Below are 70,277 nucleotides of genomic sequence, written 5' to 3'. Positions count from 1 at the left end.
GTTTCTTGAAGCAAGAACTGAGAATATTGCCCTGAGGCCTGCTCTCTTTTCTTATGTAAGCACTAAGTGCTATAAATCCACCCTGCCTGGGTCCCTCCCAAGTGCAGTACCACAGTCAGCCAGTTGGAGGAGGGGAGGACCCACAAATGTCCAGAGGAACTGTGCCAAGTGAAAACCAATTTAAAGGGAATGAATGAACTATTTGAAAACAAGAAAGAAAGTTGAAGCCCTAGTTCTGCTATAAACAATGTTGAGAGGGTGTCAGAAAGTTTAACAAAACAAGAATGACAACTTTCTGTTGATTTCATGAGAAAGCTTTTCTTAAGAAGGAAATGTAGGTGGTGGCAGGGTAAAACGCTGCACATTTTTTGTAGGGCATCCGGTAACGTACCTCAGAAGTTTCAGCCTCGTCAAAGTGCCGGCCCAGTTTCTAGGCATTTATGCTAGAAAAATAACAGAGATGCACAAACGTTCTGGATGGGGATCATGACCAAAGCATCATTTGTAATAGTACAAAATTACAAGCATTATAAATGTACCCCAGAGGAAATCTGTTTTCAAATAATGTTTCCAGGAAAATTTAACTGTTTGAAGATACAAGAAAACTTCTGGTTGAAAATGGCTGTGGAGCTGACACACTGATCTCTTCCTCTTCCTGAGGCCTCACGAAAATGGTCATAAATTAATCAGAAGATATAAGGCCCACGGGTAAGAGTCATCAGGAGAAGCTGGGCAGAGATTACAGCAGACTCTCGGAAGAAAGAAAACAGATGGGTGAGTTGGGGTTCCAGAGAGTAGGGCAGGGCGGGGCCCAGCAGACCCCCCAGCTGAGGAGACAGCTGGAGTCCACTGAGGCAGCTGTGGACAGGACTGTGACCCCCAAAATTCATAGCCTGCAGGACCACAGACTGTGACCGTGTTTGGAGACACAGCTGGGAAAGAGGTGATTAGGGTAAACTGAGGCCACTGGAGGGCCCTGATCCAAGGGAGGAAGGAGAAGAGGGCACAGCCCAGGCGATGCAGTCTGCTGCATCTGTCTGCAAGCCTCGAGGCCTCAACTGCTCACCTGCAAGGCGTGAAGCCCAGGGGTCTGAGCTGACATTCCATGGTTCTCTACTACATGGCATGCCTAGGAGGGTGAGACCCTGCCAAGATATGGCATTGGTACCTGTGTTCCCTGTCATGCCCCAGCAGCATCGACAGTGAGTAGAGAGACAGTCCTCTAACAGAAATGTCCTTGGGCCCAGGGTCCTGCCGAGCATCTCCCTGCTGTGTGCTGTGCACCTCAACCAGACCCATGAGGCTCACAGGTGAGCACAGGTGAGCTCCCTGCTGTGGCTTTCTTGTCCGACCAAAACCAGCTGAGGGTGCCTGTGCTTGGATCAGGAGCCTGGGGCCTTAGACCTTGAGGAGAGACATCTCAGGGCAGGGCCCACTTCCCAGAGGAAGAGCTGGACCCCTCACCTGCCACACATGGCAGCTCCCCGTGTGCCCATCACAAGCCACACATGGGTCCCAGCAAGCTGACATGTGCTCCTGTACACGGCACCCACAAAGCTGGGGGTTTCTTTCAAGCATGCATGGGAGAACACAGTAGACAAAGGGCTGCCCTGCGGGACTGGGGAGCAGTCCTGGCAGCCTGTGGGTGGGTTCCCACCAGGATTGAATCTCAAGGGGTCACTGCGAACAAAGTGCTAGCTGTCTCCTTCGTGGTGGGACAGCGGACCTTCAGCAGATGCTGCTGGCATGCCAGGCCCCTACCAAGCACCTTAGAGCTGCCTGCTTCATGTGGCTACTTAAATGTAAGTTAAAATTCATTAAAATTAGCTAAAACTAAATGCTGAGGCCCTCAGCTGCATTGGCCGCATGCTAGGTGCATGGAAGCGAATGTGGCCAGCAGCTACCATAGTGAGCAGCCCAGGTTCAGAGCATGCAGCAGGGAGTCCTGCTGGTCAGTGCTGCTTTGCGTGTGTTTGCTCACTTGATTAACAAGTATTTAGCAGGGGCGCCTGGGTGGCACAGCGGTTAGGCATCTGCCTTCGGCTCAGGGCGTGATCCTGGCGTTATGGGATCGAGCCCCACATCAGGCTCCTCTGCTATGAGCCTGCTTCTTCCTCTCCCACTCCCCCTGCTTGTGTTCCCTCTCTCGCTGGCTGTCTCTCTCTCTGTCAAATAAATAAATAAAATCTTTAAAAAAACAAACAAACAAGTATTTATCATACACCAAGGGCTTCAGCCTGTGCCAGGTGCTGGTGATCCAGCAGGGAACAGCAGAGCAAAATATCGCCCTCTTCTGTTCTCCTGTGGGGAGACAGATAATAAGTTGGATGGAGAGACAGATAGACAGGAGTTAGGCAGACTGATTGATAGATGACAGTTAGATCAATACATGATAGATAATAAATAGATTGATAGATCAATGATACGTAGATAGGCCCATAGATGATTAGATACATACATGATAGATAATATAGATTGATAGATAAATAGATAAATCAATCGATAGGTGGATCAATAGATGATAGATAGATGACAGGCAGACTGCCCGTTAGGTGACAGGCAGCTACATAGATGACAGGAGAACCCACGTGGTGATACACAGCACAGGGAACTTAGACCCGGGAAGAGCTGTCAGGGGTCAGAGCGAGCTTCTCTGGGACAGTGGCACCTGCTCCAGCCCAGAAGGTAGTGAGGGGTGAGCTCTGAGCAGCTTGGGGTGGGGCACATGGGGTGCTGGAGGTCAGCAGGGAGGTGAGCGAGGCCTGGGTGAGGGGTGCTTTGGACACCAGAGAAGCAGAGTGGGCACATGCCCCGGGAGCCCACAGTGGGGTCACTCAGGTTGCAGCACTAAGATCAGACCGCAGAGCAAGCATGGGAGCAGGAAGCCAGGCAGGCTCCAGCTAGCCCTGCAAGGATTGCTGGCAGGCCTCCTGACACACATGTGCATGCGAGGCTGAGAGCCAGGCGAGAGCACCAGCAATGTGATATGTGAGGTGTTGCCTTGGTCATCAACATCAAGGTTGGAGTTGAGGAAAGACAGCCATCGGCATGGCGAATTAGAACAGACCGCAGCCCCCATCTCATAAGGTCAGCCCTGGATTCCAGAGGCCAAGGACACCTGCAACAAGACAGACAATGCACCACACCGCAGCCACAGAACCCAGCCAGCACCTAAGATGCCTGGACACAACAGCCCCAAGGTGGCAGGGAGAGGCCACGTGAGCCTGTGGACTTGCATGTCCATCTGCAAAAGCACCTGCTCTGAGAAGCCTTGTCCCCAGACTCTTAGAACCAGGGACCTCACTGTCAGAAACCACTCTGGGGAGAGTGGCACAACCCATTCTCGCCTGAAAGATCCAAGCCCCATGCTTTACTCTGGCATAGATAAACATCAGTTTCCAAGCCCAGTGTGGTGGGCAATGTTCCAGGGTGTCCCCAAGATTCCCAACCCCAGGTGTGCACACCTTGCAGAGGCCCCAACCCTTGAGTGGAGGTGCACCTGTGAGTGTAATGGTGTCAGGTTACTGACCAGTTGACTTTGAAAAGGCTGAGTGTCCAAGTGGGTCTTGTTTAATCAGGTGATCCTGTAGCTGGGACCTGTCCTTCTAAAGGTCACAGAGAGTGGAGGTGTGTGAGTGGCCAGGAGGGCCAGGAAATGAGGATGGGTCTTAGCTGCTGACAGCAGTGAGACAACAGGGATGTCAGCCCTAGAATCACAAGGACACCAATTCTGCCAATGATGCAGGGGGATTCTTCCCCAGACCAGCCCCCAGATGAGGACACAGCCTGCCTGCCCCCTTCTTTTGCCTGGTGAGACCCGGGGCAGGGGACCCATCCACGCTGCCCAGACTCCATCTACAGACCAGTGAGATGCATGAGTTTTGTGATGCGCTGGCCTTGTGCTGATTTGTTACATGTCAACAGAAAACTGACACACCTGTGCTGAGCTCCAGTCAAGGGGCTCCACACCTGACTTTCCAGTAGGCAGAGGCCATGGGAGCAGCATTTCTCCCCAGGATGCACTTACCAGTCCCTCCCTCCAGTCCCCACTCTGCCCCACCTTCACAAAGACTGCCAGGGCCTCAGTTACTGATGGCACATGACCCAGAGCTGTCTGGGGTTTCTGTCTCGCACATGCTGTCAGGATCACTCAGTACAGCACCAGCCCCCCCCCTCCTCCCTTTGGTGCTCTCAGCAGTGAACGAGTGAACTCAATGAGGTCTTGCTAGGAGGGTGCCCTTGGCAGTCTTATCTACGGGCTTCGTCGTCAGGTAGGAGGAACACTTTCAGTGTCTGACCTTGGCTTCTTCCATTGTCTAAACCTGCCCCTTGAGCACAGACACACGTTGTGGATCCTGACCCCTACTTCTGGTGGGTGTACACAGATGAACTCATCTCAGGGCCATCTGAGGGTTCTGGGTGGGGAGGACACAAACAGGTGTGGGCTACCTGGGACCCTCAGCAGGTGGAAACAGATGTCTCCCTGAGTGTCAGTTCCTACCACACCAGAGCATGGAGTGACAGCAGGCACACTGGCTCACAGAGCTTTGCAGGCCTTGTATCTCTTGCTCTGGGACTGACCTGCGCCGTATTCTTAGACTCATGCATTGACCCAGTCAGGGCTGGCTCTAGCCTTCCCAGCTCACACTCCTTGACAGGGAGCTGGAGCCCTCAGAGGAACACAGACCTGAAATGCCAACATCTCAGAACAAAATCCACTGGACACCATCACCATCTGATGCAGAAGTAGCATGACACACTGCGTATGGAGATAACACAGAACACAAACAAGAGATTAGTGCCCAGGGGTTATGAGCCCCCACCTCATCATTTGGTGCAGGCAGAGGCCATGTGGGGAGCAGGGGGGGTGAGGAGCCACATCTCCCCCCTGGCAGCACTGAAGCAGCACCTCCCCATCCCCACTGGCTGGTGTCACAACGGGCCAACAGACTAGAATGTAGCACCCTACACTCATGCTGCCAAGAACCAGGAAATCCTCAACCTGAATGAGAACCAGCAGACACCAAAATGACACAGACGTTGAACTTATCTGACAAGGAACTTAACAAAGCCATTAGAAAACTGAATCACAAGCAATTACAAATGCGCTTGAAATAAATGGTGGGGGAGGGATTATCAGCCAAGAAATAAGGGACATAAACAAGAACCAAATAGAATTTTTAGAACTGATAAATGCAGCTAAATAAAAATCTCAAAGCATGGGCTTGACAGCTGAACAGAGAGGACAGAGAAAAGAATCAGGGCATGTGAAGACAGAACAATGGAAACCACCCAATCTGAACAGCAGAAAGAAAACAGACAGGAAAGAAAAGAGCAGATCTCCCAAGGGACCCGTGGACAACAGAATGGCTCCTGTGTCACTGGGATCCTGGAAAGACAGGAGAAAGAGGGCCAGGCCGAGAAAGTTGGTGAAAGACATAAAGCTACAGATTCGAGAAGCTGAACAAACTCTGACCAGATCAATAGGAAGAATGCCCACCAGGATCCATCAAAGTCACGCTTGGAAAGCTAAAGGCAAAGAAAAATTCTTGAAAGCATCAAGAGGAAAGAGACACCTTATGAACCAGGGAAAACCATTTGAATTGTGGTGTATTTCTCATCAGAAACCACAGGAGCCAAAGGAAGTGGCACATTTTTCAAGCAGTGTGAGAAAAGAATTGTCAACCTAGAATTCTATAGTCAGGCAAAAAATAAAAAATCCTTCTGTGATGAAGAAGTAGTGAAGACATTGTAGGGGAAGTAAATGAAAAGAATGTGTCCCCTGTAGACCCACTGTAAAAAAAAAGGTTTAAAGAAGTTCATGGAACACAAAGGAAATGATGGAAGGAATCAAGGAATATTATGAAAGAAGAAAGAGTAAAAATTTGGTAAATACAATAGGATTCCCCCCCCCTTGAGTTTTCTAAATTGTGTTTGATGGTTTGAGCCTAAGTTAGAAGATTGTGTGGCATAGTTCTCAAAGTTTGAAGAGGAAATGTTTAAGACAATTGTATCATAAATAAGGGATGGCCAAAGGATGTTCTTGAACCAGTATAATGTCTGGTAAAGGAATGTAAGCTTTCTACACCGTACTCAAACTGGCAAGATGTCTACTCCAGTAGACTGTGATGTTATATACACAAAATGTGATACCTAGACCAACCAGTAAAAAAGCTTTACAAAATCCTACACTCAAAAGCACAGTATCAAACTAAAATGGAATTCTAAAAAGTGTTCAAGTAACCCACAAGAATGTATGAAAAATAAAACAAACAGAGGGAACAAACAGAAAAGAAAATAGATTGGCCGACATAAGTCACAACACACCAACAATTACATTAAATATAAATGGCCTACTTTATTTGTAATAGCTAAAACAATGCAAACAACTAAAATATCCCTAAGTAGGTGAATGGTTAATCAAACTCTAGTATACCCATTCAATGTAGTACTTACCAATATAAAAAAATAACTATTGGGGGCACCTGGGTGGCACAGCGGTTAAGCGTCTGCCTTCGGCTCAGGGCGTGATCCCAGCGTTATGGGATCGAGCACCACATCAGGCTCCTCTGCTATGAGCCTGCTTCTTCCTCTCCCACTGCCCCTGCTTGTGTTCCCTCTTTCGCTGGCTGTCTCTATGTCTGTCAAATAAATAAATAAAATCTTTAAAAAAAATAACTATTGATCCACATAACAGCTTAAATGATCTTAAGAACATTATGCTGAGTGAAAAGGCCGATCTGAACTAGCCACATGCTGTATGATTCCATGTGAACAACCTCTGTGAAATGACAAAGTTATAGAGATGAAAAACAGATTTGTGGTGCCAGGGTGGGGTTTGAGGGGGGAGATGAGTGGGTCTATAAATGAGTAACCTGAAAGAGAGCTGTGTGGTGATGGAAGAAGTCCATATCTTGGTTGTGATGGTGGTGATGAAATGCAGATAAAATGAGAAAAGCTAATAGACATAATACCGATGCCAATTCCCTGATTTTGACATTGACTGTAATTACATAAAATGCAGCCATGGAGGGAAAGTAAATGAAGGGCACGTGGAAACTTTATGTACTATTTTTTGTGGATCTATGGTTACTTTATTTATTTATTTACTTTAAAAGAATTATTTATTTATTTGAAGACAAGGCAAGAAACAACAATTGTTGGAGAGGATGTGGAGAAAGGGGATCCCTCCTACATTGTTGGTGGGAATGCAAGTGGGTACAGCCACTCTGGAAAACCGTGTGGAGGTCCCTTAAAAAGTTAAAAATTGAGCTACCCTATGATCCAGCCATTGCACTACTGGGTGTTTACCCCAAAGATACAGACGTAGTGAAGAGAAGGGCCATATGCACCCCAATGTTCATAGCAGCATTGTCCACAATAGCTAAATCGTGGAAGGAGCCGAGATGCCCTTCAACAGATGACTGGATTAAGAAGTTGTGGTCCATATATACAATGGAATATTACTCAGCTATCAGAAAGAACGAGTTCTCAACATTTGCTGCAACATGGACGGCACTGGAGGAGATAATGCTTAGTGAAATAAGTCAAGCAGAGAAAGACAACTATCATATGATTTCTCTCATCTATGGAACATAAGAACTAGAATGATCAGTAGGGGAAGAAAGGGATAAAGAAAGGGGGGGTAATCAGAAGGGGGAATGAAACATGAGAGACTATGGACTATGAGAAACAAACTGAGGGCTACAGAGGGGAAGGGGGTGGGGGAATGGGATAGACCGGTGATGGGTAGTAAGGAGGGCACATATTGCATGGTGCACTGGGTGTTATACACAACTAATGAATCATCGAGCCTTACATCGAAAACCGGGGATGTACTGTATGGTGACTAACATAATATAATAAAAAATCATTATTAAAAAATAAAAAAATAAAAAAAAGAGATATAACTTGCGTAAAGTTAAAAAAAAAAGAATTATTTATTTATTTGAGAGAGACACAGAGAGAGAGAGAGAGTGTGTGTGTGTGTATGAGTGGGGGGAGGGATAGAGGGAGAGGGAGAACAGAAGCAGACTCCCTGCTGAGTGCGGACCCTGATGTGGGGCTAGACCCCAAGACCCTGAGATCAGGACCTGAGCGGAAACCAAGTGTTGGACATTTAACCGACTGAGTCACCCAGGCACCCCAGATCTATTGTTATTTTTAAATAAAAAGTGTTTTTTAACGGATAAAAGATTTGAACAGATACCTCACCAAAGAGGATACCCAGAAGGGAAATTGGTCCATGAAAAATGCTCACCAGCATCAGCTATTGGGAAATGTACATGAAGACGACAATGAGCAATGACTATGCACTTATTAAAACAGTGGAGATTAAAAAAAAAAAAACAACACCTGACAATTAAATGCAAAGTGTTAGCAAGAATATGGAGCAACTGAAACTTATATGTGCTGGTGGGGATGCAAAATGGTGCAGCCACTCTGGAAAATAGTTTGGCAGTCTCTTATAAAATTCAATACACACTTACCATGTGACCCATCAATCCCACTCCTAGGTATTTATTCCTGGGAGAAATAAAACTTTTGTTCACACACAAAAAAACATGTAACTAAAGTTTATAGCAGCTCTATTCATGATTGCTAAAGACTGGTAAAAAAAAAAAAATGTCCTTCAACAGGAGAATGGGTAAATGGATAAACAAACAGGTGCCTCCATATGGTGGAATACTCCCCAGCAGCAAGAAGGCATGAACTATTGATAAATACAATAATGTGAATGAAGCTCAAAGGCTTTATGCTTCAGGAAAGAAGAGAGCCTCAAAGAGTTACACACCATATGATTCCATTTATTTGATCTTCTTAAAAGAACATTATTGAGACTGGAGAACACATCAGTGGTGGAGCCACATAGTGAGTTTTTTTGAGGTGATGGAGTAGTTTCACAAGATTGTAGTGGTGCTTCTACACATGTGGTAAAATTTCATGAAACCACACACACACACACACACACACACACAAACACACACACACACACAGGACCTGCATCCAGGATGTATAAAGAACTCCTACAAATAAAAAATAGGCCAAATCTCAATAAAACAATGTGTAAAACACTCAAACAGATACTTCAAAGTAAGAAAATAAACAAATGTCATTAGAAAAAACACAAATGGAAACCACAATGAGCTACCACTTCACATCCACTAGCAGAATTAAATCAATACTGACGTCGAGACTTTCGCTTCCATCCAAGGCAATAGGAATAGGGAATGGATTCACTTCCTTGTATAAAACAACAAAGAACATAAAAGTAATGGAGGAAATATATGAAACCACACAGTGAGTGTCAAACAATGCAGGAAAGTGATCCCTAAAAGAGGGGAAACAAGCAAGGTGAGCCCTACAATTGCCAGACCAACTGGGGAGCGTCCCCACTGCTGCAAGGAGGAGGACCCAGTGGGAGCTGCAGCCCTCCTGGACCAAAGGAGACAGAGTTGGGTGTCTAGGAATCCAGGTTGGTTGGAGCTCACAAGACAGAGCACCAGAGAGGAGAGAACTGCATGGACAGCACTCTTGAGATCTGCAGAATGCTCCCTCAAGTCATCCCTGAGTGCTGATCAACACCTGTTCTACTAATCATTCAGGAAAAAATACTAACACTTCTCCACAAACTCTTCTAGAACATTAAAGAGGTTGTAATATTCCGAAGTAGTCCATGTGGCCAGAATTATCCTGATGCCAAAATCAGACAGATATTATCAGAAAAGAAAATACCAGAACAATATCCCTCATGAATATAGATACAAAAATTCTTAACTAAGTTTTGGCATATCTAATTGAATAATATGTAAAGATGACAGTGTAACCTGACCAAATGGGATTTATCCCAGGAATGCAAGGTTGGTTTGATATTTGAACATCAGTTAATACAGTTAGATATATTAAGAGACTAAAAAAATACAAACCATCAATTGTCTCAACAGATGAAGAAAATCAGTGGGCAAATTCTGACATTCCAATAAAAACTCAGCTCATGAGGAATACAAGAGAACTTCCTCAACCTGATAAAGGGCATCTATAAAAAACCTGCCACTGGTGTCATACTAAATGAAAGAGTGCATGCTTGTGTCTCCAAATCGAGAAGAGAACCAGGTTATTGACCCTCGCCACTTTTATTCAGCACTCTCCTGGCATTTCTAGCCAGTGTAATAAGGCAAGAAAAAGAAACGAAAGGTATCCAGAATTTAAAGTGAAATGTAAAAGTGTCTCTATTCATAGATGTCACCATGTCTGTGTAGAAAATCCTATAGAATCTGTGAAAAAAAAACCCACTAGAACTAACAAGTGTGTTTAGGAAGGATACACGTTCAATGTACCAAAATCAATGGTATTTCTACACAGGAGCAACAAGTAACAGAACTGGAAATGAGAAGAAATAATACCACTTAAAGTAGCATCTAGCTTCTAGACTAAGAGGAAGGAGCTGGACTGTAAAGCAGGTGGAAGATTCAGCGACAGGGAACGGCTGCTGAGTTGGGACATGGGAATACATGCTTTCCTGAGTCTTCTGGACCAACTGGACGGGTGGAAACACTGTCCTCTTGGGCAGGAGAGAAGCTGATGGGGAAGCTGGGTGGGAGGTGTGGGGAGGTGACATCCCGTTTCTTCAGCCCGGGGAGGGGTGTCTGAGGGATGCTTGCTTCCTCTGCCTTTGCTGATGGAGCCCAGTGGTGGCACTGAGGGTGCACAGGAGTCTTGGTATGGAGGGAGTCAGAGATTGTGGGGAGGTCATGGGCAGCGCAGGAAGGACGCCACAACCCAGGCTATGTCCTAATTGGACACTCTGAACACCCACCCCATGAACCTCAATCTTGGCCCCCAGGGGGGCCTGAGCTCTGATTCATGCCCTGAGGATAGTGATACTATCATCTCAAGTCAACTCAGGATCAAGCAGGTTGCCTGCTGCACCTAATGCAGACTGGCCAGGGCTGTGGGCACCACTGTTACCAGGAGGAGAGTCATCTGCATTTGGGGGGCAGGCATGCCGAGGGCTGAGGAGGGGCTGGGCCTGCTCCAACCACAGCTGAGCCCAGACACCTGCAGATGGGGGACCTAGAAGTGACCCCTGGTGCCTCATCCACGGCACCTCACTCAGCATCTCCACATGGTGGTGCTGTCGGCCCAGAAGCATGGCTGTCACAACCAGCATGTTGGGCAGAAGGGCTGGGCTAACATCCTCATTTTACAGGTGAGGGAGTGAGGCAAAGATTTAGGGCCCCATGGGAAGCCAAGATTCCAGGACAGCTAATTTACAGTCCCCATGGCAGTGGTGACAGGATGGCAGAACTCCACTGTGCTTATTTTTACCCCCCACGTTTCGTTTCTTTATGGTTCTAAGACTTTCCATCTGTGGCTCCCTGCTTTGAGAATCAGACAATGCCAAAATCCAACGGCTCTTCTTCCAAGCTGCTCTGAGTCCCATGACTCTGTGTCTGGGTGACGCCAGCATGTCTAGAGCAAACTTGCTCTTTCAAGGACAATACACAGCATGGCTACTTGGGGAGTGAGAACTTGGTGCCCCCCTCCATGACTGTGGGATTCCACCCTTTTCCCCCCCAAATTCCCACATCACCAGGCCACTTCCATCCATCCAACTGACCCAGGACAGTGGGCTCAAGAATAATGCAAGCTTTCAGGGGCATTGGGTCTGCCACACCTGCTAAGTGGCCATGTCTTAATTGGAGCCAGGGACCGGAGGTTGGGATGCCTATGAAGGGAGACACATGAGCAAGGGCTGCACACCCCAGAATGCACACAGGAGTCTGCATTGTGGGGAACGTTCACTCTCCAAGCCTTTGATGACAGCCTCCCATGGGACACACAAATGTGCAGGCTGTGCGGCTGGTGATCCCCCAGCAGAAAGGCATGGAGGTCCCTGGAGGACAGGTCCAGACACCCCTGGCTCCCTGTCACTACTCTGAGCCCTGCTCCTCTGTGCAAGGAGGGGCTGATCCAGGGCTCCAATTTTGGCTGGGGGTGGGGGAGCACCCACCATGGAGGATAACTCGAGATGGATGGGTTGGTTCTCTGAAGTGCTGCCCCAAACTTCTGCAAGCTTCCTGTCCCAGAGAACGCTAGCACATAGAGACAAACCACAAGGACCATGCATGCTCCCCACAGGAACCTACCCCATGCACACCCTCTCTGACCCACCTTGAGGCCCCAAGCCCCCCACTCAGCTCTGGAGGGACTTACTTTTGTGGCACACGTAATCCACAGAGACCACCACCCTCCACCCCCATCCTCCCTGGAGTCCTGCTGGGGTGTGGGGAAAGTTGGCAGTGAGCCTCTCTGAGCTTCCTTGGATGCGGCTTCCCGGGGTGCTGGGTGGGACCAGGGCTCCAGAGGGCTTTGTCACTGCCTTCAAAGGGCCTCAGAGAAGTAGTCTGATGGGATTGCCTGCGTTTACACGGAGAATCTTCTGGAAACCAAGAGGGGTTGAAAATTTGACCCAGATCTGGGCTGGAGAGGAGGCGCTTAGAGCATGACATAAGAGGGAAACTGTGAGCCAGTGGCGATGGCAGACCTCAAACTCCCCCACCCCTCACTCCTGTCCTTAGAGCCATGGTTCCCAAACTGTGTGCCAAGGCACCCTGGGGTGCCCCAGCAAATCCTCAGGGTGCTGGGGGATATTTCCTGTGTTCACGACACACAGCAGTAGCATCACCTGCGGGAGAGACACCTGTGGGCTCTGCCAGGTTCCTGGCTGCTGCTGTGGTAAGGAGCCAGCAGCAGTGACACAAGGTGCTACAGAAGTTACAGGAGAGTGAATTATGAATTGTACTTTTTTCAATGACCTACTGATGACTACATTCGTTGTTTGGACTGAGTCGCTTGCTACGCCGAGCAGTGTTTCTCTGGGCCTAGGTTCTGTGAAAGCTGATGAGGGACAGAAGGTCCAGCTCTGAGTGCAAGCACCCCACCATCACAAGCAGTTGTCCTTGAGTGACCCCTGGGTGGAGCGGGATCCCAGGCCCTCACCCTGCCCTACCTGCGGCCCCTCTGAGCTCACAGCCACGGGGCTCCAGGCTGCCCAGACCCTCCCCTGCCAGGAAACAAGTGAGTAGACTGGGAGGTGTGAAGTCCTGGCTCCCCCTCCCCAGGACAGTAAAGACCCCTGATACCTGACACAGACAGGGAGCTCACTACCTCACAGAGCAAACTGCCCTCCCATCTGGCCTCCCAGAGCTCCTGGGCCTGTCCCTTCTTCCCCCCAGGGCCATTCTGGGACCCTTCCACCCAGGTCATCCATAAACCAGGAGTCCTTTAGCAGACCTGTGGTGCAGTCCGCCAAGGAAGCTCCCCCTGTGCGACAGCAGGGGGCGCTGCCAGGAACAAGGAGCCAGGCCCTGGGGCAGGTACCGCTGGGGCAGCGGAACGGAGCAAAGACTTGTCAGGCTGCCTCTACCCTCATGCCAAGCTGCAGAATTTCCAGCCGAAAATCAGGGAGCTGGAAAGAACACGATCCCACCTCCATGCTTCTGGGGTCTTGGGAAACAGACTCCGAGCTTCGATGATGCCTAGAAAATAGGGCAGGACCCCATTTCCCCCTCTATGTGAGCTTCCCAGGATCCCTGGGGGGCTGGTGGTCCCTGCCATCTGGACCCGAGATGCCCCACCAGGCCAGCCTTCCTGCCACGGTCCTGGTCCCCTCGTCTTTGCATTCAAAGAGAGGGGCCAAGACTACAGGGTGGGGGGGGGGAGGAAGGGCTCTGGAAGCCCCCAGCCCAGGGCCCACCAAAGACATGCTGAGATGCACATTCAGGGAACTCCCCCACTCTCTCCCCCCTGCACCACAGGGGGCTGCTCAGCTCACTCTCCCCTCCCCATCACCTGCACCGCAGAGGCAGGGGCAGAGGGAGCCCACAGGGGCCTGGCAGGTGGGGAGAATGTGCCCACCGGCTCCGTTCTGCATAGAGCCCGCCCCCGCTGGGTAGTTAACCCCTTTGTGTGCACAGAGCCAGCAGCCTCTGGGGGCTCCCCATAAAGGCTCTAATCCCCTGGCCCCACAGCTGGGGAGGTGGGGGTGGGAGCCTGCTGCCTCAGCTCGGCCCCCACCCCACTCACACAGCCCAGGTCCTCCGGTAATGCGATAATTGGGTGGGATTTTCGCTGAGAGAGAGGGGAAGTCCAGAGGAGAGTGAGCCAGCTCCCCTCCCGCCCACCCCACTTCATTCCAGAATCTTCCCTCCTTCCCACTGCAGGTGGGGGGCTTGTGGTGACTGGGGGAGGGGAGCAGGTAGAGGGTCTGGGCATGCATAGACTTAACTGGATCCCAAAGGCGGTGTGGAGGAAAGTTTCCTTGAAAGAGAAGGGTTCTTGCTCCATATCTGGGAAGAGACTCCTGAAGGGTCACCCAGGTGACCCACCACCCCTGGGGCTGGCTCCCTTCGCAGATGCAGAAACCACAGTGGGTGGGGACAGCATGCCATGGGTGTGGCCTGCCTCTGGTTCTCAGCACCAAACCTGGAGGCTCGCATAGACACCCCTGCCCAGAGAAGGGGCCATATGCCTACCCCATGGCCTCTCCATGGAGCCCCCACATTGCAGACGAGGTGGTGATGCATGGCTTTAGGGGACTCATGTGGGGAGCAAGTGGTCCACAAGAAAGGAGACATCATAGAAGAGCCCAGAGTTGGGATTTGTAGCTGCTGTTCTGCTCCCCTCAACTCCAAAGCAGTGACATGAATTCCTGCTGTGTTTACCACACAGCACCATTGAGACTGGTCTCCCACCGCATGCAAGACACAGACCCTCTCACCTGTTATCATGTGCCCAGAGGAAGCTGGGGAGAGTTCAGGATTTGGTCTTCCGTTCCCTAGTAAAACTCCCCTGGTGTCCCTCTCACCTACCCCAGAAGGTGCAAGGAGGGCTTCCTGGTGGACTGCCTGGTGGGTACTGGCTAGCTACTCCTTGAGACTTCGAATAAGTCACCTTCCCTCTCTGGTCTGCCCTTCCCCCATCAACTAAACCATAAGGCTTACCTAAGTTGTCAGAAATCCCTTCTGGCTGAAGAGACTAGCAGCGGTGGGCAGACCCCAAGGTTGGAGGTCCCAGAGGGAGGGATGCAGGGCTGCACTGCCCTGGCTGGGAAGTTTCAGGGACTGAGCGTCCTCTTTCCTGGTGGGGTGTGGGGGAGAAAGTGGAGGCGTCAACACCTGCGCTCCAGACAGCCCGTGTCCCAATCCTGACCTTCAGGTAAGGAGCTGCAGCCTGGCCGCCCACCCAGCCACTGTCCCCAGGGCAGGCCGCCTTCACCACCGCCGCTCTCCGCAGCGGAGCCGCGCAGGCAGCTCCGTTCCCAGCGGATCAGCTAGGAGCGGCTCCGGGGACTGGCCTCGGACGAACGGACGCCCCCGGCAAGAAGGTGGAAGAAGAGGACAGCAGTCCTGCCACTATGAGAGCAAGAGACCGAGCGCACGACGAGCAGCAGCAGGAGCGAGAGCCGGACACTGCGTCCCACTGCGAGCGCAGGGCGCGCGGGGTTGCAGACCACCGCGCGGCCCAAGAGTTCCGAGCAGGCGCGGTCCTGGAACTCGGAGGGGGCGCCTGCAGACCACGCTGTCCCGAGTCCCCGCAGGCCGCCCGACCAGCGGCCCATCTGGCACAGCGCGGCCCTTGGAGCTGGCGCATCCCCGCGCACCCCGCGCACCCCGCAGCCACGGGAGGGGCCAGCGCCGCCGCCGCCGCCGCCGCCGCCGCCAGAGCTCCAGGGCCCCGCCCGCCCCCTGCCCGCCCCCTGCCCGCCCCGCCCCGGCCCTGGCCCCGGCCCCGGCGGGCGCCCCCCGCGGCGCTGCCCCGCCCCCGCCGTCCCGCGCCGCCCCGGGCCCCGGCCCGCCGCCCGGCCGCCGGCCCACCTGGCGCAGCGCCGCCCTCGGAGCCCGCGCACCGGCGCACACCCGCGCACCCCGGGCACCTCGCGGCCGCAGGAGGGCCCAGCGCCGCCGCCCGCCAGCTCCCAGGGCCCGGCCCGCCCCGGCGCCCGTGCTCTCGGGGCGGACTCCCGGCCCTCCGCGCTCTCCCGCCCGGCGATGGCCCTGCTCGGATACTTCTTATTCCTCTACGGCCTGAAGCAGGCGCTGGGCAGCTACCCGATCTGGTGGTGAGTCTTCCTCGCGTTCGCCTTGGTCTTGCTCCGAGCGGCCCCGAGCCGCCGTCCCCTCGGGCAGGGCCCCGCGGTGGCCCGGAGCCCTCTCCCCGCCGCTCCGGCTCCGCGGGCGCGGGCGGGTTGTTTTCCTTGGCGGCCACTTTCGACCTGTTCGGGCCGGGGCTGGGACGCGGCTCTCGGGGCTTCCGGGGACATTGGTGTCCCCGGCCTAGAGGGGCCCCCGGCGTCGGAAGGGGCGCAGAGGCTGGGGAGAGGCGGGAACACGGTTCGCACAGATGGCACCGACAGCCAGGCAGCCTGCAGCCAAAGGAAGCCTGGAGAGCGAGCGAGGGCAGCGCGGGGGAGAGGGAGACGTTCCTTAAGGACCGTGTCTTACACACACGCACACCTTAAAACAAAGTCGATGAGACAAGACCGAACAGCTTGGGGCAGGGCAGTTACATAAAGACAGCGGTTCGCGCCGGGAGTCCCTGCCGCCTCTCGGGCTGACTCCGTGTGTGTGGAGACGGGTGTCCGGAGGGCCCTCCTCGTCAGCCCCCGTCTGGATCGGGAGGGAAAGGGGGCTGCCTTGGAAGAGCGAGAAGGCATCCAGTTTGAAGGCTCTTGAGTGAGGCCCCACGTTTGAGAAGGCGGGGGTGGGGGCTGCATCCTGTGCCCAGGGGAGACACATTTCAGTGAAACCCTCGGAAATCTGACGATGGGAATGCAGATAAACCAAAAGAAGGGTCCCGAGGGTCCGCTGCACATATATGGGGGGACTGGGGGAAGGGGGGTCAGGGTTGCCCTCCCTCGGGGTATCTAATTTGGCAGAGCCCCCATTGACAAAGGTCACCCAACTCGGGGGCGGGGGAAGGGGGGAAGGAGGTGTGCTGGGTTGCGCTCTGAGAAGCCCAAGATCTGACCAACATAGTTCGGGGGGTGCGGCCAGAAGATCCGGAGTTGGAGAGAAGACTCCCCACACACATGCTTGCGGGCGAACGCGCGCGCGCGTGCACACACACACACACACACACACACACACACACACACACAGGAACCTCCTCCGACGGCTTGCCTGGAATTATAATAATTACGCCGAGGGGAAGGGGGGGAACCGAGCGAGCCGAAGTACATCTAATCCGATAATAATTTTTCTCTTCGAGATGGCTCAGGAGCAGGGGCGCCCGGGTGGGGACGCGCGTCCAGGCGCAGCCAGGCGGGGCGGGGCGGGAGGGGAGGCCCGGGTGGGTCTAAAGATCTGGGAGAGGCGCTTGGCCGCACTTCGCGGACCCCGGCGGCCCGCACCAGCGTGCGCCGCACCTGCAGCGCCCTGTCGGCTTGGAGCGTGGGCTGGGGCGGCAGTGTCTGCCGCCGTGGGGACACTGACGCCCGCCCCGCCACCCGTGGGGAGCCGGGGGGGGGCACGTCCGACAGAGCCCCGCGGCCGCCCGCTCCCGCGCAGACTTCTAATTAGAACCCGCCGCCGCCGCGCTCCTGGGCGCAGGAGGAAGCGCCCTTCGCCCCCGCGGTGCTCCCAAAAGGAAGGGCCCTGCCACCAGCCTTCTGCTACCCCACACCTTGGGATCTGTGTCCTGTTGGCCCTGAGGCTCCCTCGCCTTGACCTCCCCCCTCACCACACACACACAGGTATGCCCCCCCTTTGCACCTGGGCCGCATGTGTTCCGTCTGAATGGACCCGCACATGCTCTGACGCAACCCTGCATTTTCCAGGTCCGTGGGGAGGGGCCCTTCCGCTCAGCAATCCACCCAAGCAAGAGTCTAGAGCAGCTCTTTAGCCCCAGAGAGAAGGGGTGCCATGGAACCCCCAGTCAGTGATTCTGTTTCCTGAGGAGAAGTGTCTCTGGCAGAACAACCTTAGGGCTCTCTGGGGACGGCGGGTTTGCCCTCCTGTGTGCCCGCAGACCCGCTGCACAGGGAAAGGAGCCATATCCCCATGGTGCACACAGGCAGAGTAGAGAGGAGGGCTCACAGAGAAAGACTCCGGGTTTCATGGCTGGGGAAAGCCTTTCCACCTTCACGCCCTACCTGGAGGAGCTTCCCACTGGTGGCTCCTCCTTTCCCTGCCCTCCCTACCCCCAGTGGGGCTGAGGGACCCTCTCTTTATAACTTCTCACCTTCACGCCCAGCCTCCCTAATTGGTTGTTCTGTTTCATCCTCCCTCCCCCAGATGAAGTTGCTGCCCCCCCTTCTCCCCACACCTTGCATATAAAAGTGAAAGTAACGGGGGCTTTCTCACCTGCAGGAAGGACGGAAAGATGAGGAAACAGCCCAAATCGGGAGTAATTAGGCTTTTGAAGTTGGTGTGGCTCCCGGTGGGAGGGTGGAGGGAGAGGAGGAGCTGGTGCTGCTGGCAGCAGCCCGGCGGGAATTCCAAGGGCCACCCGCTCCCCCGTGCCTGCGGAAACGTCCCCGGGGTGCCAGGGCAGGTCTCAGCCTAGCCTCAGAGAGGCACACACACACAGTCCCAAGACCCAAATGTTGAGAGTGTTCCTTGTGGGCTCCTCCTGTGGCGGACAGGACAACGGGGTCCCCAAGAAGGGACCGGAGAGGCTAAAGATATGTGTGCTGCAGGTCCCTCCCCTGTCCACTGGGAATTCAAGGATGCAGGAGGGCCCCTGTGAACACAGAATGGCAGCAGGGTCAAGGGGACACACCGAACACTGGAAACAGAACCCAGTAGGCTCCAGCGTTCCGTGGCACACTCTGGGCCCCCTCCTCCTGTGTCTGAGTCTGGGCTGAGGGCATCTGGTAACCCCCTGGGCCTTGCCTGGGCCTTGCAGGCCAGCCTGGCTTCAGTCCTACTCCCCCAGCAGGAGGCCAGGCCCCGCGCTCCCCCCACCAGGCTGCTCGGCTCCATTCCCGCCTTTTCCCGCCTGTTCTGGCCAGCCTGCCCCCTGCCATCCACCCCACACCCTCACTGTGCTGGAGTTACAGCCCCAGTGGCCGGCAGCTGCCTGGCCCCTCACCAGTGGCAGCCGGACCCCAGGGTCCCCAGCACAGAGGCTGTGCTCTGGCACAGTCGTTACCTGGGCTGGCCCACAACATACCCCTGTGAGGCCACCCCTAGGTCAGATCCACAGTCTGGGCTGTGCTCCCAGTGCAGTGCTCCCCAGCCACCACCCTGCACGAAATATTGCTGGCAACAGACTCCCAACTAAGAGCCAGTGTCTGGCCCCTAGGCCCTGCTTGCCCCCAAGAAGGCCAGCTCATCCCCAAGTGCCCCCACCTTCCAGAGCCTCCTCTCTGCGTGGCCCTACCCCATGCCACCCCTCCAGCCCCCACATGGGTCCCCTCCATGTGCCCACTGTTTGTGGGGTGCAGGCGCACCTTGACTTCAGAGGGGGTGGCCAGCCAGGAGCATTCTGGGGCGGTTCCCTTGTGGCCCCAGCCCCAAGGGGGCAAGGAGGAGGGGAGAGCTGCTGGGGTGAGGGGTTACCTGTGTCAGGTGACTCTGACCTGAGAGCTGAGCTTCTCAGAGAGCAGGGCCCACGCACAGGACTTCCCTCCTGAGCTGTCTGCACCCCTGCACCCCTCCCCAGGGCGGCCCTGCCCCTCACTGCTCTAATCTCTCTGCTCCCTCTGCCTGCCTGTCTGTGTCTGCCTCTGTCTGTCTCTCTGTTCCTCGGTCTCTCCATTCCTCTGTGTCTCTCTGTCTCTCTCTGCAGCCTGGAGGCTGGTGAGAACAGTTAGCTAGGCCATAAGACCAAAGGATTCCGGACAGTAGGTGGACCCCTCTAATCTCGGGGTACTAGGATCAGCATCCCCCCACAGAGCCACCAATGACCACCCTTGTATCAAGGACATGGTCAGAAACCTGTTTTACAGAACCACCAGGCAGGCACCCTTCATGTCCGTCCCTGCAGAGCACAACGCACGTGCCTCCCGCCTCCAACTCCCCCTGACCTGGCTGCCCACACACTCAAGACTGTCTCCCAGGCCTGGGTATCCCTGCATCTCAGTGGGCTCGCTCTTTTGTAAGATGATTTTCTGCTGCATTTGCATAAACCTGCTAGAACCCTTTGTGGCGGGGGTGGAGGGGGAGGACAGGGCGAGTAACACAATCAGGGAGGAAATGGTCTTCGTTAGCCAAGAGCTGTAAAGCCACACTTGCCATGAAGTGTCCTGCATGCAGATCTCCAGCCTGCAGGGTGGGAGGGGCCCTGCCATCCTCCCAGCACAGGAATGCAGGGCCTGGAGACCCCACTGTCGATGAAAGTACCCATCACAGTGGAAGTGGTCCCCAGGCCAGAGCCACCCTGGGACAGTTGTCCATGAAGAAATGGGAACAGAAGCTGAAGACGGGATGCTTGGGGATGACATGGTAGTATGTACATTTTTCATGCAACATCTTTACGTACTTTGTAGTAATGGATTGGAAATTTAAAAACCCCAAAACCCAAGTTGTTAGGTCAAAAAGCACCTTCACATCAGCCAGCAAGCCTGAGTGGGGTCTCTCCCCCGTGGACCACCATCCCTCCACGCACGGCCACCCGGCCCTGGCCCCATGGAGAGTTTGCATCTGCCCCTTCTAAGCCTAGCTGAAGGATCGAGAAGCCTCAGGAGGGGTGGCTGCCTGAGGATGACAGGCATGCCTGTACGGTGCCAAGAGGTGGTGAGCTGCCCGTCATGCGGGGAGGGAGCAGAGGCCCAAGAAGGCACGGCCTGCAGAGGCCCAGTGCCCTGACCCTACCTTTGCAGAGCCAGCAGGAGGGCGATGCCTGAATCCCCAGCCGTGAAATCCCACCAGGGTTTGGTCCTTCCCCTTCTCTACCCTTCAGCTCTGCAACTGCTCAGCAAGACCCTGTCGACCCAGCGAATGAATGAATGATCGAACGAATGATGGAGTCTCTCCTATGAAACACAGAAAGCTATCGAGTGGGCTCTGCCTGGGTCGGGAGGACACAGCTGAGCGTCCCCGCACCCCCTGGCTGAGTTCCCAGCTCTGGGGCCAGGTCCCCATGACACACTGGGCAGCGCTGCCTCAGTCTCCCTCCCGGCCTCCCCAGGTGACACCCTGGAGGTGTCTCGTGCTTCGGTGCTTCCACATTCCTTCCCCGACAAAACGTGCCGCTGCCGCCCAGGGAAGCGGGCAAATGCATGGCCGCGGGCACGGGAGCCTCTGCCCGCCTGCCAGGACTTGCTCAAAGTATGTGTCAGTAATCCCGGCTCAGCCGGCGGGGCAGCGGGGGTGCTGGGGGGGCTGCAGGCAGGGAGAGGTGGCCCGACATGACCAGGGTCCTGCAGCCCCTCAACCATGCGCCCTCCCAGTGCCCCGAGTGCACCAGCTCCCGGGAGGGATCTTCCAGGCAGCAGGGGGCAGGAGCGTGGAGACCCCGGGCCCTCTCAGTGGACCCCACTGCATGGAGGGTGGAGAGAGAAAGCAGCCCCGGGGGGACCCAGCAGGTCAGCACCCTTGGTGGAGCCCTCGGCCCCATGTGGCTCCCAGATAGCCAGCTCCATCCAGAGAGGACAGAGCCCGCCCATCTTGCTAGGCAGCCCTCAGCCCCCAGGGCCACTGACCAGCCCCACACTCAGGGCTCTGGTCTGGGGACAGGAATCCGTGTCTCCATGAGACCTCATACATTGTCTCCACGGGGCAGACTGATGGGACCATCCCAGGCCCCCCAGGGTGAACGTGGGCCCCGACCTCCCTGCTCCCCTGGGCCCTGCGTGGACCTCTATGCCTGCTCTGTGTCCTCAAAGGACAAGATGGGGTCTTGCCCTGTGGGAGCGGCACCTCATGGCCTAGAAGTGAAATGACACGCAGAAAGAGGTGGCAAGCTTCTGAGGCCTAGAGAAGGTGGCTAGCAGGGCTGGGGGCACAGAGCCTTTCCTGGAGAAGTGGCCCCAGAGGACACCAAGGTGCAGATGGCCCCGCCAGCCACGGCTCAGCTCCACTTAGGGAGCCTCGGGTAGAATGTGGTCCCCCCACCTCCCTGGAGAGCTGGGGAGACTGAAGCCAGGAGGGGAAGCAAATGAACCACGGAGCTGGGGCCTGTGTCCTACCCCTGCCCGCCAAGGCCCCGCCCACAGAGCCCCTCTCTCTGTGAGAACTGCCTGAAGTCGCCACTTGTCCGGGGGACATACACGGCCTCAGGCGAGGGCAGAGCGATGCTGAGAGTTGCTGCCGAAGGAAACAGAACCAGGTCCAAAGACACCTAGGAGCCGGCCACCCCATTGAGACTGCAGGGAACAGTACACAGGTGTCTCCTCTGTCTGCGGACCTGTGCCCAGAGGAGCCAAGGGAGATGGGTGACACCCCCCCCCCCGCCACACAACCACAGCGAAACCCCGGCGGGGGACGGCCACCAGCCCAGACTGGGTCCTGGGCACCTCCTTCTCCTGCGTGTTCCAGCCAGCGCCTCTGCTCCACCCTGAGCAAGATGGCCTGGCAAGGTGCCCAGCTGTCCGACAGCACTGCCCTCCACGGGAGGGAGAAAACCATTACCACCGGTGGGCGGCGGGTGTGGCTCACGTGGCCCCAGTCACAGGCTGGGACTGGAGTCGAGGGGTCACTCTCCAGACTGCATGCGCGTGCTCCAGGTGGAAGGTGATGCCCCCCACTTCCCGAGAAACAGTAGTGTTCGCGGGAACCTGGAAGATGGGCCAAGCCCGCCGTCTTCTCACGACTCGCGTCACCCACACATTCACCCACAGAGGTGCTGTGTCCTGCTTGCACTTTGCCTCTCCGCCACATGTGGTCTGCGTGTCGGGAGGCCCGGGGAGGCCACCACCTGATCCTGGACGTCGGCCCTTCTGCTGTGTGGACGGCCCTGCAGAGGGAGAGCCCTTCCAGGGCTCAGGCTCAGAGGGAGAAAGGGTGCCATGTCTGGGGGGTGGGTGCATTCAGTGTGGGACGCTCTGGTTTTGAGGGGCCTTCGGGTATCGGGCGAGAAGTCCAGCCGGGCAGCCAGGTGCTGGCGGACAGTGCGGGTGTGGGCGCCTTCTGGGACGGCACCCTGCTCTACGGGGAAGTGCAGTGAATTCCTCATGGGCTGAATCACAGCGCCAGGTGCAGGGTAAAGGAAGTGGGTGCAGCAAGGGTGGGGCAACCTCTGCTCCCCTAGATCCGCAGGACCACCGCGCTAGGGGACTACGGCACCCCCCTACTGCCCAGCTTTCCCTGGAGCCATCACGAAGGGTTGGGACCTCACCGTGACCCAGACAGCGGGACAACGGACTACAAGCTCCAGTCCCACATCCCCTGGACACCACCACCCCCAAAGGGAGCGCCCTAAGTCAGGCGCCGCCCGTCCCTGTCTGGAGCATTGCACACCTGCAGAGCCTGTGAGGCTGAGGGGGCGAGTGGGGGATTAACCCGAAGCTCAGTGTAGGCTCCTGAGGGTTTGTGAGGCCTGGTCCATGCTGGGAACCCTCCCGTGGCCCCCCTCACGGTACAGGGCAGGACCCCGAGGTCACCTCCGTGGGGCCTGGGAGCGGGCAGCCCCGTGCAGCATCACCCTTCTGGCCACCTCCAGAGAGATACCTGGGGTGTGAGCGAGGGAAACTGGGGCACAGAGGGCCCTGACGCAGCCAGCCAGGGGTACGCACAGGCGCCACTCACGTTGACCCTCGATGACTGGTCAGCAACGTACATGGAACTACACAGGGCCCAGGAGACTCGTGGTGCTGGCCACGTGAGTTCTGTCTGTAGATGTGACACATTGCACACTCATCGCAGACTGACGCTCACTCCCCTCACTCGTGTGTGGGAGACCCCCCCCACGGTGACTGTGTTGGGAGGGGCCCCCACAACGGGAGCGGTGTCCCCATAAGAAGCACAAGAGACCAGGGCTCTCTCTGACACTGATGTGTGAGCCAGCAAGGGGGTCCTCACTGGACCCCAGATCTGCCACACCTTGGTCCTGGACGTCGAGCCTCCAGATCAGGGAGAAGTAAGTGCCCCCGGTCTGTGGAGACTCTTGTCCCTAGACGCTATTTGTCTGCATGATACTGAATACATCTCAAGGGCATCCGAGTGTATGGAGAAGGGGGCAATTGGGAGGCCGTCCTGCTGTATGAACACGGGGCCAGGTGTCTTCACCTGAGCCAAGATTCCTGGTCCAGGAGGTGTCAGGGCACCATCCACAAGGTCGTGTGGGTCAGAGGGACTCAGGTAACTGCTCAGCTGAGCCCACGGCCACCCAGGTGACGTGACAAGACAGGTGGGGCCGGTGGGAGGCTGGCAGTGGCTAATGGTAGGCAGAGGCAGGAGGGACGGCAGGAGCCTGGAAGGGAGAAGTAACCAGCCTGCACAAGGGACAGGCAGCAGACAGGGGAGGGGTGGTACAGGGGCAGGGGAGGGGTGGCATGGGGGCACAAGAGGAGGGGTGGCTTGGGAGCAAGGAGGAGGACAGGAGGGAAGCACAAAGGCCAAGGTGGCCAGGCCATGAGGGTGCTGTGGCTTGACCGTGGAACTACACAGGGAGGTGCTGTCCCCTGGGTCTAAGCAGGCTGGAGGGCAAGGAGCACACGGTATGCCCGTCTCTGCTCCTTAACAAGGGGCCAGACTTGAAGGCTTCCAAGGGCTCACACTCACACCTGTTAGCTCACGCCCAACAGGTGCCAAGTCTGGCTGGCTCATGTGGGGCCCCCACTTGGGTCTCAAGAGGCCGGCTCCAGGTGTTAGCCAGTTTGGGGTAACAGTGTCCTCCAACCTCTCCCACTCTCAGACTTGGTTGTTGCACTGGGGGGGACCTGGTCCCCACGAGCTTGAGGCTGCCACGGGGTGGTTCTCAGCTCCTTGGGGAGCTCTGTGGTCCAGGGATGCAGCCCCCCCATCACAGGGCCAGCAGCTGCTCTGGACGCCCATGTCTCTGACTCTGCTCCCAGCCAGAGGCTGTGCTTGAAAAGCCCGTGGTGAGAGGGCGATAGGCGTTGGCAACCTGACTGACATCTGCAACACTGTAAGCAAGCATGGCCTGTCATCCCGACATGGTCCCGGCAGTGGGGCCAGAGTCTGGGCCTGGCGGGGCTGCCGCCTTCCCAGGGTTCAGAGCCGTGTGTCCCCTCCTGCAAGCCCCTGAGCATCCTCGGCGCTGCGGGGTGGCCCCCCAGCACGGGGAGACGCCCTCGTTGTTTGCACCCACCGTGCACAGCAGCCAAGCACAGGCCACATAGGGCGGCAGCCGCGTTCTGGTCTGTGAGCTGGTGTCACCGGCAGGAAGCTGATGACGCTCATCTCAGGTGGCAGGTGGGACGTGGATTAGCCCCAGTGTGGGCTCACCAGTATGTGCTTCACTGCAGCTCTGCGTCAGTCCTGTTGCCGTACCTGTTTCTTCCTCTCTGCTGGGTTGGCAGGAGCTCAGAGAGCTGCATGCCCCTGTCCCACCTGCATCCCCAGCACACACACATCTTAGGGTGGAGAGACCACCCTGGTGCCTTGCTATAGGCTGTGGACTGTCTCTCCGGGGATGTTCTTCCTTCCCGGACATGACCCAGGAGCCCAGCGAGCCCCCGGTGCTGTTGACTTTACGAGCTCGGAGAACCTGGGGAGACCTAGGGCACAGGGATCATGGTGCGCCTCTCCTATGCAGTGCCTCCAGTCCCTGGGAGACCCTTGGACAGGCCAGTGCATCACCATTCCCCAGAGGTGGCCACGGGCCCCTTGCAGCCCCTGTTCCGCTTGGAGCTTCTCCCCACCCTCCTGTCCTGCCCCTGGCCTCACCCCGAGCGCCCCACTTCCTCCCAGAAGGGTGTGGGAGGTGGGAGTTACAGACTGTGGTTTTCCCAGTGCTGACGGATCGGGATATCTACCTTCTCTTTAAGAATTTGGGTCCTGGGGGTGTGGGGGAATGGTGCACGTCCCCCTTGGATTTTTCCCCAGCTTGACTGAGATATAGCAGACACCTAACATTGGAGAGGTTAAGGTGTACGTCGTGATGATTTGGTATGTGTGTATATTACGAAATGATACCACGTAAGGTTACTGAGCATCACCTGAACTTCTAATGTTATTTTTTTTTAATGGCTCCATTTTGCCTTCGAGGCCAAGCCAAATCCGGTGTCCCAAAGAGCCCCTTTGACCCTCTGCTGGCCCTCTCCCCTGCGGGACCGGAAGCGTCCAGCTCTCCACCCCCTCAGGCAGGGTTGGCAGCACCCAGGCCCCCTTGGCCACCTGGTTCTGGACACAGGAACCTCTGCGGAACCAATTCAAGGGGGACCGGGCGTCAGGTCCAGAGTGGGTGTGAGAAGAACCCAGCCCGGGCTGGTGAAGGCTAGGACAGTGGGAGCAGCATCAGGGCTGGCACCCTGGCCTCACTCCCTGGCTCTGGGAGGTGGCGAGCCGGGGCCTGCCCAGGAGGAGGGCTGGCCAGGTGGAGGTGCTGGGGGTGGGGCGGGCAGGAGCTGACTCAGCACCCCGGAGCCAGGCCACTGCCAGAAGCGGGAGCTTGGAAGTCCCCGCTCTGCTTTCCCTGGAGGATGGCCTGGGAGGCGGGAAGGAGGCCTGACGGCAGGGAGCAGGACAGGGCTGCTCTTCCTGCTCTGACCTGGGAGGTGAGGGGCCTCAGGAGGCAGGCTCTGTGCTCTCTGCTGCAGGTGCGGGGCTCTGGGGTGCACCTTGCCCCCCTCCCAGCCCCCATCCAGAATGAGTCCTGGCTCTGGCATTTGGCCAAGGAGCCAGCACCTCAGGCCTGACGAAGTTTGTCTAAACTAAGTGGTGCCTTTCTTTTCCACTCCTTCTGAGTCTCCAGTAAACAAGCACATTCAACCAAGAGAGAAATAACCGAGTGCGTGGATTTCCTTCTGGGTGGACTGTCTGCCCCTCCTGGACTGGAGCGAGGCTGAGACAACAGAAGAGATGCTGGAGGGAGCCCCCCAGGAGCCAGACCCCCTGGGAAGCATTCTGCCACCAGAGCCATGACGGGAAACGATCCCCCCCCCACCTCCCAAACGCTCCATCCCGAGCACGTCCTGCAGTCAGACCAGATGCAGGGTCTGGACAGGAACATCTGTGTGCCCACGACTCCTCTGCCTGGTTACCCCACAGCAGAGCACCCCCTCCAGCCACCCATCTGTTCATCTCCCAGGTTTATGCCTCTGAGCACTCGGCCAGCTCATCAGTAAAGAGAGCTCCACACTTGTTTGAAATCACATCCCGTGTGATCCAAGTAACAGTGAGGCATCCTGGCTCTCAGAGTGGAGGAGCTGCCAGGGAAGCCCCACCTGCAGTGACCAGCTCGTCCAGCTCAGAGTCCTGCACAAACTGGGACAGCTGGTCCCCAGCCTCGCCCCACCAGCTGGCCTCCAAAGCACCTCTCCTGGGGCTCCTGGATGCTTGGAGGTGCATAGATTGAGAACCATAGGCCTGGGCCCCATGGTCACCTCCCGGGCCTGGTGTGGCCTCCAGGACTGCCCATAGCAGCCCTATCTCGGTCGGAGGCAGAAAGGAGCCTGGCAAGTGACCGGCCAGGCCACCCAGAGGGAGGCAGGGCTGGACTCCTGTATGGGAAGGCCGTAGAAGCTGCAGAAGCATCCTGAACCAGAGTCCACCCACCCCGCCCCAGCACCTGCCCTGTGTCCTTCCCAGCTGCGTCCTCACAAAGCCGCCTGGCTACTTGGTCCTCAGGGACCGTCTCCCTGGGTCCCTCCACTCATTAGAGGGGGTGTCATCCCAACCCCTCCTGCTGCCAGTTCCAGGTCACAGCTGGTCATGCAGAGTGGGGTGGGGGCACGCGGCCTGGGATAGTGTGTGTTCCCAGAGCACTTGGTGAGGAGCCCTCAGCATTGCTTCCTGCTGGGCGGATGTCAGAGGTGGGGATACCAGGGTTCACTTCCAGAGTTACCTCACGGTGGAGGCAGACACCTGACATTAGCCTGGTGCGGGCAGAGCCATCCACACACGGCCTGTGCATTGACTCAGGCTGTGGTCCCTGGGGCGGTGACGGGGCAGCTTGCTGGGTGGGTGGGTTGGACTTGGCAGGTGCGTGCTGGACAGGCAGCACAGGTGAGGATGTTCTGAAGGAGAATGGGGCTGGGGGCGTTTGCCCTGTGTGTACAGGTTCTCTGTGGGAGCTCCAGCCGGGGTCACAGTGGGTCACACAGAGTAGATGCAGCCTGTCTCTCCCCACATCACTCCGCTGCCTCCCCCATCCTCTCTGTCCCCTCCCTGTGCTCTAGCCCAGCCAGGCCCATCTTCTCAGCCTGGATGCCTCACTTCCACCCACTGGCCCCCGAGGTCAGAGAACCCTGATGTTGGCCTGCACACCACCTTTCAGCCCACGTGTAGCCCACATGCCCAGCTTCCCTCCCATCCCGCCACCCACCTGCTCAGCTGGTCCACTGGGAAGCGCGGGGGTCCCCGTGGGGGCAGCTCCTGTGGTCTCCACTCAGAGCGTCCCTGTAGGCCAGGGCAGGAGAGCAAGGCCCAGACCACAGAACACTTTCTAGGTAGGTGAGGCAGAGGGCTGGAAACCGCAGGCTCACGGGACTGTGGGGGCAGGTGTGGAGGAAATGTGGGGAAAGTCAGGTCTAACCCAGCACCTGGCACTCAGCAGGGTCTGCAAGTAGAGAAGGAACCAGCGAGGGAACAACCCCATCAGAGATGAGCCAGCCCCACCATCACAGGCCATCCTGGGGACACACACTTACTTGGGAGTGGGAAGGCCTGCGGTATCTGACACAAGGTCCTGTCTGGTTTGTGCAGCTTGTCAAGGCACTGGGGTAAGGACAGACGGGACCCCTGTGGACTGAGCCGAGGAAGGGGGGTCAGATATTGGGGCGTGAACGTGGGAGAGACGCAGGATGCCAGGAGCGTGGTCTAAAAGTGTGGGCTATCAGGAATGCGGGCCCACAGCCCACGGACGGAGGCTTGACTCGGGCGCCTGGCTGCAAGGTGCTGTGCTCCTGGGGAGAGAGAGGCTTTAATTCTTAAGAAGTTCTTGAGCAGGGGGAGAGGAAGGCGAGGAGACGGTGGACGTGGTGGCATGCCCAGGAATGTGGGGAAACACACGCTGTTGGGGGGTTTGGCCAGGGGAGCATGGGCGGAGGTGGGAAAACTGCCCACTTCCCAGCTGGCTTCCTAAGTAAGGCAGAGCTGCTGCAGAGGGAAGGCCAGGAGGGGGACCCACACAGGGGCAGGGGGCTGCACGGGAACCGGGGGGACAAAGCCTGTGTCGGTGGAGAGACCGCTGGAGGAGGAGGAAGGTGTAGTGAGGCTGGGCGGTGGTGCAGGGCCTGCAGTGTGTGCGGGGAGAGCAGACTGAGCCAGATTTTAGCAGGACAGGCTTGAGGAAGCTCCAGGTGCTGGAGGGTGTGGGCTTTGTGCCTCAAGGCAAGGCAGCCTTGAAGATGTTAGAGAAGGAGGAGGGAAGCAGGTTAGCATCTCCTGTGTATTTCCGGAGGGTAGGTTTGTTTCTCTGACAGACAGTGATTCCCCACTTTCCCCAGCTCTTACCACAGCTGGATGGAACTGGGTTAGACTCAAGGTAGGACTTACCTAAGGTCACTGTCATAACGCAGGTGTGTGGGCTGCTAAGGGACACAGAAGCCTTTGTCTCTCCTTCTCTCCCGGTGCTCAACCTCCCAGGGCAACAAGAAGAGACTGGGAGGGGGGCGCTTCGGCTGAGGCTAATAAAGCTGTCATTGACTCAGTTTCTCCCTCCAGACAAAGGAGACACAGGCCCTCCTGCCTGGAGGCCACCAGACCAAGCTACCAAATAAATAAGCAGGGACCTTCCTGCCAGGCTGATGGGCAGCTGTGCATCTCGGCTCTGGCCTGGGATGCAGCATGCCCAGCAGCCCAGAGGAAGGGCACAGATGGGCTCTCCAAGCTGGAAGAGGAGAGCGCTGCAAGACCGACCACGGGCAGCACTGGGCGGGGTCGTTCATGGGCGGCAGGATCCACCGTCACCCGGGGAACAGGAGGGAGTGACCACGTACGGCGGAATAGGGGTCACCAGGGGCCCCGGCAGGTGTTACAACTTGTCACCCATCTGATCGTAGAAGCTCTTTACTATATGTCCACAAAAGGACCTGGCACCTTTTCTTTGAAATCAAGGTGTAATTACCTACAGTAAAATGGACACGGTTTGGTCTGTCTTGACACGTGAACACGTGTGTAACCAACACCCCCTTCCATCACAGAGCGCTCCCATCACCCCGGACAGGTACGGTCCAGTAGGACTTTCCGCAGGGACGGAAAGGTAGCATTTCTAACCAACCGCCTCGGTAGCCATGGCCATGTTGGCTGGTGGGACTGAAAAACCAAATTTCTCTCTCTTCGTTTGTTGTTTCACGTAATTTAAATGTCACGGTGCAAGCGGTGAGTGGGATCCGTGGCGGGCGGTGTTCACTCACGCTGGTCCTCCAACCTGAATTCAGGAGGACCCTGTGCCCTGGTTTTTGCCCCCATCTATGACTCCCCTGTTCTCCCCCGCCCCCCAGCTCACTGCTCTCCATTCGGAGCAGCAGGAGGAGACACCCCTGTCCACCCGTGCTCCTGTGGGTGTGGACTTGGGTGGCTCTGGCCGGGTCACAGTGCTGTGAATGTCTGCGGGGGCTTTCCACCCTGCTGTGCTGGGACTGGCTAGGGTCACTCCCTCCTCTGAGCAGCCCCCCAGCTGACCGGTCTCCTCTCCCCAGGTCCCTGGCCGTCGGACCCCAGTACTCATCCCTGGGCACTCAGCCCATCCTGTGCGCCAGCATCCCCGGCCTGGTCCCCAAGCAGCTGCGCTTCTGCCGGAACTACGTGGAGATCATGCCCAGCGTGGCAGAGGGCATCAAGATCAGCATCGAGGAGTGCCAGCACCAGTTCCGTGGGCGCCGCTGGAACTGCACCACGGTCAACAACAGCCTGGCCATCTTCGGCCCTGTGCTGGACAAAGGTACGCGGGGCCCCTTCACGGCCTTCGGGTGGAGGCTACGAGCTGGGCGGTGTGCTGCAGGTCCAAGCAGCCCCCAGCAGCAGGAGCTGCTCTGTCTTGACCCGCCTCAGTGTCTCCGCTGTGCGCCGCCTGGGAACGGCGTCTCCAGCAGGTTGGCCGTGCTGTGCAGACCTCATTCTCGGGGCATCTCCCACATGGGTCCTTTCCTGTTTCCCCTTCCCCAAGGAGAAATTGTACGGGTCCAAAGAGACAGGCTTCCCACAGGAACCAGGCCTTCAGGGGTGTCTTGGAGAGAAAATACAATTTTGTTTTTTAAACACAGGGAGGGGAGGTGGGGTGGGGGACAACAGAGGCACACATCAGGAGTTATCCAGGGTGCTGGGGCCAGGGAGTTATGTTAGGAAGAGGTAGAAGATGAGGGTTGGGCGTTGGTTAACTTTTGGTGAAGAGCAAATTTCCACCAAAGATAGTGGTTTGCATAATAATACCCACGCGCTGTATATCCCAACGTCTGCAAATCAGAGGGCAGCGGGTCGGCGCCTCAGCGGGTCCCCGCTCTTTCCCACGTCTGGCAACCGTCGCTGAGATCCGCAGGCACACCCTTAAGTGGCGTCTGCAATATGGTGGCCGGGGAGAGAGAAAGGCTGCTTTCACTCAGCATGATGTTTTCAGGATCGGTCCACGTGCTGCGTGTGTCAGCACTTCCCTCCTTCCTATGGGTCCACAGTATCCCACTGAGTAGATGGGCCGCATTTTATGATGCATTCATTGTTGATGGACTTTTGGGTTATTTCCACCTTGTGTCTTTTGTGAACACAGCTGCCATGGACGTTTTTGTACAAGTATCTGTTTGAATACCTGTATTCAAATCTTTGGGATATATTCCTAGGAGTGGAATTGTTCTGATTAAGATTTGGGGGAAACATCACAGGGGCCTCACCATCTTACATTCCCACAAGCAATGTGCGAGGGTTCCAATTTCTCCACAGCTTCACCACCACCGTGTCATGTCTGCCTCTTTCCTTATCCATCCCAGTGGGTGTGGAGGGATATCTCATTGCAGTGTTTATTTGTGTGTCCCACATGGCCGATGATGTTGAGCATCTGCTCATAGGCTTGTGGGTCATCTGTATGTCTTCTTTGGAGAAGCGTCTGTTCAAATTCTTTGCCCAATTTTTTAAAAGATTTATTTATTTATTTATTTATTTATTTATTTATTTATTTATTTATTCAAGAGAGAGAGTGCATGGAGGGGAGAGGCAGAGGGGGAGAGAGAGAGAGAGAGAATCTCAAGCAGACTCTGCGCTGAGCACAGAGCCCAACTTGGGCTCAATCCCAGAACCCTGAGATCATGACCTGAGCCAAAACCAAGAGTCAGATGCGCAGTTTACTGTGCTACCCAGGCGCCTCTGCCCAGTGTTTAACTGGGGTGCTTGTCTTTTTGTTTTTCAGTTGTCAGACCTCTTTATATATTATAGACACTGAATTTTTATCAGATCCATGATCTGCAAATAATTTCTCCCATTGTATAGGTGGTCTTTTCATTGTTGTGACAGTGTCCTAGAATCACAAAAGTTTTAAATTTTGATGAAGTCCAATTTATTTATTGAAGTGTTCAAAGTAAGCATTGCCTAATCTAAGGTTACAAAGATTTACACCTGTGTTTTCTTCTAAGAGTTTTATAGTTTGATCTTTTACATTAAATCTTTGATTTACAGGGAGTAAATTTTTGTGTATGGTGTGAGGTCAGATCCAACTTTCTTCTTTCACATGTGGAAATCCAGTTATTCCAGCATCATCTGCTGTTGAACAGATTATTTTTTCCGCATTGAATGGTCCTGGTCCCCTTGTCAAAAATCAGTTGGCCATGATGTGTGGAATTTATTTCTTAACTCAATTCCATTCCTTTGATCTATATGACTGTCCTCTTGCCAATTCCACACTATTTTGATGGCTGTAGCTCTGTAGTATGTTTTGAAGTCAGAAAGTGCCAATCAAATCCTCCATTCTATTTTTCTTTTACAAGATTGTTTTGGCAATTTGGGTCCCTTGTAATTCCATATGAAGTTTAGGATCAACTTCTGCATGTCTGTGAAAAAGGCTTTTGGGATTTTCATGGGCATTACAGTCTGTAGATTATTTAGGGCAGTATCGCCCTCTTAACAATATTAAGCCTTCTAATCTATGACATGGGATTACTTTCTGTTTATTTAGGTCCTCTTTGCTTTCTTCCAGCAAAGTTTTGTAGTTTTCAGTTAATGCATTTAACTTTACCTCCCTGGTTAATGCATTTCTAAGTATTTGTTTTCCTTTTTGATGTTATTGTAAATGGAATTATTCTCTTATTTTCCTTTTTGGACTATTCATTGCTACTATATAGAATACAAATAATTTTTGTGTTTTGATCCTGTATCCTGCAATTTTGCTTAATTTTTGGTAGCTCTGAGAGGTTTTTTATAGGTTCCTTAGGATTTTCTATATATAGGATCATGTCACCTATGAATAGTGACAGTTTTACTTCTTCCTGTCCAGTTTGTATACCTTTGCTATCTTCTTCTTGCCTAATTGTTCCACCACTTCCAGCACTATGTTGAGTAGCATCAGTGAGAGTGGGCATCCTTGTCTTGTTCCTGAGATTAGGGAGAGACATTTCAGTCTTTCACCATCAAGTAAGAGGTTTGCTGTGGGTTTTCCATAACTGCCCTTTATCAGGTTTAGGAAATTCACTTCTATTTCTCATCTGTTGAATTTTTGTATCATGAAAGGGTGTTGGATTATATCAAATGCTTTTTCTGCTCCACTTAAGATGCCCATGCGGTTTTGTTCCTTCATTCTCTTAATGTGATGTGTTATTATTGGTTGATTTTCCTACACTGAAGCACCCTTGCATTCTTGGGATAAATCCCCATTGGTCATGGTCAATAATCCCTTTAACATGCTGGAGGATTTGGTTTGCAAGCATTTTGTTGAGGATTTCTACATCAATATTTACAAGGGACATTGGTCTGTAATTCTCTTTCCCTGTAGTATCTTTATCTGACTTTGGTATCAGGGCAACACTGGCCTCAGAGAATGAGTTAAGAAATGTTTCCTGCTCTTCTGCTTTTTGTAAGAGCTTGAGAAGGATTGGTGTTGATTCTTCTTTAATCGTTTGGTAGGATCCATCAGTGAAGCTTTCCTTTCTTGGGAGGTTTTAAATTACTTGTTCAATCTCATTATTTGTTATAGGTCTGTTCAGATGTTCTATTTCTTCTTAAGTCAGTTCTGGTATTTATGTGTGTCTAAGAATGTATCCATGTCATCTAGGTCAGTGTTTCATTTTGGAAGGATAGTCTTGCCAAATGTAGAATTCTTGGTTGACAGTGTTTTCCTTCAGTACCTGAAATATATTGTCCCACTACCTTCTGACTCTGGTTTCTGATGAGAAATTGTCCGTTAATCTCATGCAGAACCCTTTGTACATGACAAGATGCCTCTCTCTTGCTGCTTTAAATATTCTCTTTGTCTCTGTCTTTTGATAGTTAATTAAAATATGTCTCAGTGTGGATCTCTGTATATTTATCCAGCTTGAAGTTTATTGAACTTCCTGGAAATATTGATTCAAGTCCTTTATCAAATTTGAAACTTTTTGGCCATTATTTCTTCAAAATTCTTTCTGCCTCTTTCTCTCTGTCCTCTCCTGGGATTCCTGCAATGTGGTGTTTGTTACCACATTTGATGATGTCTCACAGGTCTGTTCGTTTTTCTTCATTCTTTTTTCTTTCTGCTCCTCAGACTGCATAATTGCAATTGAACTATCTTCAGGGTCACTGATTCTTTCTTCTGCTGCTCAGCTGTGCTGTTGAAAACCTCTAGCAAATACTCCGTTTCAGTTACCATACTTGTCAGCACTACAATTTCTATTTGGTTGCTTTTTGTAATTTTTATCTCTTTACTGATATTCTCTCTTTGTTGAGACTTTGTTCTCCTGGTTTCTTTTATCCCTTTGAGCATATTCAGGACAGTTGACTCAGAGTCTTTGTCTGGTACAGCCAATATTTATGCTTCTTTGGGATACTTTCTGTTAATTTCTTTTTTCTCTGAATGGCCTGTACTTCCTTGTGTCTTTGCATGCCTTGTAATTTTTTTGTTGAAATGTGTGCCTTTTGATCATTACAAAATGGCCACTCAGGAAATCAAATTCTTTCTCCTCCTTGGAGTTCAGCATGCTTACTGTGGGTTGTAGTTGCTTGTTTGTTTAGTGATTTGTCTTTAGCTTGTGGTCAGCTAGTGGTTTGGCAAAAATTTCCTTAATGTCTTGGAGGGGAAGAAAAAAGAAAACAAAGCAAAGAAAGAAGACTCCTCTCATCTTTGTGGATTGGCTGTGTTGTGCAGGCTTTCAACAGTAGCTAGTCTGCTCACAGCCCTGCCTTGGCCTTCACTTCCTGCCTGCACTGAGCCTGAAGATCAGCTGTGGGTGGAAGCTTGTGGTCTCTCCTGAGCATGCTCTCTGCTCTTGGTGGGCACATGGCTTTAACTTTCCTCGTACACACAGCAGTTTTTCAAACACTTCATTCCCCAAAGCAACTCTCCCCAACACTTTTCCACCAGATGGTCGCTATGTCTACTGTTGGCCCCAACTATAATTTTTTGCCCCATGTGGCAGCCATTCGCTCATTTGATTTTCAGTGTTTTCCAGGAGTGGCCTCTGCTTAGCCACTGTTCCACCCTGAGTTCTGAGGTAGGCATCAGTTTTTCAGGTCAAACAGACAAATTCTTAAGGAGCAACATCCATCTGCTCCCTCTGGAACCATCCACCACATGGGAACAATTCACACTGCCACCTCGAGACTTCACTGTGCTGGGGAGGGTGGTGCTGTGACCAAGTGAAAATGCCTCAAAGCTCTTCTAAGTTGTCAGAGATACCTTTTTCTTGATTCAGCATTTGCTTGGCTGCTAAAAACCTTGAACTTCCTTCCAGGTTTCTGATAGCATTGGCTCTGACAGTTTCTGCTCCATTCTTGCCATGTTTCTGTGGAGTGATGGGCCCTCGGATCTCCTCACTCTGCCATTTTGCTGATGCCACTCCACACCACCTTTTCCAGACTGGCCTCAGTGGCTACGCAGTGCCACATTCTGTTAGTGGAGGCAGTTACAGGGCCCACTTGGATTCTAAGGTAGGGGACCCAGACCCCACCCCTCAGTGGCGTATCGAGGTCCTCTAGGGAGACAAGCATGAAGGATGGAACATGCACTGGTGCAGCTGCGTCTGGAATGCAGAGGAAGGAAGGACAAGAGATGTCTGGGAGGAAGATACGCTGGGCCCTGGGACCACTGGTGTGCATGGAGGGGAAGCCAGCTGAGGAAGGGTCCCGAGAGTGCAACCAAGCATTGCATGGAGGGTTGGTGGTGCCAGATTGCATTTGTTCAAGCACCTGAGGCTCCCCCCTTCAGGTGGTTATGGTCATGCCCACAGGCCATGTAGGGAAAGGAGAGGGATCACACCATGTGACCTTGACTGGTGAGTCAGTTGGCTTCCTGGAGTGTCAGCGTCCCTGTCTATAAAATGGGACACTAATTGCCACTCAGTTGACTTCACAGAGCTGCTGGTTGGGGTAATTACATGGTAGTCCCCACAGGGACAGCTGCTGCCGTGTGTGGGAGGAGTTAGGGTCACAGGACGCTGTGGTACATCAGCTGTATGAGGGCCTGTGTGTGTGTGTGTGTGTATTTGTAAGTGTGTGTGGTGTGGTGTGCATGCATGTGTATGTGTATTTGTACATGTATGGTATATGCATGTGTGTGCATGCATGTACGTAGTATGCATGCATGTATGTGTATGCATCTGTGAGCACACATGTGTGCGAGCGAATGTACACATTTATGTACATGCATGTGTGTGCATGTGTATGCACACATGTGAACACACTTGTGTGGTGTGGTTGCCACCCACATAGGTCCTCTGCTGTGCCAGTGGTGTTGTGGCCTGAGGAGACATGTCCAGCAGGCCCCTAAACACCCCTGAATGCTTCCTGCTCCCCCAGGTGAGAAGAAATGTCAGGGATTTCAGGAAGGAGACAGGAGCCTGACCTACCTGAAGAAGCTACCAGCTGGGTGGTGGAGGAGGGCAGTGTCAGGCAGGGTCAGACCCCACCTGGAAGCCAGGGAAGGAAGCCTGGGCTTACTCCGGGGCTCTGTTCTACCCCATGGTCTACATGTCTGTTCTCTTCCTGTTGTGCAGTACGATTGGAAATCAGGAAGTGTGGGTCCTCCAACTTTGCTTTGCTTTTTCCAGACTGTTTTCACTATCCAGTACCCCTTGCCATTCTGTATGGATTTTAGGTCAGCTTGTCAGTTTCTGCAAAAACAAAAGCTCACATTTGTAGGGAGTGTGTTGAATCTGCACATCCCCTTGGGGAATATGGCCATCTTGATATTAAGCCACCCAGAACATGAACATGGGATGTCTTTCCATGTATTTAGGCTTTTTTCAGTTTCTTTCAATGACATTGGGCAATTTTCAGCATACAAACCTTGCACTTCATTTTAAGTTTTAAAGATCCGGGTGTGAGGATCTTCATTCATATCAATGAATAGGTGACATGGGAAAGTTTTGATTTAACATGGTTCTCAATTCTTTGAGTTTTTTCTGAGTTATATGTGACAAAAATCACATAATGATCTATTATCAAACAGTTTTAAACATCTGTCAGCTCATGGCTCAGTTGGGTCCTCCTTTCAGCCTGTGGAAAACAAGGAGTTGGATGATGACCTATTTTGCAGAGAGCTCCATGGCCCAGTTGTTATCAACATGGCCTGGAAGCCTGAAAGTCCCCTCCTGGGACAAGTGGGAGATGGTGGTTATAGGGGTGGAGGCAGAGAAGAAGGGAGGATGCCTTGGAACCACTGTGCTGTCCAAGGATCCTGGCCCATTTCCATGCACACCCCCCCCCCGGGATACACAGACCTGCCTTGGAGACCCCTGGGGTGCAGCATTGCCCTCCCCGGCCACAAGCTCCATCCTTTCCCCGTATGTTCATACATTGGGCTGCATTCTCAGAGCCAAACCCGCAACCATGCTCAGACATGCCTGCAAGCTCCCCAGTCAGGGTGGCTTCCAGGGGCCCTTGGCCTCTGCACCCACTCCCTGCTGCTCTGCCCTTCTGCATCACCACCACCCCCTCCCCGGGCCCACACCCCATCTGGTTCAGACGTTGCTGCTGCACGCAGACCTTCCTGCCCACCCAGAGCTGCCTGCCTCTGCACCGTGTCCTCACTGCTCCCTGAAGTCTGAAACTGGCTCAGTCCCTGCATTCTTCATTCTCTCCAGCTCCACCTTTTCTTTCAGCCTTCTGCCCAGGCCCCCAGAGCTGTTCCAAGTTTCCTGACTCTGTCCCCACCATCACTCTCCCAGGACAAGCACCAGGCCCTGCAGGGTGCCCTCCAGTCACACACAGCAGGTGCAAGCAGGTGCACAGCAGGTGCTCATGCAGCACGAATGCAAGGCAGCTGCGAGGGCAGTGCCAAGGATCTGCTCTGGCACATAGCTGGTGCGTCAGAAGGAGGCACTGAGCAGGTGGGCAGGTGGGCTTCCCAGGGGGGGTGGCACCTGAGCTGGATCGCTAAAGTTCTTCTCTCTTTCTTTAGAACACGTTCACAGTGCTTTCTGCGGCTATGCTAAGTGTTTTCCACACAGCAGGAACTTGAATCCGAACACCCCTCCAACAAACTGCTGGTCTGTTTGCAAGTGAGGGTACTGAGGAGTGGTGCAGGGGTCAGGCCGGGACTCCTGTATGGGGCTGTGTAGGCTGCTGAGAATACCTGACAGGGGTCTGAGAGGAGAGCAGAGCTCTCTGCTGGGGACAGCAGGCCCTCCAGTGCCCAGGAAGTAAGCACCCAAGGAGCAGACAAGCCCCTGGCTTCTGGGCTGTGGTCCCAGGAAGCTCCCATCCTCCCCTGCACTGCCTTGTTCCTTAAAAGTCTGTGTCCTGGCCCCTCTTCTGCAAAATGTCCACTTATACCTATGTCCTCCGTGTCCCCTCCCCATGTCCCCTCCTCATGTCCACCCCCCATAACCCCCATGACCTGCATGTCCACTCCTCATGTCCACTCCCCTCTGTTCCCCTCCCCCAAGTCCACTCCTCACATCCACCTCCCCATGACCCCCATGTCTCCTTCCCATGTCCACGCTCCTTTCTCTGCCCTTTGCTCCCTCTGCCCCTCCTGTCTACCCCCTCTCCCCCCACCCTTCTCCCATTTCTGGGATGAAAATTGTCTCAACCCCCAGGCCCTCAGCACTTGGCTTTAATGGAAAGAGAAAGCCCCCTCTCCCCCTTGCCTGCTGCAGGGCTGAGAAATGGCGGAATTCATTGTGGCCAAAAAGCTGAATGGCCCTCGAGGAAGGAGCCGCCAGGTGCCCCAGAGAGAAGCCAGCTCTGGGAGGCCATTGTAGAGGCCCCAGCCTGCCCGCCTGGCCGCGCCTGTGGTAATCAATCTGATTGGATTAGGGTCAGGGCGACCCTAATCGTGTCAGAGGTCACCCAGGCTTTGTGGCAGGGTCCACGGGGCGCCTGGCCACCCCTGCTGAGGCGGCCTCTTGAACAGGGCTTAATGCCGCCCAGCCAGCTGAAGAGAGGGGCCCAGCCCTGTGTGGACGTGTGCGAGCGTGTGCATGTGTGTGTGAGCACGTGTGTGTGGGGGGGTGGCTGGGGGCTGGGTCATCACTCAGACCTCCGGAAGCTGCCGGTGCAGAACGTGGGGTTGGGCACTAGAAGTGAGCCCAGGCTGGGAAGAACTGCCCCCTGCCCTTGCTTCAGAAGGCAGCAGGCCCGTGTAACTTGCGTCGTGGGGCAGAAAGCATTTGAAGAATTTTGAGTGTGTGGCAGCTATCTGTCCCTTCAGGCAGGCCCCCAGGCACCTGAAGGGCCTGCTTTCCCTGAGAGCTGGCCAACACCTCCTCTTGACCCCCAGGGAGGTGAGGGGGTGGGGAAGACACAGGGCAGACAAGGCTGATCCCAAGGCTCAGTGCCCCAGCAGACAGGCCCACTGCCATCCTGGAGGAGGCCCAAGCAGAACGTGCCACTGAGAGAGCTCAGTGGCCACCATGGCCCAGGTCCAGGCCAGCAGTCTCTGGGGCAGCATGTAACTGCAAGAAGAAGGGAGCAGGAGCCTTGGTGCCTCTTCCCCCAGCACCCCAGCCCTTCAGGGCACAGGTGTGGCGCGGCCAGGGCACTGGCCCACAGCCTGCATTGTCCACTCACTCAGAAGCCCAGTGCAACAGGGCTATACTCCCTGGCTACCCTGGGGTCTCAGGGCCAAGGGGACGCCAGGCCTGTCCCTCTGCGTCAGGGAGCAGGTGTCCCCAGCAGTATATGGGGAGGGGGTGTCACTGCCCATGCCGAGAGATGGGCTGGCCCTCGCCTGGGGTCAACACCTGGACCTCACCCGGTAGGCAGCTGAGTTGGCTGCGGAGGGGGGCGGGGGAGAGCCGACCCTCTCAGCATCGGTCCTGGTGGGTACTGCAGGGCTCCGGAAGCCTCTGGGGCGGGGTCCACAGGTGTCAATCAAGTTTTCAGCAAGGGTGTGCCCTCCCCCAGATGGTGTCCTTCCTTGCACACCCCTGCCGCTGTCGTCGGTCAGTCTCCTCCAGGGCCCGCGCTGCTGCGGAGGTGGTAGGGCGCGTCTCCACCCGGCGCCTCCTGGAGGAGCCCCTCCCCGCGGTCAGGCTCCAGGGGGTGGTCTGTCGGCCGCCCTGTGTGTCCCAGCCAGCGCACAGGCACGGGCTGGGGCAGGCCGGCCAGGACAGCACAAGCCACAAGCCGCCGGGCTCAGGAGGGGCCGCGGAGGAGATGCAGGCCAGGGGGGAAGCGGCGTCCCGAATCCAGGTTGCGACCCCTGACCCCCATCGGAAAGTGTTTCGGTTCCCGGTGGCTGGGGGGCTCGGCCGGTCTCCACGGCCTCCCCTGTATATCATTAACTCTGCCCAGCAGGGGGGGGTGTAGAGGAGCCAGGAGAGACCCCGGCGACACCCCGCCGCGCCCGGCTCGGAACACAATGTCCCCACGACGAGGACAAGATTAAGCACAAGGGAAAGTGAAATGCTGCGGGCGATTCACACGCCCTCGGGAGAGCAGTGTTCAAGCGTGTGAATAGCGCGCTCCCCTCGCGCCGCCGGCCCCTCGGCCGCGCATACCTCCCGGTTGCTATGACTGGCTTGCTATGGCCTAATCGCCGACGAGGGGGAAATTCATATAAAATATCGCGGGCCATTGTGGGCCTAACGCGGCGTGACAGTGCCTCACAAAGCCAGATTCATTAGCCCCAGCAGGTAATCAGGACGCCGGCCGCGCCGCCGGCCGGGCGGTGTCAGGGGCCGCGGCCACAGTGGGGCGCGGGCCGCATTCCGCTCTCAGGTGGCTCCTCCTTTGTGCGGGACGCGGCCGGGGGTTAACGAATGCCGCCGCAACAGCCCCTCCCGGACGCTGCCCGCTCCAGGACCAAGGAAGGTGGGCGTCGTCGCAGGGGCGGAACCTGCTGGCCCAGGCCTCTGGCCGTCCTCCTGGTCGTCTGGCCGCTGGGCAGAGCCCGGGTCCCCGCTCAGTGTTGGGGCATCGGTGGGCGGAGGAGGCGCCAACTTACAGAATGTTCAGGAAGAGCCTTCCAGGTCTCACTGGCTGGAGGGAGGGAGGTGGGAGCGTCTGCTGGCCTCTCCACCCGCACAGGTGCTGCAAGACCTGCTTGTCTGTGCCCCTCCCCCACTTCTGCATCCTCCCTCCTTCCACCCCTCACCTGCCGGGTGGGCAGTGCCCTGGGAGACCTCAGAGACGGAGAGACCACCTTGTTGTCTGGGTCGTGTGTATGCTGGGGATGCTGCATGGTGAAAGCAGTGGGCAGGAGCAGAGAAGCCTGGGGACTTGGTATCCCCAGGAGCCCAGGCTCCTGGAAAGCCCACCCAGCTGTGGGCACTGCAACTACCAAAATGAGCGTGCTTTTTACTCAGAGCACCAGGAGGACTCAGAGGGTCCAGGCTGGCAGGGCTGGCCTGTAGGACGGGGGATTCACCCCCGCACACCTGGTGGGAGGGAGCCGCAGCAAGCCGTGCTCAGCCAACCTCCTTGCAAGGTGGTGGGGTGGTGGGGCTGCAGACTGGGAACTCCTGCCCTGGCCAGGGCGCTGTGCTTGCAGGCAATGCCATGGGGGGGCTCCACAGAGGCACGAGAGCATGCACCCCACCCCGCTGCACCCCCTCTGCAGACCTATGGGCTGCACCAACCTCAATGCCATGGAGGTCTTGCCCCAAGGTCAGCACTGCCCAGAGGTGAGACAGAGCCTGGAGTCCCAGGACGCCTTCCGGAGGCAAGGTCAGCTGAGGAGAGCCCTTCCTCTGCCACTGGTCAGCCAAGGAAAGGTTTTGATAGGCAGGACCTGCAATTCTCAGGGGAGCTCGCACCTTACCCTGCCCTGGGCCTATGTCTCTGCCTCCCACCAGCTGACTGGAGGCGGGCCCCTAAGTCCTAAAGGCTGGTGACCGGGGGCCAGCCTTTGTGTAAGGGCCAGACAAAAGGTCTGCAGTCCATTGCAGGAAGGAGGGGATGTCAGAGATCCCCCAAGGTAGCCCCCATGTCCCTCTGATGTGGAGATTTCAGAGCCCCCCATATTAACCTCTCTATGTCCTTCTGATGGAGAGAGGAATCCTTCTGATTAGGGAGGTGTCAGATCCCCCACATTAACCCCTTCAATCACTCTGATGGAGGAGGTGACAGAGCCCCCCATATTAGTCCCCTGATGTTCCTCTGATGGGGAGAGTGTGTCAGAAATCCCCCAAGCTAGCCTACACATGTCACTTGGAGGGGAAGGTGTCAGAGCTTTCCATATTAGCCCCACAGGTCCCTCTGATGGGGAAAGTGTCAGAGATTCCCCATATCAGCCCCTCCATGTCTGTCTGATGGGGGATTTATCAAAACCCTCCATGCTACCACCCCCATACATTCATCTTAAGGAGGTGGTAAAGGAGACACCCCCCCCCATGCTCCCTCCTCTTGCCTGGCTGGGTAACATTTGGGGGCCTCCTTCCACAGGCCTGCTTGGTCTGGCCACCATCTTGAGGAGGGGGACAGGTCTGTGAGTCATTGTGCCCTGGGCTATTATAGAGCCCAGGGTTCATCCCAGGATTGCATCAGAATCACCTGGGGACCCTTTAGAGAAATGGGTGTCCCGCCAAGAACTATGGCCCCAGGGCCCAGCATGTGTGTTCAGTGATACACTGCCCAGGGTGACTGCTGCTGGAGCGGCCTCTAGTCCTCCCCCATGCAGAGCTTCTAGAGGGGTCCACCCAGGCAGGCAGAATGTCCCAGGAACTCCATCTTATTGATCAGTGGTCACATCAGAACCACAGCCCCCTTCCAGGAACTTCTGCTCCCGGAAGTCACCCGTGTTTCTTGGAAAGGCCACTCCAGCACCCCCTTAGTCTCATCCCAGGAGTATATGTCCCTATCCTTGTCATCCAGTGCGATCCCCCACAGTCTTCCCTCAGGAGAGGACAGGTGAGCCCAGCTACCTGAAGTCTACAGGCACCAGAAAGACCTGGTGGGGGTGCGGGAGCCTTGCCCCAGGCCCTGTCTGGGCTCAGCATCCACTGCTGTGGGCAGCAGTACATCAATTGGCTGGGGCTGAGGGACCCTGCAGGACCCATGCCAGTGCTAGGCAGGGAGGAGTGCCCCTCTTCCTGTCTGGGCCAGTTCTCTCAGCAGTGATGAAAGCACTTGGCAGACTCAAGGCAGGGGGACATATTGGTCCCTGCTGAAACAGCTTCCGGGGCAACCTCTCTGCAGGAAGGTCAGCTCCAGAGCAGAGGCTGCAGCCTTCTTGTCCACTGAGAGCACAGTCAGTGCTCAATTACCAGTTGCCAATTGCCAACTTCATGGTGAAGCGTGAAAGATGAACTTTCTTCAACACAAAGTACCCTGGAAACATATCTTTTTGTGTGTGTTAAAAGGTTTTTTTTTTCCTGAAATTATGATAGTTATTTTTTACTTGTCTTACTCTCCCAGAAAAAAAGTAAAAGTAACAACACTTGGTGATCCTAATTTAGTCCTCAAACGATCTCTGGTACTTGACAAGACCGTGAAATTTGAATCTGGAAGCAAGAATTTGTTAAGGCCCCTCTAATTTGAAGTTCTGAAACTTTGCTAAGGAGGCAAAGTTACTGCTGAAGCCCATTTCATGGGTGACACCTAAGTTTCCACAGCCTAGTTGCGATGGAACACTGTGGGGCTTCTCTCCCTGCCCTCTGCCAGACAGCTAGCTCTCACCACATAGGACTCCCTCAGCTGTCCCAGACTTTACTCATCCATCTACCCATCCAAAAATCAATCCATCCATCCATCCATCCATCCATCCATCCACCCATTGTCCATTCCCCATATATCCCCACCTATCCATCCACCCACTCACCCATCCATCCATCTACACATTCATCTATCCACCATGCATCATCCATTGATCCATTTATCCACCCACCCATCCACCTACCCATCCATACATCCATATATACATTTATCCACCCATCTACCCATGTTCCACCATCTATCCATCCATCCACCCATCCGTCCATCCATTCCCCCATCCATCATCTATCCGTCCACATCCCCATCTACCCACCATCCAGCATCCATCCATCCATCTATCAATCCATCCACCCATCCATGTACCCACCCACCCACACACCCATCCATCTACCCACACATCCACCCACCCACCCACCCAATCAGCCAGCCAACCAGCCACTCACCCATCCATCCCTCTCAATCCTGCCCCAGCGTTCACATTGGCAAACTTCATTGTGTGCCATTATTTTCCCTACTCTATATCTCAGGATCTGTAAGGCAGGTGACTTTGCACAGTTCAAAGCCAAGAACCGGATTCACAACAGCAGAGCCTCTCACTAAAGGCAGGATTCCCCTGGTTCACCCTCCTCCTTTCCAGTGCAAGGGTTCTCTCCACTGGAGAACGGGTCATCCAGCTTCTCCTTAATTAACAATTGGATGAGTAGGTAGTTTTTTCAACTTTCAAAAACCTGGGTTGTTAGAAATTTCACCAGATAGAGCAGCAATCCATTTTCTTGCAGATTTCTTACCTAGGTTCTTGAGAATGGATACCTTACATCTTGCCCACCTCATATTCTTAGTTCTGAGCCTAGTGTGTAGCTCCTTATAGACTCTAAGATCCTGGATGGATGGATGGATGGATGGATGGATGGATGGATGGATGGTTTGATGGATGGATAAATGGACAGTGGGTGGATAAATGGATGGTAGATGGATAAATGGTGGATGGATGCAAGGATAAGTGGAAAGATGGTAGTTGAATGGAAAGAGGAATAGATCATTGATACTTCACAGGAACTCAGTAAATAATTGGTAATGAAACAATGTCAAGTTTCTGGCAAAGATGGCGTTCCCCATGGAAGATGCTTAACTCACAGACTGACTTTGTCACTGAATTCCCTTTCTTCTTCCTTTTCCCAGCCCCGACCTCAATTCTGAAATTGTGACAGTCATTTTCCATAGGTCTTATCCTCTCACAGAAAGTGACAACACTTGGCAGTCCTAGTTCAGTCCTCAAATGATCTCTGGTACTCGACAAGCCTGTGAAATCCAAGTCTGGAAACAAGATTGGTCTAGTTCTGGAGTGCTGAGGCTCAAGGAGGCAAAGCCCATCTCATAGGTGTGAAGAAGCATCCTGGGGCCAGCAGAGCCGTCCTGAGCAGCTCCCAAGGCTCGGGCTGACTCCGTCCCAGGGGCCCGTGTGCCCTCCTCCTCTCTTGACCTGCTGGAGCGCATTGCAGGTGATGGGGACAGAGGTGTCTCCAATCTCATTGCAAAGATGTGATTCCCTTCCCACGGTGTGATGGCTCCCCTCCCACTCCATAGCTGCCTCTGTTGTGTAAACAGAAGCAGAAACCTCTGACAAAGCTGCTGTCGGTGGCTAAGAACTTCGCTGTGGCTGGGGCGGCTGCCAGGGCTCCAGACCCTGGTCTGAGTCCTCACTGTGCCCTCCCCACCCACGGCCTCAGGGGTGCCCTGTCCCACTTCCTCCAAAGCGTGAGGCTGCGTCAGATCATGACCTTCTGGTTTCAAACCCCTGTGGAAATCTGATAAAAGCAATGGGTTCTCTATCCAAAATACACACACACACACACCCCGAAGTTTTCTGGCATGCCCTGTGATTCCTGCCCACAGTGAAGCCTGTCCAGAGACCCCTGGATCAGAAGCCCCACTACTGTGGGTGTCACCTGGACACACTGGGCTCTTCCTTCTGCATGGCCTCAGCATGCATTTAGAAAAGAACTGTGGACGTACAGAAACATCACAGGAACAGTGCCCACAGTGTCCACATCCCCTCCCAGACCTCCCAGGGCTGACAACCCAGCAGCATCCATCAGAACAAATACCCATCCGTGTTAGCTGAACTCCAGACTATCCCCGGATTTCACCCGTTTTTCCAGCTGTCCGGGATCCCATCTTAGGTCCATCTGGTCCTTGCTCTTCATGCCCTGGAGGAGCTTGGTCAGTCCTCCTGGGTTTGTCTGAAGTTTCCTGATTCTTTGGTGAGAAGGCCTCCACGGGTGTCCCTGGAGCATCTGCTCAAGGGGTGCTTGGTGTCCATTGCCTGCTTGCTCGGGTGCCCACAGCCCTGACCCCTCCGGCAAGGTGGGGCGGGCCAGGCGTCTTCAATGCCAGGACACAGCCTTCCCAAACTGTGTGGAGGCCGTGTCTTCCATTTTAAACAGACTTTCTTTGCCAGAGCAAAGCGTCGCACGCTTTTCTGGCTGCCGGTCTCGTGGCCTCTCCTCAGAGGCTTCTTTTCCTTTGGAGCAAGTTGAGGGTGGGCTACAAGCTGTCCTCAGCCTTCGGGACTTCATGTGTGATGAGTGTTTTCCTCATTGGGCAGAAGGGGAGATTGAGGCCCACAGGGGAGGGAGGCCTGAGCAGGGTCACACGGACAGCTGGTGACAGAGCAGGGAAAGACTGACTTCTTCTTCCTCCAAGTTCAAGGGGGACCCCTCCCCCTCCAGCCCTGAGCACGCCCTTCCCCTCGAGTATGTCTGGCAGCCTGGCCTGAGCCTGATAAGCAGCCAAGCCCTTGTTCGGGGAAGGGGCAAGGCCCCAGGCTTGCTGGCTCTTCCCTTATCTCAGGAGGGGAGGCGGGCAGAGGAAGAGGCAGTCTCCTCCAGTAGGAGTGATTCTGGCCCCCCGGGCCGGGGTCGGGCACTCAGGGCCTGGAGCAGGGCCACTGGGAGCCTCAGCCAGCTGGAAGCAGCCGGAGGGTGCAGCAGGGAAGGGCACCGGGTGTGTGCACTGGGTTCCAGGAGAGCCCAGGACATGCCGGCCTGCCCCAGGAGCCTGCAGGCCCCTACACGGGGTGCAGGGGAGGCCACAGGCCGAGGCTCTTGCAGAGTAAGCAAGCAAGGAGCCAAGCCCACCCTCTGGGGAGAACATTCTCTTGGGAAGACAAAATAAAGGTGTGACTCTGCTGGAGGGAGGGACAGAAGGACAAGGGGTCCATGTCCAGGGCACACTGGGATTTATTCACGGAGACCTTAGACCCGCAGAAGGCAGCTCCTGCCTGCCTGGGAACTGATGGGTTGTGTTACAGATGCAAAGTGAGGCAAGGGCATCCAGCATCTGGGGGAGTGGCTGCCTGGCTGCCTTTGGGAAAGGGGACAGTGAAGGTTGCTGAGCGGGGAGGGGTGAAGAGCCAGCCCCACGGGCTCAGATCCTGCTCAGCCTCCCTGTCCCAGCCCAGGGCCCCTGGAAACGAAAGATGAACAAGGCACAGTCCCCGCCTCAGGGAGCTTCCAGGCTGAGGAGGGGACAAATCAGGAGTGGACGGAGGCGAGAGCTTCCTGGGCCAGGCACTGACCACACCCAGACGGCATGGCCTGGGCCCCAGCCTGAAGAGCAGACAGGGGACACGGCAGGTGCACATGACCAGCGGAGCAGCTGGAAATCGCCCCCGGGGAGGACGGGGGCTGAGTGTGGCTGGAGGCCAGGGAGCAGCTGCCAGAGCTGGGAGGGCAGCAGGTGGGGCAAGCCTGTGTGCAGGTCAAGCAAGGACACAACCCCAAACCTCAGAAGGGACTAGGCAGGGCTAGGTGGTCATGAAATGAAGGGCTGTGCCCTTAGCCCATGTGTGTACATATCAGTGCGCTCGTTTTTGTGTATGTGCACACGTCTGTGCATATGCATTGGCCATGCACATGTACTGCATGTGTGCGTGCGTGTTTGTGAGTACGCGTGTGTGCGCAGACATGTGGCACACGCATGTGGATGGGGGACCTGCAGGCTGGGGCTGAGGGCTCCCTGCAGGAGCCTCCGATGGTGCAGGTGACAGGTGCTGAGGGCTGAACTCATGGGAAGGCCTGGGGGGAGGGGGAGGCACGGATGGTAAATGTGCGTTTTTCAGTGACAGGTGTTTCGGGTGTTGAGTGAGTCTGAGTGTGTGCCTGCTGATGGCTGGAACCCGTCTTGCAGTCCCCTGCCTCTACCTGCCTGGGCTTTGGGGCATGCAAGCTTGGGAAGGGGTGCGGAGCAGTCCACAGCCTCTGCTTGCAGCCTCTGCTCGCTCCCCAGGATGAGACCTACCCGCTCATCCCCCTCCCAAGACAAAAGCCCCCTGGGCACTGATGTGGGTGGGGAGGCGGCTGCACCCCATGATGGGAGACATTGGGAGCCCCGGCACTGTCCAGGCCTGCTGCCCAGCAGGAACATGGGGACATGCAGGGCACCCCTCCATGCCCAGCATGGAAGGCCCGGTCAGGCCCATCCTCACATCTCTCCTGCCCCCTTCTCCCTCCTACCAACCTGAGAAAGGAGGGTTGCCGGTCCCACCTCATGACAGCAGCAGAGACATCCAAGGGTACACCAGCCATCAGACACCAAGCCCCAGGCCTGCTCAGCTCCACAGCCCATGGTTTTTCACCTCAGTTTTTAAATTCCTGCTAATCAGCCCGTAAGCTCCATGAGGCCATCACGCTCCCTCCTGCAGAACCTGGCAAAGAGCAGGTGCTCCAAATGCACATGTGGAGGAATGAGAGTTCCATCTGCTCACACAGAGTAGCCCCATGCCCTCGCCTTCCACCCACAGGGATCGTTGCTGGGTACCCTTGCTGCAAGGCTTGCACAGACCCGGGAGGCATGGTGCACTCATGTGGTCTGAGGAAGCCTGGCTGGGGACCAAGTGTCTGCAGGGCCTCTGCAAAGCCCCCACATGCCCTGTGCTTCTGGGCCTCCCTCAATGCCTCCCACATGCCTCTGTCCACTCCGGGTCAGCCTCATCAGCTCCTTCTCAAGCTCCAGCCCTCCTCCACTGCACTTCTGGAAAACCACCTCCCCAGACTCAGTTTCCCCTTGTGTGGAAGGAGAGGCTGCATTTGGGGGCCTGGGCAGCCTCAAAACCAGCCCTTGGGGTCAGTAGCAGCTTGGATGCTGAGGCCCTCGGTGTCTCCAGGCCCAAGAGAAGGGGGCCAGCACAGAGTAAAGTGTGCCGTGGGGGCCACTGGTCTTGAGCAGGGTCCAGAAGAGGTGGCCCTTCCTGGAGTTAGGGGTGGAGGAGGGGAAAGAGTGCAGGCAGAGTGAGAGGTGCAGGTGGGTAGTGTGTGGGCCAGGAACTGCCACCCAAACAGGCCATTAGGCTGCCGGAAGTTTCGGCTTGGACTTCCGGGTTGGGGGGTCTCCACCCTGGGCTGTTGGGGCCCAAGGTTTTATTTTTTATCTGCCTTCTCTCAGTAGATGATTTTGAGATCCATCCATGCTCTTTATTCTGTTTCTGCTAGACAGAATCCATTTTACTTTTGTCAGTGAGCTATGACCGCCCGTAACGTTTAGTTTCAGGTGTGCGACATAATGATTCGGTAGACATGTGTACTACAAGACGACCACCACAGTCAGTCTGGTTAACACACAGCACACCCCATGGCTACTGTTGTGTTTCTCGTGACGGGAGTTTGAAGACCTATTCTCCTAGCAGCCTTCAAACACACAGGACAGATTGGTTAGCAGAAGTCACCACACTGCGCATCACGTCCCCACGACTGACTTATTTCAGGCCACAGATTTTTATCGGTTGACCTGTTGGTGGACATTTGGGAACCTCCAGACGGGGGTTCTTACAAATACAGTAGCCGTGATTTTTGCTTCCCGGTCCCTGCGAGGACGTGAGTTTCCTCCCGGGTACATACCTAGCTGAATGGCCCGGTCACATGGCAGGTATCTGATTTTAAGAAGCTGTCAAACCACTTTCCAAGAAGCAGTACAATTTCCTTGCCCTCAGGCGTGTTCGGGGTTCAGATTCTGTCCATCGTGGCCAGCACTGGCCAGGATCTGACCTCGGATTGCAGGGATCCCTGTGGTTCCTCACGGGGAGTGATGGCCAGTACCGCTCCTTGGGCTGGTTGGCCCTCCAAGTACTTCCTCCTGGTACCCGCCCTCCTCCTTGGGTCTTCCGTGCGGGGGGCACCCAGCCCTGCCTGGCCACTCCAGTGACGGTGAGTCCAGGACTCCCACCCACCCCAGGGGGCCCAGGCCCAGCCCAGCAAGGGGCCGCGATGCCCCGGACCAGGCTCCACCACCCCAGCCCCTGCCGCGTCCTGCCAACCCAGTCACCTCTCTCCACAGCCACCCGGGAGTCTGCCTTCGTGCACGCCATTGCCTCTGCCGGCGTGGCCTTTGCTGTGACACGCTCGTGTGCCGAGGGCTCCGCAGCCATATGTGGCTGCAGCAGCCGCCACCAGGGCTCTCCGGGCGAGGGCTGGAAGTGGGGTGGCTGCAGCGAGGACATCGAGTTTGGTGGCATGGTGTCTCGAGAGTTTGCAGATGCGCGGGAGAACCGGCCAGATGCCCGCTCCGCAATGAACCGCCACAACAACGAGGCCGGTCGCCAGGTATGTTGGCTGCTCTTGGCTGGTCCTGGGGGTACGTGGAGTGGGGAGTGTGCTGGGGATGCACAGGGGGTGCATGTTCTCAGGAGCACCGGGAGTCATCCATCCAGGCCCTGTGCATCCTGCGGGTGCAATGGGGGGCCATCCCACTGCGGCCCCGTGGGTCTGGGGGGTGCACCCTCTGACCACATTTCCGAGGGTCCTGGGGAGATAGACGCCTTCTGAGCAGGATGTGTGCCCCGGGGCCCTGAAGGGTGTGGTTTGGTGGAAATACGGTGGGAGGGCTGTCTCTGGTGGCCAGGCTGGGGATCTGCTCACCTACTGCCAAGGGCTGTCTGAAACAGCCCAGTCCAGTTGCTGCACGAGGGTCTAGGGCATTCCCACAGGGTGGCAGGTTGGGATAAAGGCTTGCCCTGTAGGAGTGCCTGCACCTCCAGGGAGGAAGACAATGAGGCCCCTACAGCATAGCGTGGGACATTCTGTGATAAGGAAATGCACACACAAGGTGACGTGGGTACCTCAGAGGGGCCACACCCCGGGCTGGCATCTCAAACAAAGCCTTCTGCTGGCAACGGTGCTGAAAGGAGTGCATGCAAAGTAACACAGTTATCTAGGTGGAGGGAAGCCAGGAGTCTTTGGGCAGCCCAAAGTGTACGACTGCAAGTGAGTTCATCTGGTAGACTAGCATATGGAGAGCAGAGGAAGAAGAGACATGGGGACCAAGCTGGAAGGACTGGGTCTGAAGGTCATGGGGGACCAACGGAACACTGACCACTTGTGGAATCCAGAGAGCTCCAATAGATTCAGCAGCACAAAGATGACGCTGGCCTTGGAACCAGGGGATTGCAGGGGACTGAGGCATTTGACTGCCAGCGACAGAAGACAAGGTGACTGACTCATCTTTCTGTCGGAGACAAGTACAAATGCAGGACTACATGTGAAAAGTGTCCTGTTAAAAGCATAGGATGCCCACCTGTGGACCATCCATCACCTGACTTATCCCAGAGATGACAGTGCAGGGCAGACAAGAAATAGTCTTGTCTAACAAATGGCGCCCAGTCAATTGGGCAATAATATGATGGGAAGAAAAAACTAACCTTGGCCCCTACCTCACACCATAAATAAAGTCAATTAGAACCCAAATGGAAAAGGTGAAACAAAGAAAAATGTCAGGAAGAAAACACAGGAGAACATTTCTGTGACCTTGGAGTAGCAAAATGTTTCTTAAACAGGACCAAAGAGCACTTACAATGAAAGAAACATGTAGCAATACTGTGGACTGCATTGAAGTAAAGAACTTCTGTTCATAAAAGGACACCTACAAAAGGTATAGGAGGCTGGACAGGAAGCTGCAGCTGGAAGAGAGCTGGAAGAGAGCTGAAGAGAGCTGCAGCTCGAGGAGAACATAATGGGAGTTCTGGGGAGCTGGTGTTCAGTGGCTGGCAGGTCGTGAAATTTTGTCAGGTTTTGCACTTATAACATATATACTTTTTGTATGTATATTATGCTCCCATAAAGTTATTTTAAGTGCCAAGTAAGTAACCTCATATACTGAGGAATTAGCAGCTCAAGGGCCGGGAGAAGGCAGAATCCTGAGCCCAGCACTCACGGCAGCTTTTGTCCTGATCTGGACCAGAGTACATACACTGAGCTGCACTTCCGGCAGCCTCCCGGAGCTGAGGGGCCTGCAAGGGTGCTATCTCTAGGAAACCACTCCTCAGCTCAGGCTGGGACCCTGAGGAGTAAAGGAAAACCAGAAGTAGACCAGCCCTTGCTCACATGTGCAGGCTGGAAAAATCTCACGGTCTGGGAACTGATTACGGAGATCCCAAATTGCTGGTTTTCCCACACACCTGGAAAAAGCAAGCAAATCCTCTTCGGGGGATGATCACCTTATTCAGAGTCAAAAAAGGTTGCTACAAATATTTTTTCAAACACAGCGCCCAGCACATAATCAAAGGATAACCTGTCATATGAGCTGGTGACACAACGAATGATCGGTGGCAAAAACCACAGAAACTAGTCTGCAGGGACTCCAGATACTGGCATTATGAGATGCAGATTGTGAAAAAAGAAATGTGCTTACTTAGGTTTACAAAGCCAAAACACGAGTCTGAATGTCTCAGTGGGGAACTGGAAACTATAAAAATCACAGAATATACTTGGGAAAGAATCGCACAGCAATTGTGAAGGGTCTATGAGGAATCCCAAAACATAAGCATCCCTCTGCACCCCCCAGGACCCCACTAAAATGACAGTGAGTGAATGTTACAACACATAAATACATGAACACTCCTGACAACATGGAAACCAGGGGCTAACAGTGCAGCAAAAGTTTGCAGACTAAGAAGGAGATCCATGAATACTTGGGTCTTAGGAGAAAGTAGAATCTTAAACCAGTAGAGGAGAACTCTGAGAACCAACCCCAGACTTACTAGTATCAGGTGTCTTGAAAAGTAGAGATAAACAATGGGGCTAAAAATGGGAAGATGGGTTGATAATCTACTTTAAAAGCAGTTTATAACCCACCAGGTCTTCTGTCTAACTCCTTGCATCCAGGAAAACCCCCCCACCCTCTACCATGGCAGAAATCTGGAGGTGTGTTTTCCAGGAAGGGCAAAGCACAGTGTGTCTGGAGGGACACCAAGGACAGCCTGGGTGAAGGTGAGGTTTCCCAAGTGAAAGTAGTCTCCATCTACACATGCCTTGCTCTTCCTAGTCTCTGTACCCCACAGTGAATCTTTATGACCCTCCAGGCAGGAGAATGGAAGATTCTCCCCCTGGGGATTGGACTAATCCAAGAGACTCAAACATACTGCCTGGGGATTCCCCATGAAATAATGGAGCCAGGTCCCCTCTATAGTGAGGGCCCATGCTGGTAAGTCCCCACCAAGCACATGAGCTTCCCACACAATGTGTAGTGTCCTCCTTTTAAATATGAGCAGACAGCCAAGGATCACAGGACATGAGGAAGGCCTCTCGCATCCACAAAGTAAAGACCAAAACAAACAAAAACAAAACTTATGGGAAAAGAGACATTGAAAAGAGAGATGAAAACTTCCAGGCGCCTGGCTGGCTCAGTTGGTAGAGTGTGTGACTCAGAGTCATGAGTTTGAGCTCTACATTTGGTGTAGAGATTACTTAAAAAAAATTTTTTTAAGTGATTGAAAAAAGTTAAAAAAAAGAAAAAAGCTGCCACTATCCCCAGAAAGATAAAATACTCTTTCCATAAAAGTGGAATAGGGTGTTAAATGAAAAGAACATTTAGAGAGGGGGGAAAAGCTGGTAGATACTAAAAGTAGAATAGCAGAAACCGAACTCCCAGCACACAGGTTGGCAGATACTTGAGATACCCGTCTATGAAATAAAGGAAAAAAGACAAAGAGATGGAAAATAAGAAAAGAATGGAGAACATGGGGGAGCTGTCCAAGACAGACAATGAGGAGCACTGAGAAGAGGAAGTTCGCAAAGAAGGCAGGAGGATTCCCAGAACTGAGGATCACAAGTTTCAGACCAAACAGACCCAGTAAGAAACTCTGGAACATGAGAGAGGAGACCCATATCAAGACCTATCATCATGAAATTCACAACCTACAACACAGAGAAGCCCTCCACACCGTGGGTTTCATGCAAAGGATCAGGAATCAAAATGGCATCAGAGTTCCCAAGAACAACATTGGAAGCTGGGATAAAAGTGGAACAGTTCTTTCCGAGTTCTGAAGGGAAATAAGATTCTAAGCCAAGAATTTTATACCCAGCTAAACCATCTTTTCCACTTTTCAAGTAGAAAATATGTGTTTTTGGTCATGCACATTTCACAAAATCTACTAGACAGCCTCTGAAAAAGATGTCTCCAAGAAGCTGAAATCTTTGACTAGGCAGTGTGTTTGCACATCTGAAAGAGGATATTTAGACAATTCGGGGCAAGCTTGAGTCTCAGTCTGTAATAAGTACATTAAAAACAGCAACAACAAAGTTTTGTAGGAAAGGAAAAGGAATCATACCCTGTCACAGGGCTCAACGGGGTATGACATTACACACAGTTCCAATACTGCCAGTGCTGGATATTGATCTAACTGGGTGATGCTTCAGTTTTTTGGGTGGGTGGGGGACTAGGCAGGTGTGCACTGGAGTGGTGGTGTGATGATAAAGAGCTGACTTCCCACCCTCCATGGTGAGAGGGGAGACATTGCTGGAGCCCCCAACACTCAAGGAGCAGCGAGACCAACATTCTGTTAGAGAGGCAAGAGGCACAGGTTTTGCCTGGGCTGATCAGGAAGGTGCCGCGTGTGAGCGGGTGTGGGAGTGAGTCTCAGGAACTCTTGGACTCTTTAAAGTATATGCATATATAACTTTGATAAAAGTAAACGTAAAGGCACTGAAGAGGTGTCTCCTCTGGGAAAGAGAAGAATATGGAGATGAGACAGAAATTAACTGGGGGGAGGGATGCAGTCATTACAGACGCCCCAGGAGAGGGCCAGTATGAGCAGGAAGTGTAGAAGAAACAGCAGGAGAGGGGCGCAGGGTAGAGGCAGCTTCTGGACGCAGAGCCCACCTTACACTGACCAATAGGAGTATAATGGGACTTGTGTACATAGCTGTAATTTTCTTGTAGCCACATTTAAAAAGGAAACAGGTGGCATTCATTTTTAACATTAAATTTTATTAAGGTGGCTATATCAACCAACATGTTATCATTGCAGTAATGGTCACCATCAATATTAAACTAGTGAAGGAGATAGTTTACATCCTCTTCTTGAGTGAAGTCTGGGGACGCTGTGTGGGCCAGCATTCAGCACAGCACACTTTGGACCAGCCACATCTCCAGGGCTCATGGACAGCAGGCGTCCATCACAGTGGTCAGTGCAACCGTGGACAGTTCGTATTGAGTCACAAGCCCCTTCGCCTCCAACCCCATCCCTTCCCTCAAAGACAGAAGGGAAAAGACACATTCCTCACCCAGGCCCTTGCCTATTGGTCTTTAGGACCCCAAAGTCCCCCAGGCTTGTCCATGCACACTACCTTCCTCCTGTTGGAATTCCCTTACAGCCCCATAAACCCAGCCTCCTGGGCCCTGAAGGTTCTCTGCTCCAGCCACCCCCATTACCTGCGCTCAGGTCAGCCTCCAGCCTTGCCACCATGTGCATGTCCTCTGGGCTGCGATCTTAGGCTCTCCAGGTCAGCATTAATGTCCTCCCTCCTGCGTGCCCTGACCAGATCGTCAGTTACTGTTACTGTCCCTTCCTTCCTTCACTCAGTCATAGAGGCTGTAGAAATAGACCCAGCCAGGAGAGAGGCGAGGCTCCCAGGCCCTGCCCTCCGGGGATCTTGGGTCCGCCAGGGTGCGGACCCGCACAAGCACCTGCAGCGCACAGAAGAGGCGGCGCCGGGAACCCACGGAGAAGGGCCTTTATGGAGGAGACAGGTTACATTGGGCTTGCCAGGAGCTCATGGGGCGGGGGGACCGCAGGCAAGGAGCACACCCGATGCTCCCCCCCGCCGCCGTGCAGACGAACGGAACCAGGGAGGGGGGTGCTTAGGGTCCGCCCTGACGCCCCTCGGCGCGCTCCTGCAGGCCATCGCCAGCCACATGCATCTCAAGTGCAAGTGCCACGGGCTGTCGGGCAGCTGCGAGGTGAAGACCTGCTGGTGGTCGCAGCCCGACTTCCGCGCCATCGGCGACTTCCTCAAGGACAAATACGACAGCGCCTCGGAGATGGTGGTTGAGAAGCACCGCGAGTCGCGCGGCTGGGTGGAGACCCTGCGGCCGCGCTACACCTACTTCAAGGTGCCCACGGAGCGTGACCTGGTGTACTACGAGGCCTCGCCCAACTTCTGCGAACCCAACCCCGAGACCGGCTCGTTCGGCACCCGCGACCGCACGTGCAACGTGAGTTCGCACGGCATTGACGGCTGCGATCTGCTGTGCTGCGGCCGCGGCCACAACGCGCGCACCGAGCGGCGCCGCGAGAAGTGCCACTGCGTCTTCCACTGGTGCTGCTACGTGAGCTGCCAGGAGTGCGCGCGCGTCTACGACGTGCACACCTGCAAGTAGCGCGCGCCGCCCCGGGCGGGGGCGGGGCTCCTCCTGGACAGGGCGGGGGCGGGGCTCCTCCCTGGATGGGGGCGGGGCTCCGCCGACAGGGGCGGGGCCCCCAAGTGGGGCTCGGCCCCCAAGTGGGGCTCCTGGATGGGGTTGAGGCTCCTCCCTGGACTGGGGGGCGGTGCTCCTCTCTGGGGGCAGGGCTCCTCCCTAGATAGGGCGGGGGCGGGGCTCCACTCTGGATGGGGGCGGGGCTCCCCGACAGGGGCGGGGCCCCCAAGCGGGGCTCCTGGATGGGGTTGGGGATCCTCTCTGGACAGGGCGGGGCGGGGCTCCTCTCTGGGAACAGGGTTCCTTCCTAGATGGAGCGGGGGCGGGGCTTCTCTCTGGATGGAGTTGGGGTTCCTCCTGGACAGGGCGGGGGCGGGGCTCCTCCGGGAGGGGCGGGGCTCCGCCTGACAAGCGTTGATTTACTCCCTGGATGGGGCGGGGGCTCCTCTCTGGGGGCGGGCCTCCGAGTGGTGCTCCTGGATGGGGTGGGCTCCTCCCTAGTAGGGCGGGGGCGGGGCTCCCTCCATGGGGGCGGGGTCCTCCGACCGGTTCTGGTTTTTTTCCTTGGATGGGGCGGGCCTTCTGTCCGGGGGCCGGACTCCAGGACGGGGTCTCCTGGATGGGAGGAGGGTCCCCTGTGGTAGGGCCAGGGTGAAGCTCCTGAGGACAGTGGGGTTCTACGCTGGTGCGGACCTCCGGGATGGGGGCGGGGTTCCTCCATGGACGGGCGCGGCTCCATGGGTGGGGCTTCCGGGTGGGGAGGGGTCCTCTTGGGGGCGGAGCTCCCTGTGGCCATCCTCCTCCCTACCAGACCATCTGTAAGATTTCACCCCACTTCGCCTGTGCAAAGCAGCAACTCATGATAGAGCTGCAGTGGAGACCCCGGGGGCCGGCATCACCTCCCACCCCTTCCTCTGGGCCCTGCGGTCCAGCCACCACGTCTGGTGCTCCGGAACAATTCAGGGGCCTGGAGGCCTTGTGGTACCCCTCCCTCGGCCTGGCATCTGCCAGAGCCCCAACCAGGAACCCTACCTGACAGCCCTCGCCTTGCCGAAACCCAGGAACCAGTTCTGCCTGGGGAAAGGACGTGGAGCCCAGCAGCAGAGGGGCCTGGACCCTGAGGCCTGGCTCTGCCCTGGCTGCTGTGTGCCCTGGCCTCAGACCCCACCCCCCCAGACCAGTCCTACTGTCGCCCAGGCCCCAGCCAGGCCTGGCTCTTGGCTCGACCAGCAGGGACCTCTACTTTGCAATTGACTGAAAGTCTCACCGCCGGGGACTGCCCTCCTCCCTGTCCTCACATCTCCCATCCACAGGAGAAGAGAAAAGCCTCCAGTTCCAGCCCCACCCTGTCTCCTTCTGGGCCACAACCCTCGTAGCAGGAAGGCGGGAAGGGGGCTTAGACCCCAAGGCTGCCCAAGCAACTGGTCTGTGCTGCAGTCCAGGCCCTGCCCAGCACCGTACCCTGCCTCGGAGGCTCACATTGATTTGGGTTGGGTTGTGGGGGACTTTTGGGGAGGGTGAGTCCACACCCACGCTGCCGGCAGAGGCCCAACGCCCCGGGAGGGGTGGTTTCCCTCCCAGCCCCCCACGGTCCTGCTGCTGTGGCTGTGGTGTGCTGGCTATGTGTGTCCTGGAGCCTCTGGCTGAAGGCTGCTCCTCTCGTCTGACTCATCACCCTGCCAGGGAACACGAGGCTGCTGGCCAGTGCCCGCTGGGACCTCCCCCCCGGGTGCCGCCCCGCGGAGACCTCTCCTCGCCCAGCCTCTGCCACTGTGAAATGTCCCCAGCCCCTGGCCCTGAGGGCCCACACCCAGGCAGGGGCAGGAGACGGTGCGGCACGATGACCCGCACGCACGCAACCTCCCTCTGCCTTGAATTTTGCGTTTTGGTTTTAATTTTATTTCCAATGCTGCTATATCCACCATACACTGGAGCTAGACAAACAGATGTGTTGTTGTTTTCCTTTTCTTTCTATGAAAGACATTATTTTAGTCATAGCTTGTGAGTTTCAAACAATTGGGGGAAGTAAAAAAAACAAACAAAAAAGAAGCAAAAAGAAGAAACAATGAAACAAGACTGGATTGTACTGGATTTTTGGCAGTGGGTTGGTGAGGTACAGGGACTGGATTGGTGGTTGCCCTCTGGGAGGGGAGACGTCCACAGGCCAAGGCGGGAGGACCCGTCTCTGGTGTGGCCTCCAGAGGCCGGAAGTCCAGGGGAAGAGGGAGGGTCACCAAAGAAAAGACACGGATCCCCATGGTGGCCCAGCACAGGGTTTTCCAAGAGCCTGGCCTGGCTGGGAGGCAAGACATACCCCCTCAACCCAAGGCTCGCCAGCCCAGACAGAGCCTGGATATCAGGGAGCTTTCCTCCTCCTGCCTCCAGCCAGGGCCAACTTAGAAGTCACAGCTCACGTGGCTGGAATCCAGCATGAAGGCCAGAGGGACATCCCTTGCTGGCAGAGAGCCACTGCACGAGGTCAAGATCTCCTAGGGGCTCCTACCTCTTCTTGTCTACCTCAGGCCAGGGACCCGAGCTGACGCTGGTTGCCTGGCCTCCCCTCTGTGATAGAACATAACTCCAGTATGCAAGGCTTGGCAGGGGTCAGCAGCCTCTAAGTGTGTGGTGGGCTGCGTCCCAGCACCATGCTCAGGACCTCAGGATGGGGATGGGGTGGCCCTGCCTTTGGGAGCCCCTACCTGCCTTTCCAGGCCAGGCAGGAAGAGTCCCCAGGACAGACAAGGCATCCTGCAGGCTGGAGCCTCCCATGGCCCCTCCATGGTTATTGCCCACGTCCACCCTAACTCGGGGTATGTGAAGCATACAGGGTTGAGTGGAGCCTCTGGAAACTAAGGCCACACTGGGGGCCAGGGTTTCCCGAGGCCACACTTTCACTTCTCCAAGCCAGGTGCAGGGTCCCTGTTCTTCTCTCTGCCCTTTGTGCCCCACCTCTGTGCCCCACCCTGATTTCTAGCCAGACCGACCTACGGTGGGGGGGGCCGGGGGGGGGTTGAGGAGTCAGGGGTAGGGGGACGGGCTGGGATACATGGGGGATGGGAGGGAGATAACCAGGAAGCTGAGGGCTGAAGGCCCAGCCCCCACCCTCTCAAAGTTCAGGCCCAGAACAGCCAACCTACAGGGGCCATTTGCTGGAAGGGAGGGGGCTGGGGACAGCCGGAGGAGGACTCACCAGGGCAGAGGGAGGGAAGCCCAGTGCGGCCAGCTCAGTAGCTGGTGTCAGGGTCCCACGGCCTCCCTAAGAGCAAAGGGAGGAAGAGCCACCTTCTGCAGACAGAAAACCACAGCTGGCTGGACAGGGGTCCTGGACAAGGGGGCACAGACCCAGAGTAGGCATGGGTGTCTAATCCAACAGAGCCCTGAGCTGGGAGAGCCATGAGAGGCTGTGGAGTGGGAACGCACTGAGGGACAAGGAAGGCAAACGGAGGTATGGGGTGGGGGGTGGTTGTGGCCTTGCCCCTCGGAACAGGACCTGGGGGAAGCCCAGCCTTCCCGTCCACCCCCTCCCAGCCACGCTGGTCTTCTTCCCAGGACTCTCCAAGCCACGGAAGACAGAGCAGGATGGGGCCCAGTAGGGCAGTGGAACTGGACAGAGACCCAGGGCCCTGGGCTCCCAGTACCCCTCCCGTCACATCCCAAATCATGGCTGACTCCCCACACCCCACCCCAAGGTCACAGCCTTATGCTGGCTGTTCTCCCACCAGGCCCTTTCCCAGCTGGGGCCCCGGGGGTCAGCTAAACCAGGTGGGCTGTGGGCAGATGGTCTATAAAGAAGGAGCCAGTGATTAAGTGCAAAGGGCCAAGGCCGAGGCAGGAGCGCGGGAAGCCAATCTCTTCCATGGGGGGAGTCCAGTAGGGGAGCTCAGAACGCAGCCCGCAGGCCGTCCTGGGCTGTGACACTGGACCAGACACTTGGCACTGGGTCCGGCCCTGGAGGTAGGGGGTGACAGGAGCCCTACTCCAGCCACCCTTGGGCTCGGTGCACAGCACGGAGCGCAGCCCATAGCTCTAAGTCAGGGCCCAGGCAGGAGCCGCCCTAATTGGCACCTGCTGAGAACCAGGTGCTGGGGGCTCCTCAGATGAAAGGGTTGGAGAGGTGGGTGGGGTGGGAGGACGCAGGGGCAGAGCCTGCTAGGGGAGCAGATGGGTCACCCTGGGGACCCCCATACCTCTGTGTCACAGGACTACAAACCCCCAGCATGCAGGCTCTGTCCCCCAGGGGCCCAGAGAGGGCCAGGTGCTGGCCTGAGGACACACAGCACGTAAGGGACCTGGGCAGGCTCTGGCCTCTGGGTGCCGGGCATTAGGCCCCCTGCAGGCTTGGGAGCAAGACCACAGTGGAGATGGTCTCAGCTCTCCAGGGCTGCAGGACAGACAGAGGCAGAACCCCACCAGAAGGGGGCCAGGATGGGGCACTGGCAGGCTTAGTACATGGGTGGGGGGCTGGAAAGAGCCTGAGTGAATGACGAGCCAAAACCCTCAATTCTGCCAGCCGGCCTCAGTTTCCCTGCAGTGCAAGAGTGGGGTCTCCCCAGGGTCTCTCTGCTCCTGGCTTTGCAGCTGTGGAATATTCCATGCAGAGCCCCCTCTGCAGCCAGTCCCAGCCCCCAGCCCTGCCTGTATCCCCCACTCAGAGGGCAGAGAGGGCAGACCCCTCCGCCTCTCCAGGGAGTTTACAGCCCCTCCCGCCGCCCTGGAGAGGGAGGAAATGGGCCCGGTGGGCCTGTTCACAGGTAGTTGAGACAGGAGAGGAATAACCATATTAAAGGCCCGGAGGCAGTGGGGCCTCACCCCACCAGGCCCCCCTTGGCTCAGCCTCCCTGCAAATCTCACACTCCCAGGGCAGCAGCTTTGAAGTCATGGAAGGGGTGTGGCCAGCCCCCTCCTCTGAGCCCCCACTTGCTCTCCCTCCCCCCAGACTCCCACTTTCTGGGTCCTGGGGCCTCAGTTTCCTCCCTTCAGGGACATTCCAGCCACCTCCTCATCCTGCTGGGCCAGAATATCCCAGGGCTGGGACCCCCAGGGCAGCAGGTGCAGGGCCAGCTCTGGGTCCCCGGGCTGGCACCGGGAGCTAAGCCCCCCCCCCCCCCGCCGACACATACCCTGTCCCCAGGCCCAGCATGGTGATGACCCCGGCCCAGCATCAGAGCCTGGGCTAGATGGGCTTCGAGGCCCCACTGGCCGGGTCTTTGCCCCTTCTCTGGGGGGCATGGCCCTGCCCTGGGATTTGGTCTGGGGGACAGGGCCCTGCCCTGTGGTCTGGAATGAAAAACAGGCCATTTTAGGGTCTGGCCTGTTGGCCTGGAGTGGCCCCACTCCCTCTGCCCTCCCCTACACCATCCTCCCCCTCCCCAAGCCGGAGGTCCTCGTCCTCCGTGACTTGCTCAGCCCTCTTGCCATCTGTTTCATTGTTAAAACCCCATCTCCCTTCATGAAACCTTCATGCTACCCCAAGAACAGGGCATTCTGAGGTCTTGGCCTGGCGGTAAGCAGCTTCCTCTCCGGAAGCCCCTTGGCCTCTGGCCCAAACCTGGGTGCTGCCCCCCAACCCGGGTACGTTCAGTGTGGACTGCACCTGAACTTCAAGGGCACCGTCCACAGCTGGGGGAGAATGGGATGGTGTCCCTCCCATCCCACCTGGTTGAGGGTGCTGCCAGCCATCATGTTCATAGGCACCAATGGGTAAACTGAGGCATGCTGGACGAGGCCGCTCTCCCCAGTGTAAATTTATGAAGGCAAGGCCACCCCATTTCCTCCTCCCTGTCCCACCATAAAATGGGGGGATGGGGAGCAACTGACAGATGAAAATCCCAACTGCTCTGCCCCTCACCTCGCCCGGTGACCTTGGCCCTGGACGGTTGAGCGATGATGGCCCCTTCTCTGCCTTCTGGGTCACCTGGGAGGCCTTCCAGGAGGAGGTGAGCGTGGGCCGTGGTTTCTATGGCTCCGGCATCCTGTTCCAGGCCCCTGAGGCCTCCTACGCATCTGAGAGTCCGTCCCTGCAGCACCAGGACCAGGCGGGGTGCCCAGCGCACCAGGGTAGCCCTGGGAGGGCCCCAGCCAGGGAGCCGCCACCACCCGCCTGGCAGCTGGAACAGGAGCTAGTCAGAAGGTGCTAATTGACATTTAGCTCTAGGCTGGCACCTCGATCACGTCTCCTTCTCCCTCCCTTTTTTATTTGAGTCTCAGGAGCACACAGTAAACAGTCATTTGCCTCTCAGGGCTCTGCAAATTGGTGTTTATGGTGCGAGGACCAGGACTCGTCCACCCAAACATGCCGGTTGGAGGGAGGAACTGGGCTGGCAGGGATGGTACACTCCCCCCCACACACCAGGGAGGCCCAGCTCTGGGAGTGCCTTGCTCCCCCCACTCTAAAGGAGGAGGCTTCCCTGCTCCCCGCAGCCCATCCAAGCAGGAGGCTGGCACTGCGTCCTACCAGCTGGGTCCTTGGGTGCTTGAAGGTGGCTGACACTTGGCACATTGCAGGTAACCCTGGGGGCCTTCTCAGAGGAGGTGAGACTTCCACAACAGAGAGGAACCTCCAAAGAGCAGCTCCGAAGTCTTGCCCTCACCCTCCAGCTCCCCCAGGGCTGCTCTGCTTCCAACCCCAGTTCCTGTCACCTCCCAAGTCAGGCCTCCACCCACTTCATCCTCCTCCAAGTCCTGATGGCAGAAGTCAGGACTACACACACACACACACACACACACAGAGACACCCCTCTCCAGCCCAGCAGCCATCTGCACCACGGAAGACAGGACTGTGGGAAGGCCTGAGCCTTCATGCAAGAGGGTGAATAGTGGAATTCGAGGCTTGCAAGAGAAGGGCACTTCCCCTCCTGTCTGTCCCTAGCCCAACAACTGGGCAGAGAGGGAGGCAGGCCCATGCACAACCGCCAGTGCATCTGAGCCCCCTCCTCCGTCCGCAGTCCACGGGGTTTTTGCTGGACACAGCCCCACCAGCCTGTAGCCTGCAGAGAGGCAAGGCGGAAGTGGATAAGGTTGCTTAAGATCTGCAACCCCATAAATCACTCTGCCTTGAGTGTCCTTTTAATTCCCAGGTCTGGGCCAGAACCTCAGGAACTGAGGACGTGGGCCAGGCAGCCTTCTTGGTCACACAGCCCAGAGCTAGCCCCTCCTCTGCTCAAGAACGTTCCATAGCTCCCCAGTGCCCATAGGATGGAGCACGTGTCTCAGCCTGCAGCTGCTGCAGTCTGATCCCCCTCTGAGACCAAGGGGTCCTCTGACCCATGGTGGAGAAACTGACACCAGGCCCGGCATGACACCAGGGGCACTCTGCAGAGTCCTAAGGACAGATGAGCCCTTAAGTCACGGCCTTGGGTCCCCCCTGCAGTGCCCTTCTGTATGTCTTCCTTCACCCTTGCCTCCACCCCTCCAGCCACAGGGGGCTGTGGCTTGGTGGTTCCCACGTCACTACTGGGATCCTGGGAAGGGGCCCGTGTGAGGCACCAGGGCTTCAGAACAGCTCTGCATGTGTGCGTGTGCGTGATGTGTGTGTGTGGGGGGGCGCCTCTAGTGCCGAGCTCCTTGCCTGACCTGCCCCTCAGGCTACAGGCCAGAGCCTCTGCAGGGGCCCTTTCTGGTTCCAAGGGCCCAGTTCTCTGCCTACCTCAAGACCCAGCTCCCAGGCAGGCCAGGCTGAATGGAGTACAGCAATGCCCCTGGAGCCTTTCAGAGGGACACCCCCTCATCTGGGGACTGGCAAAGTGTGGCCTCAGCATCCACTGGCCCCGCCACGATGCCAGGGTTCCCTGAGTGTATGCCCACTGGGGAGCAGCACTGCGGCTCCACCATCAGCCTCCCGGGATGTGGCCCTGAGGAAGGATGCCCATGTCTCAGAATGACAGCTGCGTTGCAAGCACGCCTTGTCCCAGCCTCTTAGAGTCAACAGCAAACTAAGGACAGGTCCACACGCTGGGTCTCTCCTGCCCTAGGAGCCCACCAGGGATGGGCAATGTCCAGGGCAGACGGCTCCAGCCCGGGGAGCACCAAGGGAGGGCGGGGTTAGGGTTAGCCTGAGGTCCGAGGTCAGAGGTAGGTCTGGGGCGGGATGGAGGGTCAGTCTACAGCTTCCAATGTGGGGATGGGGGAGCCCGCCCAGGCTCCCAGACACCCCCACACGTTCCGCAGCAGGTGCCTGGCGCCTGACCAGCACCTGAGCCCCTCAGCTCCAAGTCCCCCATGTGGCAGAGTGCTGGGCACCTGCTGGGCCACTGGGGAACTGCCCAAGCCCTAACCAGCGGCTCAGAGCTCTGCCAGCATTTGCTTGACAGGGCGGGGGGTTAGGGTTAGCCCCTCCATTAGGGAAGCCAGTCGGGCTTGGGTCCAGCAAGCAGCTTGGACCGGCAGGGGAGTGTGGCCTCCACTGGCAGGCAGCTCAGCGCGCCAGGGCCTCAACTTCCCCGCTGAGACACAGGGGTGCAGCCCAGCTGCAGACACAGCTGTGAGGGTAACAGGTGTGGTGGGGAGACGCAGGTGCCATGCACAAGGGCACAGGCAGGTGGAAACCCTGCAAGGGAGCGTTGCACCAAGTGCAGGGGAGAGGCCTCAGGCTGGGACACACTCCCAGGAGGCTCAGACCTGCTCTCTGCCTCTCCCTGTCACACGGCCTGTCACAGCTGGGTGGAAGGAGCTGAGTTTTGTTCCTGACTCCAGGGCAAGCCGCTTCCCTGGCCTGACCCTCAGCTGTGAGCCGACCCTGGCGCAGGCCCACAGGTGAGGTGCCTGCATCCTCAGAAGAAGGAGAAGGGACGTGTTGACTTCCTGCGTCCCCTTCCACGGAGACCTGGGGTTCCTGAACAGGCCCATGGGTTAAGGGGAGTGGGCACACACCTGGGCTCTGGAAACCCAGCAGGACCTCTCTGGGGCTCCTTCTGCAGCTATCTGGCTGCAGCCCCCACAAGACCTCAGCACACCTGTGGTCTCCAGCTCTGGATCTGTTCCACTGTCAGGTGTTCTTTCTAGATTTTTCTTACCCAGTTAATGAGGGGCAATTTCTCTCCATGCCTCCTAACATAACCTGGATGCCTGCTTCAGCTCCCCCAGGCCCCAGCCCAGGGCCGCTGGGGCCTCTGGGCCTGGACCCTGCACGTTGCCTGGAGGCCCAGGTTCTGGGGTGCAGGCAGGCAGGCAGACGGCCATCCTGTGGCCAGCAGCATGATGTTCTGACCTTCCGTCCTCCCATCAGTGGCCAAACAACACCAGCTTTTGTCAGGGACTTGGCCTTTCTTGGCTGGCCTGTACAGTCTCCCTCACTGCAGCGTGGCCTTTGAAGGTTTGGGTCCCAGATCCTGATGTCACCGGCTTCTCACCTGGTGGGCCTCAGAGGCCCCTCGTGTCCCCGCTGCTGGCATCCCTCATGGGGCACCCACTCCCCTGAACACACCAGGGGAGCCAAGAGCCCAGAGACACTGCCCCCCACCTCCTAGGAAAGGGGCTCCCAGGTTCAGGTGCACAGCTGGGCCTACAGGTGCAGGGTGGGGGCTGGGGAGGACAGGCCAGCCCATCACAGCCTGGGAGCCAGAAACAGCATCTGGACCCCTGGCGGGAGTGGAGTTGGGACCTGCCACAGACGGGCCAGAGTCCCCACCAGCCCTGTCCTCTTGCTGAGGCCAGAAACTCAGGGTCTCTGAGTGATAGTCACCCCCTTGGAGGGGTGAGCCTGAGGAGGTGGCCCCAGGGCCCCAGGTGGGCCGACAGGCGACGGGGCAGCCCTCTGGGGCTGGGGCAGGGCGGGGTGCATGCGGGCAGGCGCTGCGGCAGATGCCAGGACACCACGGTGCCTTCAGCTGGGCTTTTTAATTAACCTCAGCCGCTCTGAAGGGCCCCAATTAAGTGGAGAATGTGGTGGCAGAGTGGGGTCAGGCAGAGGGGCGGGTTTTAATTAAAGCGTGGAGAGTTCCCAGCCTGAACGGGGCAGCAGTGGCCTGGGCAGGAGCGCCCCCGCCTGACCACCACTGCCCAGATCTGGCTCCCAAGGCCTGGGGCTTGCCTTGGACAGCCACTGATGGGGAGCCCTGCTTGCCTTCTGCCCAGCGGGCCCCAAGGCCTCGAGGCCTTGTCTGCTCTGTGTGGCCCCTCTGAGACCCGCCCGGCTCTCTGGTCATCGGCCCTGGAACAATGGACAAGTACTTAGCGAGCACCTATAGCATGTTCACTGCAAAGGCCTTGCCTGTCAGTGGAGGACAAACCGTAAAACAAATAAATGCACCCAATGTGTGGTGTGCAATGGAAGAGAGCAGAGTTAGGAGCAGACAGAGGCAGGAGGTGGAGAGCATGAACCCATGGAGGGAGGGAGGGAGCTCACCTGGAGGTGAGCAGCCAATGCAAAGTTCCTGGGGCAGGAGCCAGAGCCTAGCTGAGGAGCTTCGGGGGGCCGGAGTGCTGAGGCCTGTGAACTGGGATGAAGTGAAGGGTGTCAGGCGACAGAGGGCCATGGACAGAGGGAGGGAGAGGCTGTCAGCGTCACTTGGGGCACTTGCTAGGGCGCTGACCTCCATGACGTCCCAGTCTGTTTGTCGTCCAGGCGCCCTGGCTTTGCAGGCTGGGTGGCATGCGAGTTATGTGTGGGTCCTCGAGAACAAGGCGCCACCAGTCCTTTTCTGCACCTGCAGACACCGTCCTGCTGCCCCTGCCCGGGGGCGCAGGGCAAGGGATGCACATGAGGGGACCGGTCTGACCCCAAGAGCCAGAGCCACTGTGACAGGAGGGGGCCATCACCAGGTGGCCCTGAGCGCCAGGGCCCACTGCCTGCCCCACAGCAAGAAGTCAGCCACCCTGCGGCCACTATGTCTGACACCACCTGGACAGGCCCAGAGAAGAGAGACGGGTGTCCAAAGGGCCCCCATCCTTTCAGCCCTGTGTACCAGCTGAGGAGTGAAGAAGCCTGTCCAGGGTCCCGGGGCCAGCTGTAACCAATCACCACCAGTGTGGGGGCTTAGGACGGCAGGCTTTGTCCTCTCCAGGTCTGGAGTGACGTCAGGAATCTGAGGTCACGGTGTTGCAGGGCCGTGCTCCCTCTGAAGGCTCCAGGAGGGGCCCTCCTGCCTCTCCCAGCTGGGGGGACCCAGGCATTCTGAGCTCACGGCCAGGGATTTCAGAACCCTGAGTGCATTCAGGGTCTCCCAGTAGGCAGGGCCGCTCTGTCCCATTGCCCTCTGTCTGGGGCTTGAAAGAGGGAGAAGGACCAGAGAGACAGGGACACAGGCACCAGCCCCCCTCAAACCTGGGGGGTGGACCTCAAGAGAACGGCTTCCTCCAGGTGGAACCTGGGGCTATCTCCCTCACATGCTATGTCCCCCTGCCAGACCCGTGGGGGCCCAACCCCTTCCTCTCTCCCCTACCCACCACCTCACTGGTGCCAGGCCACACCTCAGGTCTCCCACCCCGACTGACTGCATTCAGACCAGACCCCACCCAACAGGCTCTGCCCAGATGTTCCCCAAGGACAAAAGGAATCTCCTCTACTTGCCAACACATGCGTCTCCCACCTCTGACTCCCTTCTGCCCAAGACACAAGGGAATCTTAGCTCTAGCTCACTTTGAGCAAGCCTGACCTGAAGCCAGACTCCGTGTTGAGAATCCATTCAGCCTCCTCTTGCACGCTGTCCCAGCCTGGAGAGCTGCTCCCCGCCTGGTGCTGGCCCCTGCCGGCCTGGCTGCACCTCCAGCCCCTGGGCACTTCCGGAGAGCTCTGACTGGAGCAGGCTCCCATGCCTGTGCCACAGGGCGCAGTAGCGCCATACCCGCAGCCATGTGCCCTGATGGGACACTGCAAGGTTGGTTCCCAGAGTGCTGCACTCAGATGTGGGACCTGCTGGTGGCCAAGGGACCACACCCTGGTGTCCCAGGCACACCCCAGCTGCGGGATCCAAGGGAGGATTCTTTTGGAAACGGAAGAGGCCCCTCTCTCCTCCCGGGTGCCCAAGAAGAGGGGCAGGCTCAGAACTTTATTGATGGTGAGAGGGCAGAGGGCAGGGGTGCCACAAGGGGAGGGCCAGAATCGTCCGCCCCCGACAAGGTAATTAAGAGGCAAGAGGGGGAGCTGCCCCGTGGACAGTGGGGCCCAGGAGGCCAGGGAAGACCCCGGTCTGAGGGTGGGGTTCAACTCGGAGACCTCCAGGAGGGGAGCCCGGCCTGGCCAGGCCAGTATGAGTACTTAGCCCGTCCCTGAATCTCAGCTCCCTCGTTTCCAAAGTGGGTGTGTGTGGAGCAGCAGAAGCAGAGACCCTCTGGTGGGGGGTGTCGGACGCACGGCTTTCCGGAAAGCTGGCTGTTCCTGCCCAGCATGTAGGGACTGCAGCCCACAGGCCAGCACCTCCGCTGTGCAGAAGTGAAAGTCCCACTAAGCCAGCATGAGAATGCTTCCTGCAGCTTCCTTCACAGCTTCGCAGACTGGAAACAGCTGTCTCTGGCGGGATGCAGCTGTAACTGGGGGGGGGGGGGGGCGGGGCGAGGGGCTGGAGCCCCGCACAAGTGCACAAGGCAGCTCAATCTTTGTTGGGGTGTGGGTTTTCCTGGGGTATGCCCAGATGTATCTGTGTCCCAAAGCGTGACAATTTAAAAGCTCAGGAAAGGGACGCTGGGGTGGCTTAGTCCGTGAGGCTCAGGTCATGATCCCAGGGTCCTGGGATCAAGTCTCACGTCGGGTGCCCTGCTCAGTGAGGAAGGAGCCTGCTTCTCTCTCTGCCTGCTGCTCCCCCTGCTTGTGCTCTCTCTCTGACAAATAAATAAAATCTTTAAAAAAAATTTTTTAAAAAGCAAAAGCTCAGGAGAGTGCCAGGCCCACACTGCCCCTTCGCCTCGGCTGATCCCGTAGAACCCACTGGTCACCGGGACAGTCTGTCCTGTCTCCAGGCCTTGGCTTCCTCTTCTGTGATGGAGGAGGGGGTGGGTGAGGTCTAGGACTCTAGCCCAGGCCGGCTGTCCCCAGCAGAATGGGGGTGAGGAACAGTCTCCCCTTGGACCTGGGCTCAGGGGCCAGTGGGGCTGGGGGTCGGGGTGCCAAGCAGACAGGCACCCTGGCCACTCTCTGTGCGTGAGGCTGGGGGCTGGGGGTGTGACATGTTCCAGAATCAGCTAGGGTACCGCCCCCCAATGTCTGGGCTGGGTACCGCAGAGCCACGCCCAAGCATAGCCGGTGCCAGAGGTGTAAGGGGGCTCTTCCCAGAGCCCACCCAGCCCTGTAGCGATGGTTAAGTTTGTGTCATCTTGGCCAGGCTGGGGGATGCCCGGATGGCCGGTACAGTGGCATTCCTGAGTGTGTTTTGTGAGGGT

At 56.2% G+C, this 70,277-nt stretch overlaps 1 protein-coding gene across 1 annotated transcript; it reads left to right on the top strand.

Moving 5' to 3' along the window:
• Positions 1 to 15,997: 15,997 nt before the first annotated feature.
• WNT3A (Wnt family member 3A) lies at positions 15,998 to 56,929 on the top strand. Its single transcript, XM_045805165.2, has 4 exons — positions 15,998 to 16,123; positions 30,713 to 30,954; positions 50,610 to 50,875; positions 56,448 to 56,929. The coding sequence occupies exons 1-4, from the start codon at positions 16,053 to 16,055 to the stop codon at positions 56,925 to 56,927; spliced, it is 1,059 nt and encodes a 352-aa protein (XP_045661121.1). The 5' UTR covers positions 15,998 to 16,052; the 3' UTR covers positions 56,928 to 56,929.
• Positions 56,930 to 70,277: the final 13,348 nt, after the last annotated feature.

Source organism: Ursus americanus, chromosome 5, assembly GCF_024610735.1.
Source record: "Ursus americanus isolate L20-20 chromosome 5, mUrsAme1.1.p, whole genome shotgun sequence".
Taxonomy (NCBI): domain Eukaryota; kingdom Metazoa; phylum Chordata; class Mammalia; order Carnivora; family Ursidae; genus Ursus; species Ursus americanus.
Note: the sequence above shows the minus strand (reverse complement) of the source record. Positions and strands in the feature narration are given on the sequence as shown.

What these genes read in the sequence shown, in the direction of transcription:
- WNT3A (XM_045805165.2), top strand. Translation starts at nt 16,053, where the DNA reads ATGGCCCTGCTCGGATACTTCTTATTCCTCTACGGCCTGAAGCAGGCG. An exon ending in CGGCCCTGTGCTGGACAAAG is followed by an intron (nt 30,955 to 50,609) that starts GTACGCGGGGCC and finishes CTCTCTCCACAG; the next exon opens with CCACCCGGGAGTCTGCCTTC. An exon ending in ACAACGAGGCCGGTCGCCAG is followed by an intron (nt 50,876 to 56,447) that starts GTATGTTGGCTG and finishes GCGCTCCTGCAG; the next exon opens with GCCATCGCCAGCCACATGCA.